This window comes from Chenopodium quinoa, unplaced genomic scaffold (assembly GCF_001683475.1).
Source record: "Chenopodium quinoa cultivar QQ74 unplaced genomic scaffold, ASM168347v1, whole genome shotgun sequence".
NCBI classification, from domain to species: Eukaryota; Viridiplantae; Streptophyta; class Magnoliopsida; order Caryophyllales; family Amaranthaceae; genus Chenopodium; species Chenopodium quinoa.
Window position 1 is genome coordinate 348,896 of NW_018745281.1, and position 52,900 is coordinate 401,795.

Sequence of the window (52,900 nt, forward strand, 5' to 3'; positions counted from 1 at the left end):
TGTAACATTACTTTATTTGACCAAAAATTCTATTTATCTCTTTTCTCATCACACGAATTTCTCTTTATATATAACTTGAGTCTTAACTGACTAAAGTTTCTGAAAGATGTAATTAAAACATGACTTTCAGTGTGTACATTATTTGTCCTTCGTGACTCTTCAAATTCCGAGATACTTATCGCCCCCGGGCCCCACATCCGAACAAAAGGACAGAATGTTAACATAACAAGGTCCAAAGTACACGTCTACACAGTCACACAGAATTTTTTTCAGCAATTTTCCACTCTACGACTCTGCGGTGGCTGTTAATTTTGGTGTTTGGTGAGACTCACACTCCAAGTTTCAGGTGACTTTCCTTTTTCCCATTTTCTCTCTCCAAAAATTTACACCATATATATAAACTGACAAAAATACAAAATAACCCAATTTCTAACTCTAAGCTCAATTTATCCATCTTCTTCTTCTTTTTCTGGTTATATTTCTGGGTTTCATTCATTTTGGTGATTCTTCTTATACTAGTGTCAAAATTTCCTTATTTATAGCCTTTTTTTTTTTTCTCCAAGATTTATGCTTTATATAATCTAACAGCAGAATTTTACAGATTTGAGCATCTGGGGTTTGCAATTAATTTACCATTATCTTGTTTGATTTATCAAATCTTTGTTTTTGGTCTGTTTCACAAGCTTGAAACAAAATCATCCACATTACTTTTGATTATTTTAGTCATATTTATTGCCCACTATGCAGTGATTGGTGTCCCTATATAATTTCTGTTATTAAAGTTGGTGTCAAATTCACTGTATCCAGATACCCTTCAGCATTTATGCAGCAGCTCACTAATTATTTGTTACATGTCCTGTGTTAATTTTCTTTAACTACCACTCCTTTCGTCCCATTATATAGTTCCTGGAGTTATATAGTTCGTGATTTGCATTTTTTTACGGGAGTTAAAAGAAAAGGTGGAGTATTAGTGTAGATTCTTTGATTTGTAGTTAAATCCGTGTCAGTCAAGGTATCTACAGATTGCCCCTCATTAATACGACTTTATTAAGGTTTTGCCCTAGATAAATTCCTATTATCTAGTTGACCCCTCATCAAATTATTAAGATTGCTTAGATTTTGCTCCCACTTAGAAAGTTGGGAGTATTATATATAAGTATAGTACATTGTGCAATCACTTGGTACAATAAATTCTCAGATCTTGCACAATATTCTTTTATTATTGGTTAGTATACTATTATATGATATACTATTTGATTCAAGACCAATGCTTTTCTTCTTGATATCTTGTTTCTCATTCATCTTTGTTGTCAAATCTTTGTTACCAATTAAACTAACTAAGATGAGACTACTCTCTCCCTTTTTCTGGGTAGAACTATCTAAGTCTCTTGTGTGTTATATTAGAAAGAGGGGGCTTGTTTTTGGTGTTTTTGAGGCTACTTATTTGAGTCCAGTGAGAAAAATTCATACAGTTGAGTTTGTTAGGGTGGAGGATGAGGGAATATCAGTTTTAGATTTGCCAGACTTGGCCTTGGATATGATTCTAGACCGGCTTTCGCCGGCTGATTTGTGTAGCTTGGCTGGGGTGTGTAGAGAGTTGAGAGGAAAATGTAGGAGTAATCATATGTGGGAGAAACATATGAAGAGCAAATGGGGAAGAGTGATTGGTAATGCTGCTCTTGTTAAATGGCATGAACATATGGCCCTTAATAAGAGGAGATTTTCCTTAGGTGGTAGCAACAATGGAGGAATTATTTGGAATATTTTTAGTTTGTGGCCATTTTCATCATTGATTAGGCCAAAATTGATAGGTAGAAGTGAGCTTAAGGGTTCTTTACCACCTGATTCAATCATGGGTTGGTATCTTTCTCTTGAAAGCGGCAAGTTCTGGTTCCCGGCTCAGGTCTATAATCGTGAGGTATACACGTTTTTTTGTGTAGAATTGCTTATTGTAGAGGCATGTTTAGCTGTTTTTTGTTCATTTGTTTATATAATCAAGCATAGATTGTAGGCCTAAACAACTGTTATTGCAGAATGGACATGATGGATTTGTGCTGTCATGTTATGATGCTGAACTTAGCTACAACTCCAAATCAGACACTTTCCAAGCTAGGTAAGATATAAATGTTAGAGACTTATCAAATTCTTACATAATTTGACCTTGAATTTTATGTTCTTAAGTCAATGAATTGTTGGGCCTGATAAGTTTATTGGGAGAGTTTGTTAATGAAATTGCTTTTCTTATGTTGTTAAGGTATACCCTGCATGGCCGAAAGACCGTAGAGGAAAACATATCCTGGAGTAGAATCAGAGCTCCACCAGTTGATAATCCTGCATATGAGCTTCATGTGTCTGATTGTTTAGATGATTTGAAGCCAGGAGATCATTTAGAAATTCAGTGGAGAAGAAACAGGGAATATCCATATGGTGTGTTCACCGCGCTTTTTGTATCCTGGATGTGTAGTGGAAAACATTAACATCTTGAAGAATTACTGTTTGCAAACTTTTTTGCTGTTCTTTGATTCTAATCATTTACTGTTAATGTGTAACAGGCTGGTGGTATGGAGTTGTTGGTCACCTGGATTCATGCACCAGGAATGAATATCATTGCATCTGTCACGATAGTGGTAAGGAACTCATACCACACCTTTTTATCTGGATTTATGGTGAATCTTTCTTTTTAATATTGTGAATTTGTGATTCTATGCCTGGTAGTTGAAGTTTCAAATCTGATTGCCATCTTTATTAGCAACTGAAATTGGACATTTAAGCTAGCAAAATTGTTCAAGAAAGTCCATTACTTTGAGAATTGGCAACCTTGTCTTGCTTGCTTTTGATGTAGTTGACCACTTCTGTTCACTTCACTAGTTCACTTATTGGCTGTATTCATATATGTCTAATTTGTCTAAATACGGCTGATTGACTTGAGCATGGCTGATAGACATAATTAAACTTTGAATTTGGAGTATTTTCTAAGAAAGGTAAGTTTGCATTTAAACTTGTTCAAGCCACCTAGCGTGCAACTTCGGAGCATATAAGGTGGTAGTGGTCCAACACGGTGGCCATCCATGTTTTCTACTGTAGGTGACATTCTCCCTCTCAGGAGAATGCTACCAGCAACGGCTTTATGGGTCAAGGGCTGGTCATTTTCTAAACAGATTAAGGCATATGTGCTAATAATTTTGTTTAGACTCTCTGCTCTTTTTTTTTTTTTTTTTTTTTGGTCATTTTAGTGGCAGTTGCCCTATACTGGGATTTAAAGTGTAGATGTCGTAGTGTCACACTATGCTATTAGCACATCTACTGCAAAGTCATTTTTGGCAGAACACTTTTGGGTCATGTGAACTCTATCTGTAAATGAGGTCTTTAAAATTATAGTTAACAAATGTGTTAAAAACAGTAAAATGACCAAATTCTTGGAGACCATACTTGCTACATTCTACTCCTATTTAGCTCTTAGCTATGCAAAATTGTCAGTCATGGCCAATGTAATCCTAAGGCTGTGGTCTCTTCACCTTCTTTATACTAACACGAACTGATTTTTACTGTTTGTTTTCCCTTTGTTGGAGAGAACAGAATTGCTTATTTTTTCTTTTTCAATCATCCTTTCATTCATCTGTATGCACTTCAATCATCCTTTCATTCATCTGTATGCACTATGCAGCAGTCATCACTTGAGAATCAGTTGAATTTCTCCTGTCTCCTGTTATTTCTTGGATAGTTTATTTAACTTCATTCTTTTATGCTAACAGACACAGTGACACTAGAGTTTAATCAATATGCCCCGGACTCAAGATGGAGGAGAATGAATGTCAATAGGAAGAATCATCGAGAAGAAGGAAACGAGGGTGATGGCTTCTATGGAGGAATCAGAAAAATATACAGTGAAGAAGAGATCACCATTTGGAAAAGCTTATGGCCAACTAAGGTCCTAAACTAGTAGGCAGCTTTTTTACTCTTTGATACCAGTTACCTTCAGAAGTGTAAATACCACATTCTTCAGATGGTAACAATGTCAGATGAAAATGCAAAAGTTGACCTTTGTTTCTCTATTTGAAATGTGCAAAGGCGCTGTACAGATTAATTTATACTCTATTTGTACCATACATCCCAAAAACAAACTATTGAGTGTGCTTTGTGCATCTAGTTACAATACGGTGTTGTATTTCCGTTTTGTATAAACTGAAATGATCAAGAATTCTCGTTGATCAGAGGTTCCAAAATTTTACTACGCGTTATGCTAGTGTGTGTATATGCATGCGCACACACACGCACACATAGCACTCTCGTGCTGTTTGGAACCTGAAAATAAGGCTGAAGATCATAATATTAGTTAATGGCAAATGATGGAGCATTTTCAACTGAAGTAGACAGAACAGTAACATGGTATGATGATAGGCAATTAGGTACTATTATACTAGGAAAAACTAGAATAAAAATGAACAGAGTTCTCATGTAAATTCTGGAAACTGGAAAATTTTGTTGAAGATTCCAAGTCTTTGTTGTTTTGTTTTGTGCAAATAAATTGTTGGTTTGGTATTGGGGACCCAAGAAAAGGTCTCTTCATCCACTTTCCATCCTGTTTCCTTCTTTACCATTTTGTCAAAATTAATGTGGTTTGACCAGGTCAAAGGTCAATGCAACAACAAAGCAATTTCTTGTGATTTTTTGTGCAATTTTCAACTATGGTCCAAGATTTTCTAGATTCTTAAGTAGCAAAACTGAAAAGTGATTAATTAGCTTGGGAATTGTAATTAGCTTTGTTGTTCAACTCATACTTTCAAGTGACTAACAAGAAATTCAAGTCAAATTTTGTTTTGTGGTTTAATGCTCTCTAATTAATTTTAAATTAGATTTTGACAAATATGCATGTATGTATTTTATTTCAAGTCGAATGAAAGGCTACACACAAATGAATGTGACTATGTATATGAATAGAATTGGAGGAAAAGGTGTGATAGAAAACTCTTTTTAATTTGTCTGGTATTTTAAATTATCAATTATTGAATATATTATAATCTTCGAATTTTTATCCAATGACAAGTTTGGTCATAATTACATACATACATGTATAAATAGTTAAATACATACATATATATAACCAATGTTATTAGAGTTTTTTTTTTTTTTTTTTTTTTTTTTTCATTTATTAGGGATAGGGGGAGGTTGAATGGTTGAGTAGATGTCTTTAATGAATCAAAAGCATCCATTTCATTTGAAAATAAAAATAGCTAAATATTACATTTAATTTTCAATTACAAGTGTTAACACCGCTTTAACTAGCAATGGCTAGTGGGAATATGGGAGTCATAAAGTACAAATTGGTAATGAAATTAATCCTTCGTTCTTTTATACTTAGTATGAAACATCATTATCTGATTTAACTCTATTTATCAAACCACCTTACAACGGAGTATATATGAATTTACCTAAACTTGGCCAAATTTTTAAGTTACGAGAATAACACAATTTTAATAACAAACTCAATTATCTTTATACAAAGTACTTGACAATGGATGACATTTAACTCACTCAATTAGTGTTTTGGAGTTGTATTCAAAGTATGGATCGAATCATGACTAGAGCGACTATAACCATTTTTTTTTCTTTATAAAATAGTCTTAATGTGAATGTCAACTACCTTAGCCACTAACGTTTTTTTCCTCTCAAAAGTATATCCCTTTGGTTTTAGAATTTACAAGTCTTTAACTCTTTATGGGACTATTGGTGGGATATTCCAATTCCTAACCTTCACCAATCACCTAACAACTTGTGTTGCGTGAGAAATAAAACCCAGGAAAAGCAACAGTTTTTTCAGGGAAAACCAAAGACCAACAAAACAAACCCAGATTTCCCAGAATCACTGCTCAGACAACCAAGAGGAGAGAGAAAGAGAACCGCAAAAGAGGGTGCCTTTTGAACTCGAAGATGAACGGCGGCCCATCTGGATTCAGTGAGTTAACTCCTTCTTTCTCTTCAAAATTGCTTCTTTTTCCGATTACAGGCATACCCTTTTCATAGATTTAGTAATTTTAGATACCCTTTTCGAAATTCTATGTGATTTTCAAATTTTGATCGAATTTTTGGTGATTGCAGATAATGCCCCTGTAACTAGAGGTGTCATTGTTGCTTCTGCCCTTTTCACCGTTTTCTTTGGACTTCAAGGCCGTTCTAATAAGCTTGGATTCTCATATCTGGTAAATCCAACATTTTCTGTGATAATTTGTTCTTAAAATTTGTTGATTTTGTGTAATTGGTACTTTGATGCCAGTTTTTGTAAATTCATTTCTGCCAATTTGTTGATCTTTTCCTAGTTTTCTACCTGAATTTTGCTTTTCAATGTTTTAATTTTGATTATTATTTTATCTAAGGTAAAGAAGCTTTTTTTATTTAGTGAATTAATCATTCTTATTGTTTTTCATGCTTAATTTTGATGGACATTCTTTGTTGTATTAAGTAATTATCATCGTTCAAATCAATGTTACAAAATATACTGTTTAATTTTCAGTTTCTGTTATGATATCGTGTTGATAGATGGCTCAAAATGGGCTTACTTTTACCTAATGATTTAGCTCTTTCTATAGGATATATTCCAGAAGCCTCAGTTATGGAAGATCATTGTCTCAACTTATGCATTTACGTCAACACCGGAGATGATGTTTGGACTATATCTGCTGTACTATTTCCGGGTTTTTGAGAGACAGATAGGATCGAATAAGTACACAGTGAGTATTCATTGATGATTAACTTATTTGACTTTTTCTGTTGTTCAATACTATATAGCTTAATTTGGAGTGGAATCTAAATGAAATTGTTACCCAAGATTAGACTATATTATTGATCAATCATGATTATAAATGTATAGTCTTTTATCTGCCTGATGTTACAATATTGTGTCATTAGCATTAAGACCGATGTTGGTTTGCTTAAACCTTATGTTATTGCTTCTCAGCTTGTGTTGTCGATGTATCAATTTTTTTTCCCTTTTTTTTCTTTTGTCTTTTGGAACTTTTTTAAGGCGTTCAGTGGATTACCTCCATCGAAACCCTTCCAATAGAAGATAAGGAAGAAGGCATAAAAGGAAAAATGTTGAGCATTTTTTGCACAACTTTTTCAAGAATTTTTATTTATTGACTTGTCTAATCTTTTGCAGGTGTTCATTTTATTCTCTTTGATAGTTTCTTTCTTCCTAGGCAGTGCCACACTAGCCCTCCTTAAAGGTACGTGATGTAAACACTCAAGTCAAGGCTGCCTTTTAAGTTATGATTATCTGTGATTATGGATTTAATGCTATCTGTGATTATGTATAATTTCCTGTTAAGAATGGACATGTATGACTCAAGAAGAGCTCACTTGAGTCGTTTTCTGCTGGATTGACTAGTAAACTGAATTTAGCTGTATTATATTCAAATTTTAAACTTTGGGATTACTTTTTACCGCAAAACTAAGGATGCCTCTATTGGATCTCTGTGGCAAGCCAAGTAACCCCAATTTCTATATCTGGGGTTATTTTGAAAATCATTGCGCTGAAACTAATGTTATTAAGTTTAAAAATCGAGCCATCAAGTAACTAGGAGGAAGAGACAAAAGTTAGGGCTATCAATACTCTGATTGGAGTGATCAGGGTCCTGACATTTTTGTGTTAATGTTGGGTGGTGACCAAAAAGAGAGGAAATGAAGACTTTTGATTGTAAAGATTAATCTAAATTGGGTAGAGAATATTAGTGGGGCAGGGAGAGCATGAGACGACTAAGGTGGAGGGAAAAAAAAAAAAGCTGGGATAGCAGGACAAGAGTCCAAAGGGTATTGCTATTTACTCCCTCTAACTATTAGTTTTGCATTCCCATTACTTTATTGGTGTCCTATGATTTTCAATTTGTATGCTTTTTAAACAAAAATAAAATAAAATAAAAGTAGATAAATAAATCTTGAGAAGAACAATGTGTCATTGATTTTTATAGTCATACTCAATTTGATGCTCTTAATTTTGACACCCATTAACTCATGTTCTTAATATTGTTATTTTTACATGTCAGACTCTGATCTATGTTTAAATAAAACCCGTGTTTGAGTTGTAGCCTAAGTGATGATAAGTGTTACATTGCCAGTTTATTGCTCCTGGCATCTTGTATCAGGTGGTTTCTTAGTGGTTTCAGGTCTAGAATTCCCTTTCAAGTGACGAAAAAATCTTGGTGGGAACTTCAGGCAAAAGGTACCTTTGGGTTGCCTCATGGGTCTGTGTCCATAGATAACATACTAACACAATTGACAAAATAATATCTTTTATGGTTCAAATTTGTAATCAAGAATTCAAGATTGTGAATGACATACCAAGTTATATCATCCTTGCCTTTCAACATAAAAGGCAAAATCATCCATGGGAAGTGTATTTCAATTACAAAAAGCTCCATGACCCTACAAATCTTGACAGGTACTTTAGGAAATAGGTACGTTGGGTGGCCCACTCTCCTCAGCCATTGATGATGCACTCACACTAGTTACAGGACAAAGATTGCTTGTCCTCATTAAAGGTCATTGTCAATATGTCATTTCCTTGATACCCTTCTTAAACATTTATCGAAAGTCTTAGTAGATAGATATTGGATAGGATTATGTTTGATTTTCAAGCATCCTTCCAAAATCCAAAAGCTCCCTTTACTTGGAATTTATGTTAAAAGTTTATGGCCTAGATGAAGAATTTAATGATTATAGGAGTCTACGGTTCCGGGCCCCTGTTCTAAAATGCTCTTTTGTGCCTTGAAGATTTGATCTATTTAAATAATATCACTTTAAGGAAGAATAATATCACTTTGGTCCCCTTGTTTTACTAATTCCATTTTGGTGCCCTAACCTTAAACAATGCTCATTCTAGTGGCCTGCCCTTCCATTCAAGTAACCCTTTTTCCTGGTATTCTTCTTTTGTGTATTGTTTTCGCACTAGATCGAAGCAAAATATAAGCCTTTATATATATTTATTTATTTTGGTGTTTTTGATGAATTGGTCAAAGATTTTCCTACTTTTTTAGTATTTTAGGAAAAGAATATGGAAGGGAATTTTTTTTTGGGTGTTTGTTGGGGACTTGTGAATGTTTGGGTAAGTGGGTGTCAAATATGCCTGTTGGTTTTTCAACTAACAATTAGATTGAGCTCTTAATGGACTTACAGGTTATATGTGGAAAACTGAAGCTAAAAAAAGTTAAAACATTAGGGCACTAGAATGGAATTAGTGAAAACATAGGACACTAAGTGAAATTATCCCAAACCTCAGTACAATAAAGTGAAAATTTTCCTCAAAATTAAATGATAAAGAAAGCTTGAATGCTTGAGAAATGTATAAAAAGTATTTTCTAGCTAGTTTGCCTCTTGTCGCTCTATTACTGTTCTGCATGTGGGACCGCACCCCTGCTTCATGAGCACTTTGCTTGATTCATATCTCTTTTAATAGAACCATAATAGTGGCTTGATTACTGAGTTTTCCCTGTTCCTATACTCATTTGAAGGTCCTAGTACCTTAGTGCCTCTCAATCATGTTAAAGGATAAATATTCTGCTACTTTTCCTTGCTGTGCTTTTACCTTTTATATGGATTTGTGCACCATTTTTTTTTTAAGGAGCATGTGCAGGAAACTTCAGCTTTGCACGATAACATACTGATTTTATGTCTCATTAGACTTCCTTTTGTCTCTTATTTGTTTTGTAGCAGGCCTCTGTACCTTCCCATTAGGAATTCAATTGCATATCACTGCAATTGAAAGGGTAGGTTGTGTACTGATCTGCTATCCTGCCTAGGAAGGAGCTTAATTAGATTTTAGAAGCAATATGGGTACATTAGGAATTGCACGGGGAATGTGAAGTCTTTATTTGGATTTTAAACACCAAATTGTAGGTCTCAACAGATTTGTCAGTTATGAGGATTTAGACCTTATCTAAACATATGGCAGAAAGCTATGCAAATTCACTCTTTTTTTTCCGGAAAGACTGCTGAAGGCCTGGGGAATTGTAGCAATTTCTATTGCACTACACAATTTTGCTTGTGGATGTCAACAAGCTTAGTTTGTTAGTTAATGTCTTTGGAGGTGGTACAGTGGTACACTATGGACAGGGATCAACTCCTGTCTACAACATTACCCTTTATGTCTCTCTATACACACACACAAAATAAAATAAAAAAGGAACATTTTCTTACATTCTGGTTGTTTAGAAAGGTCTGTTTGCAGTTTTCCATGTTATGTCTTTGAAAACTGTGGTTGGCATGTATTGTTATGTCATTTTGCACTTCTGCATGAATAGAAATTTTCATTTCTTGAGCAGTGCTGTGATTTCTGATGGTGATCATGTACTGTATTGCTGCAGATACAAGCGCCTTAATCACGGCTGGACCTTATGGCCTGATCTTTTCTTCATTTGTACCATTCTTCTTTGATATTCCTGTGTCAACACGATTTCGGTTGTTTGGTTTTCACTTCTCTGACAAATCTTTCATATATCTGGCTGGTCTTCAGGTAATGCATTATTATCTGGTTTTCTTCAACCCTTATACTTTGTATGATATGTGGCCCTTTGCCGGTGTCATTTTTCCATCTGCACCTTTGACTTCATTGATTCCCCATTTCTCCCATGTTTTTCCATCCTTGTCCTTACTGCAGTGTTTATTTTGCAGTTGCTTCTATCATCTTGGAAAAGATCGATTTTGCCAGGAATATGTGGCATCATTGCTGGTTCCTTATACCGAATGAACATTTTTTACATCCGCAGAGCAAAGGTTATAATTTTATAGTTACACCCCACCCTCCCTCCCCTCCTGGAGAGGTGGGTCAGAGACTCTTGCTTTGGTTCCTTTTTTTTTTAATTTTTTTTTGCTTTACTCCTATTGTATGCTCATAAGAATAGTCCTCATGAACCTAGGATATGAGCTAGGCTCTGATCTACATAAACCTCTTACCACAACCGGCAAACCACCCCCCCCCCTCTTTCTCTCTTCCAAATATAAACATTCGAATATTGGCTAACTTTACCAACTTGGTTTTCATGTTTGCAGTTGCCTGATTTCATCGCCTCTCTGTTTTCGCGGGTATCTTGGCCATCTACGAGGAGCCCATCAGCTACAACTGGGATTAGGAGTGTACCAGCTACTGCACCTTATGCGGGGCGTCAAGTTGAGGCAAGTACATCTGCTTCATGATTTTATCTATTTTGTCCCTCTTCCCCCTAAAAAAAACCTTGAGCTATGATGCACGTAAACATTCATCCCAAGCTCCCCCTAAACCTCCCTGTATGTGAAGCGCAAAATATTTCTGAACGCCCAAATAAGACTAGACATGCCCCAAACGTGAGAGGCATTTTTCAAACTTGCAAGTGACTCATGTGCATTGTAAGCATGGTACATCACGTATATGTACTGACTATTACCCTTATATTATATATGTTGCACCATCCTTTCACTCTGTTACAAGTACATTATAAAATTTTTGCAATGCAAATGGTATATTTCTCCCAATCGATTAAATTTTTTAATGATTTATGTTTCATAGAAATTGTAATTGCACATTTGCACATCTTCAGTAGAGGCTCTGGATAAGGCATGGACTTTTAAAGCCTAAAGCACATATTTTTATGTAAAAACATTCCTTGTATTATAATTTATTACCCTAATAAAAGACCACTAATGTGACACTGATTCCTTTCTAAGTTTCTCAATAATAATCTATTGAATTACTTGAAGGTGAAAAGTACATTGGTTGTAATTAGGAAAAGAGGCCTTTTTTGTTGAAGCTGGGAAGGTATCGTTAAAACTAGGAAGAGGGGGAAGGGGGTTAGCAGAGCAGGGTGAGGGATTAAGCACATGGTTGTTGAGGTGAACAGAACAAAGAGGATTGAAAGGGTTTTGAGTTTGTGATACTGGATGGATTAAAGAAGAGGAATTAAGCACATGGTTGTTGAGGTGAACAGAACAAAGAGGATTCAAAGGGTTTTGAGTTTGTGACACGTGATGGATGAAAGAAGATCAGCCTTCTTTCAGATAGCGTTGCTTTACACTTACTTTTGATGGAGTGGATTTACGTGCAGTTGGCAGGTTTGGGTTTATTAGTTTCCAACATTTCATCATGTATATCTTGAGACAAGTAGTCAAGTATCACAGTAGATTTGTGACCCGGTGTTGTTAATATTAAGCTAGGTTACACAAAAACGGATATGGGGACAAAAACGGATACGGATACGGGGGCGGGATACGGCAAAATCAAAAATTCAAAAAACAGGTACGGCAAAAAAAATCAGCAGAATATAAATCTATAAAAAGTTTCAAAAAAATAATTAAAAAAAAATCCATACAAAGAAAAGTCCACTTAAGGTAACATTTTCATCACATAATTACATGATAATCATAACCATTTTAAATGAAAAAAAAAATAAAATAAAATAACAAAGCACAAACCTATTGAGGTTACTGTCCGCTACAATGAATTGAATTGAAAGAAAAAAAAAAAGAAAAAAAAATCAAATAATCACATAACCATTAAAAATAAAAACCAAAACTAAAAATAAAAAGTGAGTACTGCTAAAGCTAAATTCGAAGAGAAAAAATAAGAAGTAGAACTGTAGAAATAGAAGAAGGTAAAGTAAATAGAAGTTTCGCCAGTGTCGGGGTGGGTCGCAGGTGGTTGCCGGCAAGGAATTGTGGCCTCATGGGTCTCAGCAGGTGGTCGCCGACAAGAAATCAAGGAATCTTGGCCTCTTAATTTCTAGGGTTTTTGAGAAATCAACCTAATGTAAGTAAATTTGGGGATTTTTTAAAAAAAAATTGGCTGGGTTTGTAGTGGGGACGTCAGAATAGAAGAGGATCTGTCCCTGAGACGTTTCCGGAGCTCCTACCAGCCGTCCCCAAAATAGCTTACTGTACCACATTTCGAGGGTACTCCATGGGGACGTATTTGGGCCGTACCCGTACCGTACTGTACCCGTCGTCCTTGGTACGGGAACGGCTACACTTTGGCGTACCCGTACATCATTGATATTAAGTACTAAGCCTGTCGGCCTGTCCAGCATTGTGCTGTTCAGTATACATGGTGGATATTATGGATGTGGAGCATTAGTGGTGGCCTTGGCTTAATTTTGTTCTATACCATTGGTGGGTCAAAATTGGTGTCACTAATTTGCTCAAATTGCCTGCAAAACATGTTCTGGAAAGTGAGAATTGGTACATAGTTTAGTTTTGCAGTTTACGTGTAACGAAATCAAGGAGCGAATTACATTCTCTTACCCTTTCCACGTACTAGAACATCTGTTTTCTAGGTAACACTGGTCATATATATTAGAAAAAGCACATAACCAGTTGCACATTGTAATAACATAAGCACTGGCCAGCATGCTAAGCTTTTAGCTTTATTACACATCACAACTGCCTCTCATTTAGGAGGAAATTGTAGTCAAGTAACCTACATTTGCCGTCTGCATTAATGCATTGTGGCATGCCCTTGTTGGATTTCATTTGAGTTAACTTTTTTTTTTTTTGAATTGTAGAGAAACTACCCTTCTCCAGTTGTCGGCTCTGTGGAACCATCAGATGACTCCGTTGCAATGCTAGTATCCATGGGTTTTGACCAAGATTCCGCCAGGCAAGCACTTGTGCAAGCTAGAAATGACGTCAATGTTGCCACAAATATCCTTCTTGAAGCACAATCCCATTGATGAAGACAAGTGCAGTTGCTATGGTAAATTGGCTCTTGTTCGTTTTGTATCATCCAAATATGGTTGTGAACAAGATAATTGATTTCCATAACTATCAGGAACGATAAGAAAACAAGGCTCGGTTGTTTTCCATGATTAAGGGGTTCCTTGTAGCAAACCTAGAACTCATTGGCATATAATTCTTCCTTGATTCCCTTTATTCCTTAAGAATGGGGGACTCACATTTAGTAACAAAGCATATAAGCTGACAAACTTTTTGACTTTAGAAGCCTTGTGCAGCTTGTTAGGAGTTACTTTGATGTAAATTGTTCGTTTCAGGAATGTAGCAGTGTAATTTATACTTCGTAAATTTTTTTGCAATTTTCTTATCCTGTCCTCACATCTATTATAGTAAAGGAAATTTCATAGGCTATTGTTACTAAGAATTGCTTTGATTTAGGGAGGTTTGGAAACATCTAACCAAACTATTTCTGGGTAAGTTATTGTATTTTTTAACCCACATTTTTTTGGCGTCAACCCAATAGATTCTAGTTTCTTTAGAGGCATTGGGGCAACGTTGATGTTTGATTGAGACGTATTTTCTTCTGTCATTCCAAATTAGATGCGAGTGCTGTTATGTTTTCTTCTGTCATTCCAAATTAGATGTGAGTGCCGCTATATTTTCTTCTGTCATTCCAAATTAGATGTGAGTAAACATCAATCTTAAAGGTTGTATTTTGGTTCATCTTGACAAGCTTAAAGCAGAGGAGTCCACTGGTAGGGGATGCATTAAGTCTGTAATCTCTTATATTGCAAATTTTTCAACACACATAACTAATGCGGAGTACTTCATACAATTTTTGCGTAAGGCCAAACTTTTCATCATCATCAATTTATACTTGTATATGTGTTTTCAAAATCAATTCCATACTCGAGTTCTCTGAGAAACTGGTGCACATATTTCATGTAGACTAGAATAACAGAAGGAAAAAAGAAAAAAAAAATTGATTAAGTATACAAAATAAAACTTGTGTAGCGTATTCTGTGCTGCAAGGAAGCACTTCTTTATTGGCTCCAAACCAAAGAACAAGTTTCTTGATGATCATTTGAAACCCCAGTGCCTCTTGCAATAAAGATAGACTCAAAGGCCTGGGTAACTATATGGTGCTGAGATCTATTCGACTTTTATGAAGTTGAAATGCAGGGGTGATCCAACTCCCACAATTGCATTGAATACCTGACCAGTTGAAGTAGCCTAAGCGAGCATCACAGTGGACACATAACAGTTTCCCCTCAATCGCCCCTTCTTCAACTGTATGACATTAATAGTATGGTTAATGAGACAAACCTTCACAAAGCAAATGCAGCATCATGTGGACTATTTAAACAGAAGTATGATCTCCAGAGCATGAGTGGACAAGAAAAGTTGAGAAGAGAGGGGTTGGGGGTTGCAATCTTAAGCCAGCTTTCCACTCCCTCGATTTAATTTAATTGTTGTGTGTAAAAATTTTAAACATGACGCAACTTTACAAGATACAAGTTATAATAGTTGTAACTTATAAAGTCTACAATTCTCCATCACTCAAACCAATCAATACAATTTAGGAAAAATCACAATTTGCTAGGGCATCCTAAAAAAAATACTTCTTCTGTTTTCCCAAGTTTTATTCACTTTTGCCTTATACCTTATTTGGTCATTGGTTTTCCTCTTTTACCTTCCAACACCCCACACGAGATCAATTTTACCATTTCCTCCCCACTACCCCAAAAATACAGAGTGGTCTCTTTTCCTATTCTCCTTTAATCAATGGAGCTAAGGTAACTGAGTAGAACGTGAAAACCAGAGAGTATATACAACTATATGCCAGACAATGAGAATATGCTTTTATTGTAGCACCACAGTAAAAGTAACTAACCAAAACCTAGGGTCAGATCAGCATCAGTAAACCAAAGTTATTAGTCAAGGTGGCATATAGCACCCCCATCAGCAAAATAAAAAAATAAAAAAAAATGGGGAGGGTGTTGTTATGAAATGAGAAACTTGCATTGCAGGAATATACTATAGTAAATCTTTCTGTAGCATCATGCTGAAAAAGTGAACCATGGGGGTGTCAGTCATACTTTGCCTACGATGAACTTTCTTACGTATTATTTAAGTATAAAGAAGAGGGAAATTTCATACGGAGTATTTAATCTACTGCTCAATAGGAGCCCTTGTCATTTGCTTGAACTGCCTTTTCATCTCTAAAAGAAAAAAGGGAATAGGGACTTGGATGGAAAGAAAGATTGAAATTACCTGCTTTCATCCATTTTAATGGCTCAACAAAAATGGAGGAGCATCCAAAATCATCAGATTTGTCATATGGGTTTCCACTTCTCCTTTTGTGCCACTGAAAGGCTGACATGCCTTCACCTGGAACGTGATCCACAATATTCTCTTGCAAAGCAACAACTCTCCGGCACTTCTTACAGCGATATGCAACATTAGAATTTTTATTACCATCTGGCAATCCTTCTGGCCTAGGAGACTCAACTTGTTGTGGCAAGCCAGGATCTGCTCCAAACTTTGAGCTGTCTATTTTATGCCCACGATTATATGAATCACCTGAAATCAAAAGACTGGTAACTCAGCTTTTAGGCCTGAAATGAGTTTTTGCTTTCAAGACTAGGAAATAGTTCTCAAAATATAACACGTCAAACATATTACTACAGCCTCCTGCAAGATTCATCTTACTGCTAATGTCCTTCAACTATTTTTTGAAAGGGACTCCAGGTCAGAAGTTTAGCACAAACATGGCTATTCAGAGCAAGTAAGTTTGCTAGATAGTTATTTCGAGCTAAGAGATGTTTACTTGCCAAAAACATTTTCAGTTGTTTAGATGTTTAGGGACACCTTTAAGGGGTATTTAGGACTGTCTGCATCCACATACCAATCAAATGCAGTTAAGAAAATTTTTGCCTAAGATTTTCACAGACTATTCTCTAACCTATGTTGCCTCTATAGATAATCTAATGGAATCTTTTCTGAATTCTGCATGGATAAATCTGTTTGTATAGTTTCAAAAGTTTATGGCTTCAAAAGGCATCTCTAGAGGTCCCTCATGCAATGAGGAAAAAATAGGCGCATGCAACAGATCAATGAAGGACAAAACTAGAAGAATAAATGATTCTTAAAGATAGAGACTCTTACATATGTTCTTTCCATCTCTTAATGTTTAGCAGTGAAAGTCTCAACAGGAGTGAATTTAACCTCTCTATTTCAATGAAAAGCCAGAATTTGGAAGATGAAGCCCAACATGGAAACATAAATTGGATCTTAACAGCCACATGCAAGATGTGTTAAGGAACTCCATCAAATCCTCACAAGCAGCAGCAAAACCCCAAGGATACACACCACAACAGATAACAATTTAGAACCAATACTCTATTAATTAGATCATCAGGCCGTACATGGTAAAAAGCTTCAATAAAAAAGATAGACAGATCTAGCTTAGGCAAACTGGACATCGATAATCAATTCAATGATACCAAATTACCAATCAGACATGGTGAATGTAAATATGATAAGGCTAAACAGGAAGAAATACCCAATATTCTCAAACGAAATCGCTTATATTGGGTGTTACCGCGATCAACTTTAAAACCCATCTCCTCAAACATTTTCAACTGCAGATGAGCAGAAGGAATTTAGTCATGTTTACAAAAGGCACTTGAGGCTTGAGAGCATTTACAGTATATAAATATACACAATGCATTAAGCGCCAATCTTGAAAGTACTTCTCACCTGTTCTAGAAAATTATCATTGGGTGAAACAAACTCACAACATTGCCGTAAGGATTCAAGCGCAGCTGCATAACGTGCCGCAGCATGACCAATGAAGGTAGGAGAAAATCATTAAACACAAATGAGAACAAAATTCACAGATAAGCGCAATAGAAGCTTCGAATAGCATATAACTCTCAGACCTTCCTGAGATAGTTGTTCTGATCTCATCAAATACGCTGTGATAATTGCTGCACTGCGATAGACAATTGCAAAGAAGAGTGTAAAATTTGTAAGCCCTGTAGGACTTGATAAAGCAGAAAACCGGAAAAGCAATTGCAATGTACATTTCTGAAACTTTAGGAAAACTATTAGCACATTGCAAAATAAAGCTGAACATATAATTTTTTAAAAAGGTAATGAATATATTGGATGTTATACAAATGACCTATTTTAAGGCTACCATAACTACCAAAAAAAACCTTCTCTAAACCAAGTATATACAAAATAAACACCCAACATCATTCTTCTCAAGGTATCATCAGCGTAATTATAATATTATTATTATTATTAAATAAGACAACGACAGAAAGCAAAAGAAGCTTTTGGATAGAATTTGTTATTGATGACTACATCTATGCTTAGAAATCAAGCACCGTTCTGCTAGTCTATTTCTCATAAATTAAGACAGTGATGAAAGAAAAAAGAAGAGAAAAATGCATAAGTCCCACTTTGCTTTAAGTTATCTAATTTTAAAGATTAAAGCTTGGCTCCACTCAATAAGTCTATGACAATACGTTTTGACACCAAAGATTTTTATTTTTTTACCGCAAAACATGGGAAGACTGCTTTTCTAGGTTACTAAATAAGTCAACATCTTCACATGGACCACGTCTATTACTCTGTGACAAATCAAGTCTTTCCAATTTTTTCAGCCTTATCTTTTTAGCATTATAATAAGAATGACATCAATTAAAAAAAACAACAGACTCTACAATCTATATCATCTGGCTGATAGGTTTCAACCTTATGCATGACTTTCACTTCCTAGTGTTCCTACAGATTCAAAGTTCTAATGTTCTGTAATTATTGCTTTGCACCCCAAATTTGGAATCTAATCCAAGAGGAGACAAATTCTCTTAAAGCTTATCTAAAGCTACCAGAACAAGCCGCACTAGCCTGTGCAGAATACTTCAGTTTTTAGATTTGGGATGCCATGGTTAATGCCCTGCCCTCCTGTGAGCAGCAAGAGCAATGGTTACAAGTGCAATTTGCAGGGGAACATAAAGACAGGCTCATTATCCAACTCAGAGCATTACAAGGATTTATATTTATACAAATATTTAAAAATAATATATTATAAAAAGAAGGGGTAAGAGAATGATGGTTCATATCAACAATGAAACCACCAGATGAGAAGAAAGCAAACACTTAGCAATGCCAACATACTTCCCAAGTCTAAATTCTAATCAACCATAAACAGCAATCATGACTGGATTACAACACTTAAAGGCTTAAAGCGGCATGCGAGTCATATTACATACTACATGATATTAAGTGCTTTTGTTCTTTATCCATCCAAGGAAGTGTGTTTGATTGAATTCAATTATAAAGCATCAGAGAGAAAAGGATAGAAACACTTGAGATAGGCATAGTAACACTAATTGTGGCTATCTATTTGGTCCACAATTCACTCCATTACCATCTAGAAAACAGCTGCCTAACAAATCAGACCCTTAGGAACCAGGAAACAAAGTAATCACAACTTCTTAATCAGTCCCTTAGTAGCACATAACTTCCCACTACATTAGTCTCCCCAAATTCTTCCATATCTAAACAAGCCCTGATTTAACCGTGCACAATAGATTTAAAGGGTCCAATTATTAACAAAGCTGAAACCAATAAGCAATAACTTCCATACAAGATTACAAGGAAACGTAACAGTACTCCATGCTGCACTACTATGTGAGTATGTGTGATTCAAAATCGCTAGTAACAGAAAACACATCCAGAGAAACCCTCTCCCCAAACCACTGTCCGTGTCAAAATGTAAGCCCTTTTAGTAAATGCCTTTATAATCAATCTTGATGGCTGCAATGCTGGCATACACCCCCCCTCCTCCCCCCCCCCCCCCCACCCCCGCCACATCCCAACCCCAATAAAGAAATGGTGCTCCTCTCAAAGAAAACCATGCTCTAATTAACCGAAATTGGGGCATCAGTTTTCCACAGACACTAAACAACAGTCCAACTTGCCTAAATGGAGTATGTAGTTCAGCTATTCCAGTCCAAAAATATCTGTCAGCAATCAAATCGGATAACCACAGCCAAGTAACCCTACAAAACTGTCCTTGTTAATAATCAACTAGTGTAAATACTTCTAAACCAAAAATTATCTTCAAAGTTTCTTTTCTATTTTTGACCACAAATTTTGAGAGCCAATTTGCTAATTTGGTCAGGTAAGCCAAAGACATACTTCTATGCTACAGATTTTGGATTAAAATGAAACAAAATTAAACATGGCTCATATGATTGCCTGCACTTTCTTATCTACTATTACTCCATATGAAGTAGCAAAACTGTCGTTGAGTATCAAATTAGAGGTCAATACGCAACTTCCATTCTACAATCACAACAATAAGACAACAGCCGCTACATGGCCTACACGCCACTTGCCTGCCCATCAAAACCTTAGCTCAAAGAACATTAAAGAACAACATCTAAGTTTCCTAATTTGATAATCGCGGTATATTCCAAGATTGCCAACTAGCCTAGTTCATCAAAGCGGGTGGTACCTAAACCCGGGATCAAATTCCGTCTACATCACTACCTCGACTACGTGCTCGGTAAAGATTACAAACTTGGATTTTCTCAACTTAGCAATATCAACAATTAACAAAACAAAACATAATTAATTCAAACAATCAAAGAACAAGAATTACCTCCTTGAAACACCAGCAAAACAATGCACCAAAACAGCTCCATTTTTCCTTCCATCTTCAATAAAATCCAAACAAACGTCCAAATAATCCAACAAATTCTCGTCCTCAGTATCTTTAAGTGGAACAGCCATCCTCACAATCTTCAAATCCTTTCCAGCATACTCCATATTATAAACCTCCTTCTCCGGAGAAAGTGCGCTCTTCGAACCATCAACAAACTCCGAATCTCCGGCAAAAACTCGACGGATTTCCTTCGCCGGAATCACAAGCGAACTCCTCCATTCACTGAAAAACGAAATCGACGATGAACTCAACATTGACAATACATGAGTAATCTCATCGCTTCCTTTCTCGAGAATTTCCGCAGCATCTCCAATGTTACTGATGAACAGATTTTCCCTTACTAAATACGGCATTTCACAAATTCACTATCACCTGCGAAATCGAAAATCGATGAGAAATCGGAAATTAGGGTTTGGAAGGAACCTTAGGAGAGAGAAAATACGATAAAAATGGCGGAAGAATTACGGAAGTTCGCCGTACACGATGGAGAAAGGGAATATTCCGGCGAGTTTGTGTGTGTGGGATAAGTGAAGAACGGTGAAGAGTAAAGAGCGGTTAGTGTTTAAATAAGGAGAAGAGTGGCACGTGCGAAAATTGGTGCAATGCAAATTGAGGTAGTGGCACGTGTGAGAGTATTGGACCTATTATGGGTGGAGATGTTAGCTTTGTGAGAGGCCCAAGGGGTTCGACTTTCGATGTTGATTTTTTATTTTATTTTTAATAAGCGGAAAGAATCAAATTATTAAGGGCTTAATAAAAAAAAATATACGTATTTTGAAAACCAAAAAAAAAAAAAAAAAAAAAGAACAATAGAATACATCAAAAAATACATGTAAAATATTCTCTATTTTTTATTTAGTTGCAACATATGAATATGTTTTCATGTAAGTCAATGCATAATTTCAACCGTTTATAGTTTTAGTTATGAACTTGTAACGAGTAGCACACATCGAAATGAATCTTACAAGATTTTATATGATTTTTTTTATTTCACAAAATATAAATAAATTGAAAAAATGAGTAGTGTATGTACACTTTTAAAATGTCACAACTAAATTAACAAACATATTAGTTTAGGACCCGTGCCATACACGGTAAGTCTAAAACAAATTATATATTAATTATATAGCTATATAACAAACAAAATAAATTAAAAAAAATATTAAAGATATGCAATGAATATCGAAGACCTAATTAAATTATGAGTAATACAAAATGTAAACATATACTGATTAAATAAAGTAAAAATATAAAGGGAAATTCTTAAAGATGACCCCCAACTTCTGCTACGCACCAATGGTGACCTCCCTTTTTATTTATTATACAAAATGACCTTAGTTAAAAATTTCATCTCACTCATAACCTTATTTCATTAAATATTAACTATGGTTAGATTAATATTTATATATATAAAAAATAAATAAATTAATTAATTAATTAAAAAAATTAACCCCAGCCTTCCTAAAAACCAGCCACCACCTGCCAGCCACCATCCCCCTTCCGGCGACACTACCTCAGGTTCCTCCGATCGCCGACGACACTACCCAGGCTCCCCCTGACTTGCCGGTGACGCTGCACCAACTCCACCTCGACCACCGCCAAGCCAGATTCCCAAATCTCCGCCCACAACCCTCCCTCGTTCTCCTCCTTCTCACCGCCACCACCACTAGAACCGCCGAACCCAAACCACCAAACCACCGATCTCTCTCTCTTTCTTCTTTGCCATCTCCTCCACCCTCTCTATTTTTATCTTCCGCCATCTTCAATCCATGCCTGGATTCGAAACCGCAAACCTAAACCCACCATCCCTCCTTAACCAAAACCAACCCCACGGCGAAGCGGTGTGAATCAAAGGTTAGAAAAGCAATGGTCAGAGGAGAGAGAGTTGTAAGGTAGGGTTTGGGTCTAGGCGGTGGAAAGGGTGGAGGCAATGGTTCGACGGTTTGGGTGGGAGGTCGGCATTAGGGGGTTCGGTGGCTCTGGTGAGGGTGGAGGTGGTGCTAGCTACATTTGGTGGGGATGAGGGTGAAGGTGGTGGCTGGGTTGGTGGTTTTTTTTTTTTTTTTTTCAAAGTTAACCATAGTTAGTTTTTTTAAATAAATAACACTCATTGATATCATATGTGAGATAAATTTCTTAACTGGGGTCATTTTGTATAATAATAAATAAAAAAAAAGGGGGGGGGGGGAGGTCACCATTGGTGCGTAGCAGAAGTTGGGGGTCACCGTTGAGAATTTCCTTAATATAAATAAAGTAGAATGGTAAACTAAAGGTAGTTGATCACCAATCGCTTTAAAAATGTTTCAATTTATCTAATTTATTGCATAGAGTATTTAAGCAAGATACACATAGAGTCCACAACTTGTGATTATGTCAGCAATGTCTAGTCCAGTTTCATCATTAACTCCAGCAGATATCTCGTAAAAAAATCCATTGTCCGATTCACATTTGGCATCAGTCGTCAATCTCTGAATTGAAGCAAATGAACAAATTTAATAGTTAGTTTAAGAATAAATTTAATTGCTAGTTTAGCAATAAAGGCATGGTATCATATTTGTTAAAAACCCAAAAAAAAAATATAATTGTGCATGATAATAATTAAAACTCTTATTTCAAGTAGACTATAAAATAGAAAAAGGACTTTTTTTTACTCGTAATTAACTTTAGGCCCCAAAAGTACTTCATATGATATAGCCAAGTAGTTATGAAAATGCCTTGTAAAAAAAAAAAAAAGTAGTCATGAATATGCAAAAAGATAAAAACATCGACAACCAAAATGAATATCAAATGTCTCTGACAATGCAATAGAAGCTCTAATAAGGTTGAAAATAAGCATTAATTCTTGCAAAGGAGTATGAATACTTAGATTACATACAACATATACAAAGTATGAAAAGTTGGTAATATAAGAATGAATAATACAACAAATACAAAGTAAGAAAAAGTGGTAATATAAGAATGAATGTTATAAAGAATAATAAAGATAATAAATAAAAAAATAAAAAAAGGCATTCTTTCAATTCTCATATTAATTGAACTTATTTGAAGTGCATCGGTTTATACAATAGGCACTTACCATGTTCATGCTCATAACTTTTTATTGATTTCCCTTTTGCAAAGTTTAACTTCTTCAGTAAACTCATCTAATAATAACGGCTCTTTAAACAATATCACAGTTGTATTAAAAGTACATATTGAAAGTCTATAGTACATAATCCGATCCTTCTCTTTCTTAACAATACTATTGCGAATGTGTAGAATTTTAAAGCTTTAATATATGTTAGTAAAATTGGAAATATCTTAATGTAACGACATCAGCAAAAGCTTTTTAAAAGCAATTGTAAAGTAAAAAAATAATAAAAAATAAATAAAAAAATTTATGTAAAAAATAGATAGTACCTCATTGTGTCAAATTTTGAAATACTTCTTTGTATACTACATTGTGGGTAGTATTAAATGTCCGGCCTTCTTTATCACATATCAAAACTTTCAGTCCACTTTTCTTTGTAACTCTTGAAATTGCGACATATAATTGACCGTGACTAAAGACTGGCCTTGGAAGATAAAGACCCACATGTGAAAGAGATTGTCCCTGACTTTTGTTTATAGTCATTGCAAAACAAACCATCCATGGATATTGCCTTCGTTGAAACTTGAACGGCAATTTTGTATCTGTTAGAGTTAGGAGCATGCGAGGAATAAATACCTTATGTCCAATGTTGCTTCCTGATATTATTTTTGCCTCTATTATATGATTACCCAATTGAGTAATCTTCAATCTAGTTCCATTACAAAGACCATTAGGCTAATCTATATTTCTAAGTAGCATAACCGGAACACCAACCTTTAGTTTCAGAGTATGAACCAGGAGTCCTAAACACTTGATGTTGTTTAAGAAATCTAGCGTATATAACTCTTGATGATCCCTTGTGTTTCTATCCGATGCACAATCTGAGGTGAGATATGTTCTCTCTTCTCCTGAAATCATGGACAATAAATGATCATTAACCTCCTCTACACACTCATTTGTTGGAGCAAGGATATCTCTTTCTTGAAAGTACGAAGGGTTATCCATATTTTGTGATACTAGTTGTTGGAGCACGCGCATCGCGGCAAGATAAGTAAAATTCGTGGTTGTGTTCGGTTATTGTGATATTCGTGGTTGTGTTCGGGTTTTGTAATAGCAAGGATACATGAATTTGTAAGTACTAACAAGGAGTAGTGATAAAGTTTCTATGGGAAAATATCTATGGAAAAACAATTGTTATAAGTGAAGTTATCTAGAATTTGTTATAATTTAAAGATTTTTTTAAAACAATATACTATTGTTTTAGCTATTATTTAGACCACAATGTTGTTTCGAATTGCTTCGTTTTAAAATGATTGTGATAATAAGGAGTAGTAATAAGCGAATGCTTTACTAAAGGTTAAAGTTATGTAATATGGATTAAATGTAAAATATGTGAAAGAATTGTATATTTGTTTGTTAGACTTTTTAAAGTAGAAAATTTTCAAGTGGTTCTTCTATTGAAAATTACAGTAGTTAGAGTTTGTAATCGATACAGAATGTATAAAATGAATGAGAAATATCATATGTGTATGTATTAAAGTTTATTTGCCGGTTATTTATCTATAAATTATTTTATGTACGATTTTTAGATAATACGGTCAGAGGGAATAGCTTTACACTTTTTATATTTAAGTTTACAATCGTTGGAGCACGCACTACGCGTGGCCCCCCGCGGTAAGATATGCAAGATTCGTGGTTGTGATCGTGTTTTGTAGTTTGGGGTGTTATTAACATGATGATTAGGGGATCTTATTTGTGTGGTAATCACTAACTTGTTTTTAAGTTTTTCCTATCTCTTCTTCCTTCATAATATACCCTCTCTCTTATATTTCTTCCTAGTCTTATCTCATTTTCCTTTTCTATTCATCCTTGCTTTCTTTCACCTTCTTGTTCCTTTTTCTCCTTCCTATCCACTCTTCTTGTATAGTTTGAGCGGTTTAGTAAGCCTCCATCTTTCTCTCTTTCTCTCCGGACCCTTCTTTCTTTCCTGACTCATTTCTCTCGTTATCATTCTATCTCTCTCTCTACCCCTCTTTCTCTTAATTGCTCTATTTCTTTCTCTTCTGACCCTTATCTCTCTCTTTTTCTCCTAGCCTCTCTCTCTCTCTCCCTCTCCTCCTAGCCTCTCTCTCTCTCCCTCTCCTCCTGGCTCATCTCTCTCCCTTTCTCTATCCCGACCCTTCTCTCTCTCTTTCTCACCCCTTTCTAGATCCATCTTTCTCTTGTCCCACTCCCTCCCCCCCCCCTCTCTCTCTCTCTTTCTCACCCCTCTCTCTAGATCCATCTCTCTCTCTTGTCCCACTCCCTCCCTCTGTACTTCTCTCTATCTCTCTCTCTCCTCTCACTCCCTCCCTCTTTTCCTCTATTTCTATCTCTTCCTTCTCCCTCCCTCTTTTCCTCTATTTCTATCTCTTCACTCCCTCCCTCTTTTCCTCATTCTAAAAGTGCTACAAATTAGTTAACATTTCCATAATTGTCTTCTCTATATACATTTTATTCTAAAAGTGCTACAAATTAGTTAACATTTCCTCTCGACATTGCCTTCTCTATATGTCTATCTATATATCTCCTTCTCCCTCCGGTCACTTTTCCTCTCTCGACCCTTCTATATCTCTCTCCTAGCCCTTTTCTTTCCTGCCCCCTCTCTTTCTCTCTTGGCCCCTCTATTCCTTTCCCATCCCCCCTCTTTTTTTTCTCTCCCTCACCCCTTATTTCTTACTCTCTATATCTCTTTCTTTCCTCTCTCCAGTCTCTCCCACTCCTTCTCCTTCTCCCCCTTCCTTCCTCCTACCCTCTATCTTTCCAAAGTTAATTATAACTATGGTTGTACAAACATAAAAAAAAATTTACACATTCCTATCATAATGTTGAATAATTTATTCTGAAATTGACTCTAATCAGTTGAATGCCTTAATTGTCACCAAATCTCGTTTAATTAATAACGTTTATTAATTATTGAAAGAAGCTTGTCCAAATTTAGTTGTCGAAATCTACTCCCCCTATCTTGCTATCTTTTTTTTTTCTCCTTTCCCTTTAGCTTTATCGTTCTTTCACTCGCCTTTTATGATTTTGACCATTCTAGAAAGATTTTAAAATGCATTGCCATCTCCTTACTCAATTACACTCTAAAAAGTATTCTTTCTCTTTCCTTTAATTTCCAAAACTCTCTCCCCCTTTTCTTTTTGCTCCTTTTTAATGGTTTTTTTTGGTGTTTCTCACTTCTACCCTCTTATCTACAATTCTACTTTCTCAATGGGGTTTTGGATGTCTCTTACTCCTACCCTGAATTTTGTTTAAGTTTTCATCTCCTAATTCTACTTATTATTGAGAAGAAAAAAAAAAAAGTAACAATTTTGCAACTACATGTCTTCTTTAGCTTTCTTTACTTCCACTATATGCTTTCATCAAACCCCCAATCAGTGTATAATTGCCCCAAGAAAAAGTGAACAAATACCGAGATAACTTATAAAAACTCTACATAACGCGATATGTAACATTCATACAAATGGAAGAACATAGCCCAAAATTACGATTAATCTTAAACTCTCATATCCATCTGAGTAACATCAAATGCAAGAAACTATTTAACAACATTTTAGGCTATCCTAAACTAAAACACTGGAATGGATTATCTACTTAACTTCACAAAAAAATAGTCTGGGCAAAATTATCCAACACCCATATTCTATTATTAAAAACCCAACAAAACCAATCAATTGTTTCCACCAAAAAAGCATAGATTTGTGAATTAACGAAAACTCCAGACCTCAAATCTTTTGCACCATCCTCTCACCTCTAGTTTAGATGTTGCTGCTGCCTCCTTTATACACTACCGTAACCAACCAGGGTCTGCTGCTGCCGCCTTGTTGCTGCTGTCTTTGTTGTGCAGCTGCCACCTCATTATCTTGTTTCTCTCTTTTGCTAATTCAATTCAAGGTTGATGTTGCTCATACAAAATCTGAGCCTTTTATCAATGTACTTGCCTATCATGAAAAAACATCATCTCAGGTAGTGAGCCTAATATAGTGCAGACAAATGATGAAAATGTTAATACCTGATTGCCAGAGGAAGTGACTTAGCATTACACGAAATGATTGGTCATGCCTTCCCAAATCCATAACGAGCCAGAGAAGCATCTTGGCACTCTAAAGATGTCCTGTGCATGACTATACTAAAATTTATCTCAATATGAGAACAGATAGAAGTAATTAACTTCATTTTTCTATAGCTTTAATTTTATTGTTAAGAACATGCATCAAAGTAACTATAGTACCAAATTGAATCATAAACACCCCAAAATAATGAAAAAAAAATTCACCCTCAATTTCTGTATTTATAGAAATTAAAGCACTGTTCATAATCAAGGTAAAAGAAATATAACCAAAAAAAAAAGGAAATTAACACAACCTCAAAAGAAGAAACAATGAAGGAAAAAACAAAGTTAATTATTATAGCATTCATACTAGTCTAAATGTTCAGAAATATGTAAGTCTACCCCTCTTTTGCCCCTGGAACTCAACAAAGCATGGCAAGCAAGCGAGAACTACAACTTTAAAGTTACTACAACTCAGTTGTACCAGGGCTAGCTGACAGGTTTGAGCAACTGTGCATAAAGGATTTAAAAGCCATTTGCATACAACCTATACAAAATCCTACAAATACAACAATCAAATAGATTCAAACTTGAACATTTCACCTATTCATTGACATATATATTCCTATTTTCTAGAACAGGACCCCAATCTCAGCAGAACAAGAGGTAATAAAATAAATAGCAAATTTTCAACCAAATTTAAAACAGGCCACTAATTATCAATACTATTGAATGTAAGCAAGAAATCTAAAATAACACAAGCATCACTAACTCAATCCTATTACAACTATAAAATTAGTCATAATCACACTAAACTCAGATCTTAATCAACCCCCCCCCCCCCTCCCAAACCAAATTAATTAATAAAACTAAGTAATATGTCCCTCCAAGGGAGGCAAGCAATCATCAGCATACTCGCGAAGGACCGAGAATCCTCCATGAGTGCTAGTATCCGAAGACAAATAACTGGACTTTTGGCCTTGGCGGCTCATTCGTTTGAATCAGAACTTTTAAACTCATCTTGCTACAACAATACAAATACAAACAACCCATAATCCACAAATCTATATAAACATCATCATAAACTAAACCCTTCAATACTCACTACACAAATACTTAAACTATTAGTAATCAAACAGTATTTCCTCTTTTTATGGAAGTAAAGTAATATGGGCATAGACAATTCGATACAAAAGCTATACCCTATATTGTCAAATTGATATTAGATGATTATAAAAAGGACACAGATCTTACATCAAGAAGCTGCTTTAATGGAGGAAATTGGCACTCAGCAAAAAACTGAATTAAACTCAGAAGCAATATTTTTTTTTTTAGAAAAAGACCCAGAAAATCCAATTGCGAAAAAAATCAGAAATAAACAAAAATTAATTCAGTCAACATTCAAACAGAAGGAAAAATCTAATTAAAGAGCTGAATATTGAACCAATTAGAACACGAAAGTGAAAGGAGAGAAAATTATACCTGGAGATCAGAGATAACGGCATCGAAGAATCAACAAATTACCTCTCAAGCTGATGCTTCAATGAAGAGGGAAGTTCAGAAGTTGCTTCAGTGGATTTAACAACAGAATACATAATAAACAAAATTCCAAACCGAATTCACAAATAACGGTCCCAAAATTCTTTAACAACAAGAAACTTAATCAATGTGTAATATAACCACTCAAAACTCTCACCATTTCACTTGTCAATTTACAAAAAACAGTTCAAATTTCTCAATCAATCGAAGTAAAATTCCATCAATTCCACAAAACATCAACAACATCAGAAAATTTTTCTAGAAATTAAATAAAAAAACAGACCGAACATCAATACCTGAGTATATTCACCTCAAACTCGAGTCCACCAAACCTTGCTCCATCTTCTCCTTCCACCTATTTTAGAGAGAAAACAGAAAAATAGGAGGACGAGAAAAAAAGGCGAATAAAACGGAAAAAAGAGGAGAAATAAAGAAGAAGAATAAAAACAGTCAACATTCATATATAATAGCTAAAATCTAATTGAAGAGAAGAGATGAAAATTGGATCAATTAGAACAAGGAAGAGAAAAGAGCGAGATAATAATACCTGGAGATAAAGATGGGCAACAGGCCGGACCATGCTGTAGCGGGCCGTGCTGTGCCGCCATTTCCACTAGGCCAGCCCACGGAAAGGCACGGCCCACGTGCCGGGCCGGGCCAGCCAACGGGCCTGACACGTTCTTCAGTTTATTTTTATTTTTTTATAATTAACTAATTAAGTTTATTATAAATTAATTAATTAAATTTATTATACTTGTTATTATTATAATTTATTTATTATACTTGCTATTATAATTTATTATTTTTATACTTGTTATTACTTATTAATATTATAATTTATTTATTTTATTATTATACGTGTTATTATTATAATTTATATTTATTATAGTTATAATTATTTTTTTAATAATTACAATTTATATTTATTATAGTTATTAACTTATTTTGTTTATATTACTCTTTATTTTCTTAACGGCGAAGATGAAAATTTCAAATCTTAACGGCTAAAAAAAAAAAGGAAATTGGACTTTGATTCTTTGAATGTGATCAATGCATAATTCATATTATTATTACTTGAATATTACAAATAAATACATACTTCTTAACGTTTTCAAATATAAATGTTTGATATTAATCTAATAAGTAATAATGATAAAAATCGTACAATGATAATTATTTCGTACAAGGATATTATACAAAAATTGTCTATAATTAGAAGTATGTAATCTATTTATAGTTCTTCATCTATTCTTCTTCTTCATCTTCTTCGTCTTCGCGTTCAAGGTTATCGGCTACTTGAATACATTGGGAACTAGACGAACCCGAACGGTCGGAAGCGGAGGTTCCTTCATCATTGTCGTTGTCGTCGTAAGTACGGTCTTGTGAGCGATTTTCAGCATCCAACCAATCTTTGAAACACACGCACATTTCAAGTGTTTCGGGTTTTAGACTTGTTCTTCTATCATCTAAAACCATCCCAAATGCGCTGAAAGCTCGTTCGAAGGCAACGGATGAGACTTGGATACCAAGAATGTCTCATGCCATTGCCGCCAAAGTTGGATGCTTCGAGCTTTGTTGTTTCCACTATACAAGGAGGTCGAGGCTGTTTATCTCATCGTCGTCCATGCCCTTGGTGAAGTTTTAACTCAGGTATATTTGCAACTCCGAGACATCGCTTTGCGTTCTCCTTATTGATAAATCACCTGAAAACCTTGAAATCAAGTTAGTAGCTTGTAAAAATAAATGCTTGGCCTTTTTACTTACGTTTTTGGATGGTTGGGAAAGGTCAAAGCGAGGAACGGTGCCATATTTGGTTTCATAAACTCTATATAAAGCAAAAAAATGATCCTTCACATTACTCTTGTAGGTTTCTACATTATTGTTAATAAGCATGCATTGAAAATAAATGTCAACTAACATAAATGTATTTTCATACTTTTGCCTAGGATCTAATATGGAAGCAAAAATATAAATTAAAGGAATTTTAGTATAATATTTACGTCACTTTGTTTCCATTGCTGGAAGATATTGATCATAATCACTTTGGTTGCGATGATCAGAGAAAAGTTGGGCGAGTAAACATGCATTTGAAAGAAAGTTTTGAGCACAAGGTTTATAAACAGAAGAAAAACAAAATGTCATGTTGTATAATAATTGTAAAAATTGCATATATCTTTCACATTTATCCCAATCATCCTCATATAAAGCATTGTTTGGAAATTTTCCGTTGTAAAAAATTGTTAAAGGCACCTTATATTCAATTTCCTTAGTTAACATGTCATAGGTGGAATTCCACCTAGTTGGACAATTGGTTTTGATTTATATTGCTCTTATCTTTTGTTGTCTTAGAAAACCTTTCCATTCTTGGTATCTCATATTTGAGCTATTAATATGCATAATAGCTTCTCTAATTTTGTTATAGTATAGACCAATTTCTTTAATTCCATCTTGTACACATAAGTTAAGAACATGGCAAACACATCTAGTATGAAGTGCATCACCATCTAATATTACATCGGTTAAATTTTGTTTCACTAAATTATCAGTATATGTCATTGAGGTTGCATTTTCAAATGTCATAGCCATGATTTTTTCTCTAAGGTTGTATTCATTTATAGCTTCCATTAAATGGTGAGCAATGTTAATACCGGTGTGGGGGTATTCTAACATTTTGAAATGGATTATTCGTTTTTGTAACAACCATTGAACATCTACCCAATGGCAAGTCACACATAAATAGTGATATTTATAACCACTATCCCAAGAATCGGCAGTCAAAGACACTCTACAATTAAGTTTACTCAATTCGTCTTGTAACCACATTTTGTACTCTAGGAAGTTTTTCATTCATGGCGGCGGAGCGAACGGTTTTCCTAGAGATTCTTTTATGTTGGGGTTGTAATGCTTTATTAATGTAAGTGTTAAATGGGTCACTTTCGGAGAAAAGAAAAGGTTGTTCGGCGTGTACTATTATTTTCCCTAGTTCATCCATATCCCTCTCATAGTTGTACGTAAAGCCGTGTGAATGGAATTGGGAAATTTTTGGCTGGGTTGGATCACTAGATGGTTGTGCACAATTTTTAAAGTGTCTACTTAAGTGTCCCGTCCCGGCCTTGGATGTGGACGAGTATATTTTACCACATGTTTTACATTTTGCTCTTGTTTGTTCTTTATTTAGCAAAAAATAATTCCATACATCACTTTTGCGGCTTTTAATATTTACCATGTCTTGTTCAGTTAACCATTGCTCTTGTGTGTTTCAGATCATGTTTGTAGATTCGGGGGTTTGTTGTTGAGTAGTAGACTTGGAGGCAAGGCTATTTTGTTCTCTACCTTGGCTAGTATAAAATTTTGTAGGTCAAAGAAATTAGGTGGGAATTGACCGAATTGTGGAAATTGGTTTTGTGGAAATCCGGGCATATTCATGTTATAGGGTTGAAAACCGAAAGTACTATCATGCCTAAATTGCTCAAAACCTAGGGGGGCGATTCCAGGGTCATTGGTCGGACTCGAGGGGGGGTCATTGGATTAGGTGATTCCCTAGAACTATTACCACGGATAAATTGGGCTTTCCTAGAGGATGATGGGTTGTTCATGTTTGGTGATGCCATAATTAACAACTTAACAATTTTAATAATAACAACAATAATAATTAATAACAACAATTATAACAATAACAAATAATAATAATTAATAACAACAATTATAACAATAACAATAATAATAATTAATAACAACAATTATAACAATAACAATAACAATAATAATAATTAATAACAATAATTATAACAATAATAATAACAACAATAATAAAGATTAGTTAGATCTTACAACCGTGCTTCAACGCTTTCCACTAATTACGATTACGAACTTTTAATTTTTTTTTTATATTAACAAATAATAATTAGAGAATATAAGAGATTAAGATAATTAGAGATTAAGAGAAGAGATGAGTTGAATTGTGATTTGGAAGTGAAGTAAAATTTGGAATTTATAGAAAAAATGGGAGCAAAGAGCCGTTAATGGTCGTTAGAGGGGAAGAAGAGCAACGACTCTAATAGTCGTTTATAGCCATTAATGGCGTGCCAGGTCGGACCGGCACACGGGCTGTGGGTCGTGCCTGGCGGGCCGCCCACGTGCCAAAAAACGGGCCAGCACGGCGGGCTCGTGCTGTGCCGTGCCTGTTTTCTGGCTAGCTTGCACGCGGCACGGCCCATGGCCCGCCTAGCGACCACCGTGCCTGGCCGCGTCGCCGGGCATGTCGTGCCGAGCCGCCTGCAAGCTGGCACGGCCCGTGCCCGAGATCGGAAAATCATCTGCCAAAATCGTAACCTTATTAGCAACCGTAGCGTCGAAGGGATGATCAGTGGGTTTGAGCTCACCGCCATCGTTGCTGAAGGTGTCGAAGCTTTCTCTCTCTAGGGGTTTCTCTCTCCTTGTTTCCCCTAAAAAGTAACTCAACCTTTTTCTTGAGATGAAATGAGATGAGAATACAGACAGCAAAGGAAGTCAGTGGGACTGTGGGAGAGCAGCAAGGATCAACCAATTAGGAATAAGGAGCAGAATAAGGGCATTTTCGAAAATCCATTAAAAACAAGGGTGTCTATGTAATAGCACCACATGTTACTATTCATAAGCTACCGTATTTAGTTTTCATTTTATTTATAAAGGTTATAGATGAATGGATAAACACTATCAACAATTGATGAAATAGGACTTATTACTACATCTTTAATCAATACATCATCCAGAATCTGAATGGTAGCCTCTCCATCATTAGATTCTCCTTCTTTACCATCCCCTATTCTCAATATCCACTCTGAAAACTCTTTGATATCTTGTAAATTCGAGTTTGAACTTCCAACTTCAAGTCTTATGTTTCGTGTTAAAGATAGTACACTACAAAAATCCCATAAGTTCGAAGAGTTGATGGCTGAAAAAACAATATCTTCTCGACTTCCTTTTGGGATGACTGGTAAAATTTGCCGGAAGTCACCTCCAAAAACAACAACTTTTCCACCGAAAGGTTGCTCCATACTTTGTGGATTAGAAAATCGCATAATATCCCTCAAACTCCTATCGAAAGCTTCAAAACAAACTTATGAACCATTGGAGCCTCATCCCAAATAATAAGTTTTGTCTTAATAAAAAGAGTAGGCATGGGGGATCCTTGCTTGATGTTGCAAGTTGTGTCTTCATTTACATTTATAGGAATTGCAAATCTAGAATGAGCAGTTCTACCTCCGGGAAGAAGAAGAGATGCAATCCCACTTGATGCAACATTAAGTACAATTTCACCTTGTCGTCGAATAGCAGCAGAAAGTGTTCTCCACATGGAAGGTTTTTCCTGTTCCGCCATACCCATAAAGAAAGAAAATACCTCCTTTACATCCATCAAGAGCACCTGCTATCTTATTTTAAACTCCTTTTTGTTCATCGGTGAGACATGAAAGTAATCTTTTATATTCTACATCCATGGAAGCTCTATCATAACAAAGTTCTTCTTGAATAAGTTTATTAAGCCCATCAGAGACTAAAGCTTCATCTGGATATGGCAATGGCGGAAACTGTTTAAGGCTGTGGCTAGTACGTTGAAGCAATTTTTCAATTTCAGCTAAAGTGTGATCTTTCAATTCATCTTCACTTATCTGCATGTCTAATAATTAAAAAAAAAAAAAATACTAAAATTAGTATTAGTTAAGGTTTCAGTTTTCAATTTCTTTTTCAAAAGTTGAAGATAAACGAAATACTTCGTATACAATTTGAACCATGAAAAAATGTTTTCGGTTGCCTTTCTCATTATCAATCGTCAGAATATATACACAAGATTGTAGCATAATCCTAGGATACTTTACAGGAAACTAATCATGTACATTGACTGATTGAATTCTAGGAATAAGAATAGGAGGCTAATTATACGCTATCAATTATACATTGACTTGCAAAATATTTACTATATTTAACACAATTGTGAGATGCCAAATTTCTTATTTTTACACGAGTTACTCCATTCGTCCTTCGTTTATGTAGAACATCATCTGACAAGAATTTCCATACATGCACTCATACAAACTCGGGTCTAGAAATACTTCCCAATAGCAACAAAGTCACAAAAAGACTTCTTAAATATGGTGCCGATCCCCAAAAGCTTGCTTCAGTTATACCGTCTATATATTCTTTATCATCATCCAGGAGTCCACGAGCATAGCAAGCCTCTTTGAATGTAGAGTACAATACACCATCAACGGTTTTGATATCCTCATAACATGTGGGACCTTTAACGGAATTCAATAGTTACATTCTACCAATTGAGAATCGTTGTTTCCTTTTCCTGATAATTTTTATACTCAAGTAGTATATTTTCTCCAAGTAGTTATATAAATGAGCTTGTGTCTTTTGATCCGGTATTTCTGCAGAAATAATCCTATCTATATCATCAGCAGTAGGATAATTGTCTTCTTGGCGCAAGAACAATCATATGTGAGCATGAGGTAGGCCGCGTTTTTGAAATTCAATTGTGTAAATCACTGCACATTCATTATTATTGTTAAGATAGATTGTATGATACTATAATTTAAGAAAAAGATGATGTAGCTAAGAAAACTCTAGTACAAATTAATGAATAGTTTAATTCTTGAGATATAAAAGGAAAGCTATTATTATCAAAAATATATGTATCGTCAACATACACAAGTAAATTTGAATAATTAACTAACCAGCTTGCACTCTTCCAAATATTTGGGCTTTTTTTTAGATCTCTATTTTTTATTTAGTTGCAATATATGGATATGTTTTCATGTAAGTCAATGCATAATTTCAACCGTTTATATCTTTAGTTATGAACTTGTACGAAGTAGCACACATCGAAATAAATCTTACAAGATTTTATATGATTTTTTATTTCATAAAATATAATTAAATTGAAAAAGTGAATAGTGTATGTACACTTTTAAAATGTCACAACTAAATTAACAAACAAATTGAGCAAGTGTTCTTTTCAATTATCAAATTGACACAAACTAATAAGTGATCTGATTTTAATTCAATAAGCAATTTGTGAGTATTGGGACTGGGCTTGAGCTTTGGGCCCAATACAACCTCAAAAAGTTTAATAACAGGACTAAAAAAAGTCCAACTCCAAAAATATGGTGTTCGTTTGGCATCATAGTGGTTTTCAATTTTTTGGTTTTTAAATTTTCAAAATCACATGTACATGTTATATAATGAATTAAAAAATAGTCAAATTTATTAATATCATGATAATTTTGAAAACTAACAATAGAATAGAAAAAACACCTTCTTCTTGTTTTCAGTTTTTGGTTTTTTGTTTTAAAAAAACAAAAACTTGAAAACAAAAAACAATGTCAAACAAACCTGGTTCTTTTTATTCAGAAGAAATTCGATAGCGATTAACATAAACAATGTAAAAGTACAGTGCATACCAATTTTCCATTTTTTTTTTTTTTTTTTTTTGGTTTGTGAGGAGTAAGAGCGTGACCAAACCTATAGTAACTTTGCTACTTGTATAGTTGTATTTACTAACCCAATTTGTGGCCACATTTCCTCTCTAGTATAATTTTAATAAGTATAAGTAATAGCTTTGATGAAAATAAGGATTAAATGCTGCATGAAGTTAGATTTCACACTCAATTGTCAGTTTGTCACGCAAAGCTAAGTTTTATACTCATTTACCATGACTGATAATTTTTATACTAATATGAAAAAAGAATATTAAGTTTTATATTCATTTGATGAATAACTACCAAGCATAACTTAGTCTAGTGGTAAGATTTGCATTGGAATCAAACCTCACTAGAGACACTTTGGGGTGGGGATTCCCTTACCATTTCCCCCACTCTCAAAGTGTCTAGCCCGCTAACTCAGATCGGGAGGACTTGTGAGAGGTTTCGATCCAATAGGATCATTCTACTTACCAACCAAAAATATATATATATATATATATATATATATATATATATATATATATATATATATATATATATATATATATATATATATATATATGATAAACACCTAATTATGGTTTTGCAGTTGTAGTCAAGTAGGCCGGGACATTAAACTCATTAATGAATGTTGGGAGTATATTTTGGCATTTATTGGATTTAGACACTCAAGTAAAATAGAAATTTAAAAAAAAAAAAATTGGAGAAAGTACATATATAATAAACTAAAATTAAACTCTCCGTAATACTTCCCACTCTGTACTTGATAACTAACTTTCTTTGAAGAAATTTTTCTTGAAAAAATACATTTTAATAATCCTAAGTTTGCTCAATTTATATTAAATAATCCCAACTTTCGATTATTCTATAATAATCCCAACTTTCACCTGCATTTTCTTTTAACAATCCCAAATCGGTCAACAAAAGTCAATGACCTAATATTCTAGGTCATTTGACACGAGTCAAGTCATAAGTGGTCCAAAAAAATAAAAATAAATATTTAAAGAAAAAATCAATAAAAAAATTTAATTAAAACCAGCCACTACCAGCCCACAACCATTGGCGGTGCCCAACTCCCTCCACAGCCAACCAAACCACCCTGTCTCTGACCCCAGCCTCAAAACCTCCCCCAAAACCGCCTCACCCCCGCAAAACCGGCCTCCTCTCCCTCCCCATGCCCCCTAAACCAGCCATAGCCACAACCCCAGCCTTGAATCTGCCACCCATAAAACCCAAACCACCTATAACCGTTCCTGAAATCCACGTCCCTAAACTGTCCCCATCCCCTCCCCTAACCCCCGATTCCACCTATAACACCAACCCCAACCCTCGAAATCACCTCCCCCAACCCCAAAACCACAAAAAAACGTAGCCCCTTCCCTTTCTCTCTCCTCTAATTGTCGGAAAACACAAATAAAGGGAGTGAAGGGTGGGTTTCCGGTGCGGGGAGGGTTTCCAGTAGGTCAAATAGTGGGGTTGGGGGATCAAAGAGGGTGGTTTATGGGTGGGGCTTGTCGGTTGGGGAAGGTCGGCCACTTGCGTTGGGTGGCTAGTGGTCTTTGGGTTTTTTTTTTTTTCCTTTTTTTTGTTTTTTAATTTAAATTATTATTTTTTTATTTTTTTAAATCAATTAGAATGCAACACGTGTCAAATAATTTGTTTTTTTAAAAAAATTAACCCTTTCTTCAGGTAATTGGTTATCCGGATTGAAGAAAGAAAACGCAGGTGAAAGTTTGGATTATTATAGAATAATCGAAAGTTGGGATTATTAAAGTGTATTTTTTTTTTTTTTTCAAGTGTTCTTTCAAAAATTCACATAGTACTTCCACGTAGAAGACAAGTGAGTTCAAACATAGGAAAATATTTTATTTTGTTCAAATTTTACTTGATATAAACAATTTTTTAAGAAACCTGAGTGAGTAAATTTTGACCATGTCTCTGTTAAATAACTTCGTCTCTAATGACACTTAAATTATGTGAACTCAAAAGAATGAATACATATACATATGTACTCCATAATTCATTTGAGCTGACCTTCTAGTTTTGTAAATTATGAATATCTCAGTTTTGGGGGGTTCATTTAAGGATACAGTAGACCAGTAGTATTCAAATTCAATTATAGGCAAAAAACCATGTATTTTACACATTTCATGTGCGTGTGGTTAGGTATTGTATTTGACTTGTAGTTGTATATGACACACATACAACCATCGTATGTTGACCTTACATACAACACCATTAGAAAATTGACACATCATTAAAAGTGGGGAAAAAATTAGGAGTCAAATATAAATTAAATTTAATAGAACTTGGGCCCATTATTCTAACCAATGAAAATATGACAAATTAAAGTTATATACAGAGACCATATATAACAATTATATGTATAGTCTTTACCCACAAGATTTCATGGAAGAAATCCCTAAACTTCAGGGAAAATGAAGTGGAACTTTACTTTTTTTAAGGAAATCTGACCTTGGGTCAATGCTTACTTTTTTTAATAAAATTGGGTCAATGCTTACTTAAAGACTTTAAGCTAGCAGTCTAACACATGTTAATAGTCACACACCAAAATATAAAGTAAAAAAAAAAAAGGTACAGTAGCTCAATTAAATACTGCTCGTAATATACTACTCGTATGTAATTAACACTTAAAGATCCTCAGTAATACTCCGTATTATTATTATTATCATATTCTGAGCAAAGTACATAATTATTTAATCAAGATTATTTGAATATATATACTCCATTCATTTTCAAAAGTTCGATTTGCACTTATAATAGTAGTATTATGAGCAAGTTTGCAACACTTGCGAGGTTGGATAATGTACTTTTCAATAAAGGATTAAAGTAAAAGTGAATCTAGATTTTTGAGATGAGAAACGGTATCACTACCCAATATCTCAAACTCATATGAGTACATGATTTGGGTGAGCACTATGACATCATGAGAGAAATATAATACTTTATATTAAAAAGTAGCTTGTGTCAAAAAAAAGAAAGTGTAACCCTTAAAAAAAAAATAAAAAACACGACCGCACTTAAAAAACACATTTAAAGTACATAATATTAATAATACAAGTAATAATTATATTTATTTTTTCGTCAAAAAAAATAATAATAATACATGATCATAAATACGTACAGCGGTACAGTTGTACTGTATAATTAGTACAGTATAAATTAATAACAACGGTTGTGAAGATAGCTCAAATCAAAGATTATAATGAGATCATCATCATCATAATACTCCGTATTAATTCATTACCAATTCACACCAACCAACTCAATCAATCAATCTTCTCTTAAATCCCCCCTATTTAAACCCCTTAACAAACTACCAAATTCTCTCATAAAAATGGCGGAATTCCAGAATAAACCCCAAAACTCAAGCTCTCAACAATGGCGGAAACTTCCAGAATTTGAAGGCAAAGTAGTTATGGTTACAGGTGCATCGTCAGGTCTCGGCAGAGAATTCTGCCTTGATCTTGCTAAATCAGGTTGCAAAATTATTGCTGCTGCTCGTCGCATCGATCGCCTTCAATCTCTTTGCGATCAGATCAATTCTCTCTCCTCTTCTTCATCTTCTTCCTCTGCCATTGATGGTGGTGGTGGTGGTGTGAGAGCGGTGGCGGTTGAGCTTGATGTTGCTGCCGACGGAAAGACGATTGATGCGTCGGTGCAGAAAGCGTGGGAGGCGTTTGGTTGTATTCACGCTCTTGTTAATAATGCCGGTGTTCGCGGTAATTTTCTCTCTCATAAATCATGGATTCATTGTTGAGTTTGGATGTTATTGTTTGATTTAGGTTTGGTAATTTGATTATACATTGATTTGTTGGTAGATTTGAGCAAGGAATTGATTGATTAATTTTAATGGTATGCGTTTGAATGAAATTATTGTTTTGTGTTATTAATGTTATGGAATCTGTTTGTTTATGTATTATAATTTGAAAAGGTGATATAATTTGTTTGTATGTATAATTTGGCTGTGTTATGCTTGGATTTAGTATTGTAAAAGTAGTACTATAATTATAGCAATAGCTTGTGAAGTTTTTTGTGTGATCATTTCCAATGATTGGTTCCTCACTTCCTTCGAATCAAATTCCGAACTTTGCACCTCCCAACCACCTAATTACTTTAAGCATTGCGAAAGCCATTTGAGTTACCATCACCGGATGAACCTAGCTGTAATTACAACCAAGGCCATTTTTTAGTTCATTTGAATAGCTCACATTGAAATATTTATCTTCATAGTGGTGAGACCACGTTCATCCAAGATAAAGATATCACCACTACCTACGTCCACTACCACCTTAAAAACACGGGATTCATTTTATAGAATTTCGCTTATAAGAGTCTTTATCCATGGCAAAAATGTGAAATTTTAAGATTCTTAACATGTGAGGGGAAGCTAGGAGGTTGCATTAGTTGGAGCCTTCCGCCTGTTGGATGATGAAGAATCTATGTAACCAAGCAATTGAGGGACCAAGGTTATCCATCCCAGTGTTACCTAATCCCCCTCCCCTCCTCACTGTCCAAAAAAATAAATAAAAAAGAAGCTTAGCTATACTTCGTTAATTGGCCAGGTCTCCCCTGCCAATGATACTATGATCACTTCTAATATTTCACCGAGGTTTTGTTAAATGTTTGTATTGCCTGTTTCTGCTTTTCTGGTCATCTTGAGCCTGTATAGCCTTTCCTTCATACCTTGTTGATGTACTACGTATTTTCCTGTTTATATGGATGCATTTTTTTTTGTCACAAATTATTTTCTCGAGTATGCATTCAAAGTTGTTGTCATGGTATGCATCTGGTTGTGGATTGGTAATTGTTAAGAAATCTTATATTAATTGACTGCCTGATCATATATTAATTCTTGTCACTGTGTCCATGGCTACATGAACGATATTCAATTTTTTTCTTCATTTGCAGGTACTGTGAGAACTTCATTAGAGTTATCTGAGGAGGAATGGAATAATAACTTCAAAACTAATTTGACTGGGGCATGGTTGGTTTCAAAAGCTGTATGCATACGCATGCGTGATGCTAAGATAGAAGGATCAGTCATCAATATATCTTCAATTGCTAGTCTGAACAGAGGCCAGCTACCTGGATCCTCAGCCTATTCTGCATCAAAGGCAGGCCTGAATTCACTGACTAAGGTATTTCTACTTGACTAGAGTCAACCTTAAGTGATTACCACACTGACTAAGGAAGCTTATCCTTCGTGCTTGTATCCTTCCAACTGCTTTTAATTAAGAGTATCTTCAATATTTAGATACGTTATTATTTTCAATTTACAAAGGAGTATGCACTGTGAATATTCATGGCCATTGTTTGATCTGATATCTAACCAAGCTCTATTAGTTCTCAGAATTCTAAAGATTTTGTGTTATAGTATTTATAAAGTGTTTTAGAAATTAATTAAATTTTGGTCACTGATAAATTAAATTTTGGCATAATTATTTTGTATAATAGTATTTATAAAGTTTTTCAGAAATGTTCGCCCCTTTTGAGTACTTAATCTTACATTAACACAGTAAACTATATATGAAAGAGGTGTGGGATTGGTTATGCCAGCAGTCATACTTTGAAAAATAATTGTGCATCATGTAAATTTAGTGTTCCCCCCGTCCCTGAGAAGGGTGCAAAATTGCAGCAAAATTGTGTCATGTGTAGCTATCTAACGGTGAGTGATGGTGCAGATGATGGCCCTGGAACTCGGCATGTATAAGATTCGAGTTAATTCCATATCTCCTGGACTATTCAGGTCTGAGATCACCGAGAATCTGATGGAAAAGGACTGGCTTAACAAGGTTGCTGTGAATACTGTACCTCTACGAACATTTGGAACATCTGATCCAGCCTTAACATCTCTTGTCCGATACTTGCTCTTCGACTCCTCAGAGTATGTAACAGGCAACTTTTTCATCGTCGATGCTGGTGCCACTCTACCCGGTGTCCCTATTTTCTCTTCCCTCTAGGTATGTATGTCCCTATTTTCAGTGCAACAGGCCAATATATCTGTAACTAGGACAAATATGTCTGTTTTGCTGTATAGCTGTCTAATTGTTCAATTGAAAAGTTTCATTTGGAAAATAAAGGTTGAAGCACATATATATATATGAAATATTTGATATACTATGTTTATATTATACAAGCAATTTGACTAATGAATTGAAAAGCTGATTTTGATTCAAATTGAAGCTAATCTTAGTTTTGATATCATCTTGAATTTTGAATACGTTACCCTATTAAAGTTGCAATCTTGTTTGATCATTTTAACATTAATTATTTTATTGGCTGCTAAGATTTATGTCATTTGTCTAGTGTAATTAACAATCTCTCAAAGAAAAAGAAGATTGTTTTCTCTGGTTCGCCCTTTTTAAATGTCAGTGACTAAACTGCTCGAGGTGGTTTGGTGATGGGTTCCACTGAGCACACAAGTTAGCACCAAGCTCATCTGAAGGTGTGTAAGGCTAACCATGTCGTCCATTTATGATTAGAGTTCGGCTAAAAAGAAAACTAGTTCACCAGTGAACCAAGAAAGTAAGGCAGGGACAAAAATTGGTAATTCTTATTTTATGTGGGGTCCACACTCTTCCTTCTGTGTGGTTCACTAGTGAACTACTCCATGGTTCAGTCGTTCTTATATTTAGAATGAACCTGCTTTCTCCTCTCCATTTCCACAGTTAAGATCATTGATTTAGAACAGAGTCACAGACTACAGTCAAATAACTTACCGGAGTTTATGGTGAAATTTATTATTGTGGTAGAGAGAAATCAAATCCTTAGCTGAGTTAGTCCCGCAGTCTGTGTACCATTGCATATATTTGCCGTGTATTTTGGCTGGTTCATAAAAAAAGTGTCGTGCTGTAGTAATAGTATCAAGCAATCGAAATGTGTCACACATGAACAACATACATGTCACTTATACACAATGTGGGATAGAGGATTCTATACATCAGAAATTCAGTCATTGAAGGGGATAACATGTGTATCATTTAATCTATCTAGCATACACGATAGATCTTTTGAGAGGTTGCTAATTTCATAATCAATGCAGATATGGACCTTATGAAGATGGATTGCTACAATTTCATCCTTTGTTTTAGAGAAGCTAACACGGCAGGAACCTCATGGAAGCGCAAAAAATGGCATCAGCATTCAGCATACCTCCTTAATTAACCGTGTTGGTGCTGTTTGATTGATGTTAACTTTGCCCAATTGCCTCTATTATCGGAAAGGCTGTTTTAGGTTAATCTTTTCCTATAGACTGTATTTTAGTATTCTCTATTTCTCTCTGTATAAACAAATGGAGATCTTTATTCAAAATATATATACCACCATTGTAATTTATGTTGGCCAAGTTTAGCCACCAGTGCATGTAATACAAGACAAGTATATTCAATTTTCTGTTCCCATAATTATAAATAAAATCATACACTTAATTTTATTTTATTTTATTTTATTTCCAGTATGAATTGTAAAAACGTATTGAAATTTTGAATATACTTGTATGTTGGCAATGTTGCTATGCATGCTCCTGTAAGAGTATAAGTCCTATTGCTCCATGTGTTTCACTTTCACTCCATTTTCTTTGGTAACTTTGAGTTCTTCAATGCAAAGTTGCAAACTTCTCTGTCATAACAGAACTTCCTTGAAATGGGTTGATTGTTCCTTAATCCCTATCCTAATTCTTTGTTATCAATCTTGACAATTTGCAATTTCAATCATAAATATCTTTAATTGAATGTATAAAACGCAAATTTTATGAAAATATAAAATGAAACTAATTCGACAACATGTTTTTTACTTGATGACATTCGTTAAATTAAATACATGCATGTGGTGACACTAGACAATTAGAACATATGTTGTGCAAAGCTAAAAGTGTTAAAATTATTTTGAAACGAAAGAAGTATCTCTTAGTAGCTAATATGAACATACACAGCATGCTTATTCTATATGAAAATATTATGAAATTATTTGGTTGACAAAACACAACAATTGGAATTTCTCTCAAAATGAAGTAAGTAATTTATTAAGCTTTTAATAGGTAAAATCTTTGTACTTATTACACTCTAACTTATGTAGCGCACAGATTATGTGGTTCAGTTAGAGCAAACCCTAGGGTGCTTAATACTCAGTAGTCACCAACTTCTTGTATGTTCGTTAATTGTAGCAACCAATAGAAAAAACTTGCAGACGTATGATAATCGTGGGAAAAAAGGTTTAATTTGGAATCATATTCTTCGATGAGCTTATAACACGGGTAAAAAGTTTTCAATCAACGAACTTAGGTACTTGTTTATTACAGCATTAATTATACTAATTGTCATGTATGAGCTCCTTCTATCCATGCTCTAATCTGATCTCTTTAAAAATTGTCTCAATCTTTATTTTCTTGTGGCAAACCATCTCATACCCTCTCTTCTAAACGAGTTGTAAGTGCATTACTCATCAACTTCATTAATCAATCTCCATTGGCGAATTTTCTACCAATTAATGCATTTCATTTGCTATTATGAACACACTATTAATCGACATTAATTCGAAACTCATTTAATTTCGATATAAGCTTAATTAATTAGTACATAAGTTCATTGATGAATCTCAAACTAAACTCACCCTTATTTTTCCCAATCCATGGCATGTTCTTGCATGGAAGTAGAAAAATATCATTAAAATCGATGAACTCAAGAAGTCAAAGGGTAGCTCATTAGCTAGTCAACGATGGTTGTAAATGATAGTTTTGGTTGTATCCATTGAAACATCACGCACGTGCATCACACTTGGAATTTAGCCAAGATAAAATGGCAGGGTAACAAGATGATCTGCAACACTGAATTTTGTTTGTACAGAAAGAAGCATCTCAATAATATTTTTAAAAGTTTGGCATAAATTTTGTTACAAGTGTTAGAAATTAGCAAAGTTTAGGTGTTTTTTCATTACAAGTGTTTTTATGTGTCGGTATAATTTTCCAATTGATTGACAAGTTTCAAAATGTTGATTCTATGTCTTCAGAACTGTTGCTTCCCAATTCCTATGCATTTTGACTTCCTTATCATCCAACACTTACTTACGTATGTACATACACACATAAACTTAACTAACTCACCATTTCTCTCTCTTCGTCCTTGTCATCACCGAAAACTCTTTGGACATTGCGATATCTTAGAAAATTGATTTTGTCACACTTATTATTCATATTGGCACACTTTCATGTGAAAAGAGCATATTAAACTGTGCTCTCACAAAAGATGTGTCTAAATCACTTTTTGGTGTGCCAAAATCATTTCCCGATATCTTATTATCTGCGAATAAATTTCATCTGTATACTTCTTTTGTTTCTATATACTTACAACAATTTAATTAACACATGAGTTAATACATAATTTTGACCACTAATACTATCATATACCATAAACCAATCCAACCACATATCATAATACTATAGTGTCAAAGTTTAATGTGCAATTAGTGACGAATGGTGTATCTGTCCTTAGTAAGTTATTATGTGAATATAAAGTGTCAAAGTCAAATCGTAATCGGTAAAGTCAAATTGAAATCAGTAACAAATGGTGTATATATCTTGCCCTTAGTAAGTTGTAATCTTGGACTTGATATCAAATTGAATCTAAATACTTACTCCGGTTTTGAAAGCTCTACTTTAGCAAATTGAGTTTCCAAATTCACTTATTTTATTTCTTTTTTGAAAAACTTTCTTACTACCGTAAGCCACTTACCTCACACTATTCTCATCCTTTTCCTCATTCTCTTTCTTAAATTCTTAACATCAAAGAGAATTCTTTTCGATTTTCTGTGTGCTATTTACATATACCTACCATATATTTTCAATTCAATCTTTTTTATTTTCTTTTATTTAAAAATACAAAAAAATCACTCTTTTTTTTGTTTTTACAAACAAGAAATCCACTTTAATGCAAGAGGATCCTCTCATACTCCACAACATTTATGAGGATCCTTTTAGATCCCAAAAGAGAGCTAAAAGAATAGAAATTCCTAATTGATGCCGGTGCTCCTTACACTCTCTATTCCCTCTGTGCTTTTTTAAGTGTTATATTTATCAAATGCAATCGTGTTTTTTAAGTATTGTAATGTTATACTTCGTAGCTCTCTTCTCTTATAGTCCTGCCCAAATCCACTACTACTTCTGTATGTATTATTAGTATTTTTTTTTCCTCTCACATTCGTTAAATATTTAATAATTATTAGCCTCACTATCTTTCTTTTACAATTTTTTAATACTCCAACTATCTAATTTACCTCTTATTTTATTCAAGTCAATTTGATTGCCTAAAACTACGTGCAGTGTTGGTCAAAGTGTAATATTTAAGTCAATTTAATTGTGTGCCTAAAACTATGTGTCAGTCAATTTAATTGCCTAAATAAACTATGTGCTGGTTAATTAAAATGTAACACTTAAAAAAAATGGAGTATATATCCTTTATAGAGTACTCCATATGTAATAAGATTTAGCATTCAAGCCAGAAAATTTATTCTAAAATTTTAACAACTTCTCGGGAACAAAACTAATATATATATACACATCATCCATAGAAAGGTGTAATATCCTTTATATCTTCAACTCTTATCTCCTTATAGAAAGAAAATTAAAAATGATATCATTAAAAGATTTGTATAATGTGTTAGCAAATGTAGTACCCCTTTATGTAGCAATGATAGTAGCATATGGTTCAGTGAAATGGTGGAAGATATTTACACCAGATCAATGTTCAGGAATCAATAGATTTGTTGCCCTTTTTGCTGTTCCTCTTCTTTCATTTCATTTCATCTCAAAAAACAATCCTTATGCAATGAACTACCGCTTCATTGCGGCGGATACTCTCCAAAAACTCATCGTCTTGGTTGTCCTTTTTCTTTGGTCTATGCTTAGTCGTAGAGGCGGCGGTGGTGGTGGTGGAGGAACTGGCTCGCTCGAGTCGTATATCACCTTGTTTTCACTATCCACCCTACCCAACACTCTTGTTATGGGCATCCCTTTGTTAAAGGGAATGTATGGAGATTCTTCAGGGGAGTTGATGGTGCAAATTGTTGTGCTACAATGTATTATATGGTATACTATATTATTGGTTATGTTTGAGTTTAGGAGTGCAAGATTATTAATTTCAGAACGATTTCCTGGTAATTCGGAATTAATTACATCAGTTAAGGTTGATTCCGATGTAATATCACTTGATGGGAAAGAGGGTTTGGAAACTGAGGCGAAAATTGGGGAAGATGGGAAAATTCATGTTAAAGTTAGGAAATCAATGAGTTTTAGATCAGAGGGTTTTAGGGTTCCTTCTAACTTGACTAATGTAGAGATTTATTCACTTCAATCTTCTAAGAGAGTGTCTAGTTTTAATGAGATTGATACTTTTTACTCTTTTGTGAATGATAATAGGAAGGGTGGTAGTAGTAGAAGTTTAAGGGTTTCCAGTTTTCGGAATTTGGGATTTGATGAGGAGAAACAATGTGGAGGTGTTGGTGGTGGGGAATATCCAAAGCCGTCAACGGGAGGGATATTTGCGCCGGCCGAGGAGCCGACACCAGTAGCGGAGGAGATGAAGAAGAAGGGTGATGATAGTGGTGGGAGAGGTTTGCATGTGTTTGGAGGAAGTGACGAAAATGATCATGTTCATGAAGGAAAAATTGCTAAACCTAAAGGTTTGCTTTTATCTTTTAAATAAGAAAAAAAATTCATGCACACTTTCTTTTTTTTTTTGGTTGTATGGCTAAGTATTAAATCGTCAACAAGCCTAAGATATATATTTATCATCAAAGAATCTAACCACATATAATTTTATTCTTTAAAATCATTTGATAACAAGTACCTCCTTGTCAAAAAAAAAAAAAAAAAAAAAAAGTTAAGTAACTCACCAGACTTATATATATATGTTAATAATCATGAATATGCAATTTTGAAATTTGGAGAAGTCACAATCCATAATAAATGACAACATTTTTACATGCATTTGAAATTTGGAAAAGTTATAATCTAGTAATTGATTTAAGGGTAATGCTATATATAGTCTTTAGGGATACAAATAAGCATTAAATATCTTTCCTTATTTGGTATTAATTGCATAAATCAATGTAATTAATGAATATTTTATTGATACTTTTCTTTTTTTAACTTCTAGCCTAAGGGCTATGTATAGCATTTTCCTTAATTTAATTCTATTTGTTTTTTTAATGATGTAGATTATGATAATTATGGAAAGGATGGGCTCGAACTTGAGAACAAATGTGGCAAGAATGGGCAAGAAGTTGAAGGCCCAATGTTAAATCATTGTTCAATAAAGATTGCCAAGACCCAACCCAAAACTGCTGCTCGATGTGAGCCCAAGCCCACTTCTATGCCACCTGCTACAGTGATGACTAAGCTCATTTTGATCATGGTTTCAAGAAAACTTACAAGGAATCCTAACACTTATTCTAGTATTTTAGGCCTTGCTTGGGCCTTGATCTCATTCAGGTGGGTGACACTGAACACCTTATTAGACCCTGTTCACTTCACCTTAAAGTAATACGGAGTACAGTATTCACGGAATTAAAAAATAACAAATTTAACTTAATAAAAATAAGGTTCAATTTGTATAGATAAAAAAGGTTTAAATTCATAAAAATAAATTTTAATTATTAAAATTCGGTAACTTTAAATACAAACACAATTGCGTAAAAAACAAGTTTTAGTTGGTAAAATAATTTAAGTTCCAGAAAAATAATTTAATTTCAATCAATTTATTTTAATTTTATTAAATATAATTGAATTTTAATATAAATAATTTAATTTCATCAAAAATAATTCAATTTCGAGAAATAGTATTACCGTAGACTTTACTTTCTCTGCTTCAAAATAATATATAGTGTTTATTTTGGGAGGAATTTTGCAGGTGGCAAGTTGAAATGCCTGTAATTGTGGCTAATTCCATTAAAATTCTTTCTGATGGAGGGCTTGGGATGGCAATGTTTAGTCTAGGTACGGAAATTTGCTTCTTCTTCCCCTCTAATATTTCATAAAAATTAGGTCATTATTTGACACATGTATAATTGTAGGCTTTGTAGCTGATTTTATGGGCATGCAATGGCTGCCTACGCATGTATAAATGTGGGCATATGAAATACTTGACACTATCTTTTTTTTTTTTTGTTCCGCCTAGTTCACCCTTTGAGTTAATCCGGATTCAAGGATCAATTTGGACTTCTGATAGATATGGTCATATGGCAAGGAGGTCTTTTAGATTTAGTTATGCTCGAACCTAATTAGGGTAATGAGTGATGACTCATTCAACTAGATTAAGTCAAATTGATTATATACCTTTTATGAAAAATCAATTAATATCAGTCCTATAAATTTGAAATTGGTTATTGGTCCACAATGTCTATAATAAAAAAAATATTCCTATTCAACTTCTTGTGCCATGTGAAACTATTTTATGAAATTCAACATGTAAGGAACATATGGATTTTTGGCTAGGTAACCGTACTTAAATTATAATGGTTGTTTCATTTCACAATTAAGTTTCTCTTATACGTCGAAATTGTAGGTTTGTTCATGGCATTGCAGCCAAAAATAATTGCCGGTGGGCATGCAATGGCCGCCTACGTGGCGGTGGTGAGGTTCTTCATAGGCCCTGCTATAATGGCAACTGCTTCGGCTATTGTTGGGTTGAAAGGGGTTCTCTTAAAGGTTGCTATTGTACAGGTAAAATTGATCAACCAACAAAATTAGGAAGATATATCAATAACTTAAAAGTGTTTTTGGTTAAATATATACTTCTTATATACTAATATACATATATAATTCAGATCATATACTATTTTTGGTAATTTGATTTTCAGGCTACTCTACCACAAGGGATTGTCCCTTTTGTCTTTGCCAAAGAATACAATGTTCATCCTGAAATTCTTAGTACAGCGTAATCATTCTCTCTCGATCTTGTTCCTTTTAACTCTAGATTCACATAATCCTATCAAATGAAAACTTGTTGATTATTTCATAGTTACAAGAATTAAAGCATAAGGATCCATGCATGTAAAATGTAACGTACTACTCCCTTCGTTTCTTTCATGACTCAGATTTATATATAGGAGTTTCATTAAGATTGAAATGGAAAAGTATAAAGTTTATAGTATAAGAAAGTAGCATAATACTGTGGAAAAATAAAATATGCTAATCATTTTTAAAACTGTATTTAATTTAATTTTATGTAGCTAATAAAATGTTCTCAATTTGGATGCAGGGTTATCTTTGGAATGTTGATAGCTTTACCAATTACACTGGTTTATTACATCTTATTGGGCCTAATTATTAAGTGATGGAAAAAGCAGCATGCACAAAAAAAAAAAAAAAAAAAAAAAAACTAGAAAAAGCCAGTGGAGTACTTGGAAATGCTCAAATAGTTCTTAGTTTTTTTTACCCCTATTTTGGGTGGTATATTAATAAAAAGGAATGAGAATTTTATCTCTTTTTTGGGTGGTAAATTAATAAAAATATTGTTAATTCAAATAAAATCCATTATCATCTACAAAATAAGATATGTTATCAGCTAATTTTCGCATCACAACGTAAATTTTTAGAATGTGAAACGAAATTTTGTTGTCAATTTATCATTTTCTAATGAAAAGTAGATGTGATGATAAACAATGGTTTATTTATTTATTTATTGAATGACTTTTGGGTGTGAGACTCTAGCTTTTATAGGAATAAGTATAAGTATTCCTAAGTTAATATTGATCCACTGTCAAAAATAGGCATATCGAATGGAGATGAGTGAAAAAAGAAAGGAGCAAACTAAATTGAGAAAGTGGGGCCAAGAATGTCATGCACCAATGAGAACCTAGGTCATGACTTATGCCATATACCGTGCATCAAATCAATGATACAATAATAGAGTGTAACATTCAAGGTCATCCAATTTTATCAATAAATGCAACTCCAATGGTAAGTTAATTGTCAAATTTGACTTCATATGCCATATAACATATGAAGTATTAAACTATTTTTTCTTTGTAACTACGAAATAGTTTGTATGCTAATGGTTATAGCTAGTTATTTAAATAAGTCACACTTTTTTAAATTAGTTTTCTAACTTAAATTTTATTAATTACCAATGCTTATTTTCTTGACCAAACTAATTGTACAATTTAGTTTTAATGGTTAGGCTTGTAGCTAGAGACTTAATTGCAAGCAAGTTCCTAAACTAGCTACAACTATTGAAATTGCTCTAAATCAATTGTCTAATCTTTTATCTTTTTGATAATAATCCGTATAACTAAATTCATATCACATTTTGTGTATAAAGTATAGTCTACGTTCTACAAGCTAACTTGCAAATTGCAATATTTGATACACCTTTATATATAACGTCATGTTACATGCCATAAAGGCATAAAAGATGCATCTAAGCAAATAACTATCACCTACGTGTTTGTCAAAAAAAAAAAAATATTAAACCTACATAAATCATAATTCAAATCAATATTTAAAAAAATATACATAGTATATATTTCCGAAAATATCCAAAAAAAATTATGCATCTCTCATAACCATGAAACAACTTAGCAAGTACAAATATACACCTTGAACAACATGATGTATACGTCTAGCATTAATTAGCTTAGGGAAATGGCATTAATCAGTCAGATCTTTAACATAGCTAAAATAGATAATTTTTTTTGTTGATAAAGTGAACTTTATCACCAACACCAAAATAATAATCATATTTGCAAAATGTATTACGGATGGTACAACAAGAGAGAGAAAAAATAGATAATAATCTACACATTAGTTGGCCTGGGGAAGGTTGAATGATGTTGTAACATTGAGTATTAGTAATATAGGATCCAAAAATATTCTCAAAAAATTATAAGCTAAGGGAAGCAAAATATTCCAAAGGATATAACATTGATAACCGAGAAAAAAAGTTATGTGCAATTTTTGAGAGATAAAAAATGAATGTGTTTATTAATTAGCCTTTTGAAGTTTCAGACGAGTGCTTTTGTCTCTGGGCGCCAAATTATTGATAATGCTCTGCTGGATATGGAAATGTAGCTCTCAAACTGGATATGATGAAAGCTTATGACAGGGTAGAGTGGGTATTTGTTGAGAAGGTTATGGTGAAGTTCGGTTTCAAAGATACCTGGATTCAAAAATTATGACCTGCTTATCCTGTTATTCCTTCCAATTTAAACTGAATGGAGAAATGATAGGAAATGTTAAACCCCAGAGAGGACTCAGACAGGGTGACCCCATCTCCCCGTATTTATTCTTA

General features: G+C 34.3%; 5 protein-coding genes and 1 long non-coding RNA gene across 9 annotated transcripts; 4 read left to right on the forward strand and 2 right to left on the reverse strand.

The window, feature by feature from the left end:
- The first annotated feature begins 360 nt into the window (after window positions 1-360).
- On the forward strand, window positions 361-4,208 carry LOC110711603 (F-box protein At2g32560-like). Its single transcript, XM_021890008.1, has 5 exons — window positions 361-1,918; window positions 2,034-2,113; window positions 2,255-2,427; window positions 2,553-2,627; window positions 3,753-4,208. The coding sequence occupies exons 1-5, from the start codon at window positions 1,268-1,270 to the stop codon at window positions 3,938-3,940; spliced, it is 1,167 nt and encodes a 388-aa protein (XP_021745700.1). The 5' UTR covers window positions 361-1,267; the 3' UTR covers window positions 3,941-4,208.
- A 1,512-nt stretch (window positions 4,209-5,720) lies between these two features.
- LOC110711713 (rhomboid-like protein 20) lies at window positions 5,721-14,110 on the forward strand. The gene is made up of 8 exons (XM_021890132.1): window positions 5,721-5,953; window positions 6,097-6,197; window positions 6,585-6,725; window positions 7,154-7,220; window positions 10,353-10,501; window positions 10,660-10,761; window positions 11,038-11,160; window positions 13,518-14,110. Exons 1-8 carry the CDS (start codon window positions 5,929-5,931, stop codon window positions 13,683-13,685), a joined length of 876 nt encoding a protein of 291 aa, XP_021745824.1. The 5' UTR covers window positions 5,721-5,928; the 3' UTR covers window positions 13,686-14,110.
- Window positions 14,111-14,453: 343 nt separating this feature from the next.
- LOC110711712 (dual specificity protein phosphatase 12-like) lies at window positions 14,454-21,172 on the reverse strand. 2 transcript variants are annotated; one of them, XM_021890131.1, is made up of 7 exons: window positions 20,912-21,172; window positions 20,369-20,803; window positions 17,631-17,683; window positions 17,449-17,513; window positions 17,252-17,330; window positions 15,961-16,269; window positions 14,454-14,976 (listed from the first exon to the last, which is right to left on the reverse strand). In XM_021890131.1, the coding sequence occupies exons 2-7, from the start codon at window positions 20,782-20,784 to the stop codon at window positions 14,822-14,824; spliced, it is 1,077 nt and encodes a 358-aa protein (XP_021745823.1). In that variant the 5' UTR covers window positions 20,785-20,803; window positions 20,912-21,172; the 3' UTR covers window positions 14,454-14,821. The 2 variants fall into 2 exon arrangements, with proteins under 2 accessions (XP_021745823.1, XP_021745822.1); XM_021890130.1 differs by having other exon boundaries at window positions 20,897-21,171.
- A 5,788-nt stretch (window positions 21,173-26,960) lies between these two features.
- LOC110711684 lies at window positions 26,961-29,796 on the reverse strand. 3 transcript variants are annotated; one of them, XR_002509400.1, is made up of 4 exons: window positions 29,430-29,796; window positions 29,077-29,132; window positions 27,556-27,672; window positions 26,961-27,484 (listed from the first exon to the last, which is right to left on the reverse strand). It is a non-coding gene; the product is annotated as an uncharacterized LOC110711684 (long non-coding RNA). The 3 variants fall into 3 exon arrangements; XR_002509398.1 differs by having other exon boundaries at window positions 27,556-27,667; window positions 29,430-29,787; XR_002509399.1 differs by having other exon boundaries at window positions 27,556-27,667; window positions 29,077-29,126; window positions 29,430-29,786.
- A 10,004-nt stretch (window positions 29,797-39,800) lies between these two features.
- On the forward strand, window positions 39,801-44,052 carry LOC110711529 (3-oxoacyl-[acyl-carrier-protein] reductase FabG-like). Its single transcript, XM_021889939.1, has 4 exons — window positions 39,801-40,339; window positions 41,529-41,758; window positions 42,302-42,580; window positions 43,663-44,052. The coding sequence occupies exons 1-3, from the start codon at window positions 39,955-39,957 to the stop codon at window positions 42,578-42,580; spliced, it is 894 nt and encodes a 297-aa protein (XP_021745631.1). The 5' UTR covers window positions 39,801-39,954; the 3' UTR covers window positions 43,663-44,052.
- A 3,187-nt stretch (window positions 44,053-47,239) lies between these two features.
- Window positions 47,240-51,100, forward strand: LOC110711676 (probable auxin efflux carrier component 1b). The gene is made up of 6 exons (XM_021890092.1): window positions 47,240-48,290; window positions 48,828-49,101; window positions 49,520-49,605; window positions 50,174-50,331; window positions 50,469-50,545; window positions 50,870-51,100. Exons 1-6 carry the CDS (start codon window positions 47,240-47,242, stop codon window positions 50,943-50,945), a joined length of 1,722 nt encoding a protein of 573 aa, XP_021745784.1. The 3' UTR covers window positions 50,946-51,100.
- The last annotated feature ends 1,800 nt before the right edge of the window (window positions 51,101-52,900 follow it).

Bases quoted from the DNA above. Each gene is read 5' to 3' on its own strand.
- LOC110711713 (XM_021890132.1), top strand. From the start codon at position 5,929: ATGAACGGCGGCCCATCTGGATTCA. The intron at 6,198-6,584 runs GTAAATCCAACA...CTCTTTCTATAG, and splicing joins AGCTTGGATTCTCATATCTG to GATATATTCCAGAAGCCTCA. The intron at 11,161-13,517 runs GCAAGTACATCT...TTTGAATTGTAG, and splicing joins ATGCGGGGCGTCAAGTTGAG to AGAAACTACCCTTCTCCAGT.
- LOC110711603 (XM_021890008.1), top strand. From the start codon at position 1,268: ATGCTTTTCTTCTTGATATCTTGTTTCTCATTCATCTTTGTTGTCAAA. The intron at 1,919-2,033 runs GTATACACGTTT...CTGTTATTGCAG, and splicing joins CTCAGGTCTATAATCGTGAG to AATGGACATGATGGATTTGT. The intron at 2,114-2,254 runs GTAAGATATAAA...TATGTTGTTAAG, and splicing joins TCAGACACTTTCCAAGCTAG to GTATACCCTGCATGGCCGAA.
- LOC110711676 (XM_021890092.1), top strand. From the start codon at position 47,240: ATGATATCATTAAAAGATTTGTATAATGTGTTAGCAAATGTAGTACCC. The intron at 48,291-48,827 runs GTTTGCTTTTAT...TTAATGATGTAG, and splicing joins AAAAATTGCTAAACCTAAAG to ATTATGATAATTATGGAAAG. The intron at 50,546-50,869 runs GTAATCATTCTC...ATTTGGATGCAG, and splicing joins CCTGAAATTCTTAGTACAGC to GGTTATCTTTGGAATGTTGA.
- LOC110711712 (XM_021890131.1), bottom strand. From the start codon at position 20,784: ATGCCGTATTTAGTAAGGGAAAATCTGTTCATCAGTAACATTGGAGAT. The intron at 17,684-20,368 runs GTAATTCTTGTT...TGTCTATCGCAG, and splicing joins TTTGCTGGTGTTTCAAGGAG to TGCAGCAATTATCACAGCGT. The intron at 16,270-17,251 runs GTATTTCTTCCT...TTTTGATTTCAG, and splicing joins ATTTCGTTTGAGAATATTGG to GTGATTCATATAATCGTGGG.
- LOC110711529 (XM_021889939.1), top strand. From the start codon at position 39,955: ATGGCGGAATTCCAGAATAAACCCCAAAACTCAAGCTCTCAACAATGG. The intron at 40,340-41,528 runs GTAATTTTCTCT...CTTCATTTGCAG, and splicing joins TAATAATGCCGGTGTTCGCG to GTACTGTGAGAACTTCATTA. The intron at 41,759-42,301 runs GTATTTCTACTT...GTGATGGTGCAG, and splicing joins GCCTGAATTCACTGACTAAG to ATGATGGCCCTGGAACTCGG.